General features: G+C 41.4%; 3 protein-coding genes across 3 annotated transcripts in view; all 3 read left to right on the top strand.

Annotated features, from left to right (window-relative positions):
• The first annotated feature begins 16,428 nt into the window (after positions 1-16,428).
• LOC116408373 (vomeronasal type-2 receptor 26-like) lies at positions 16,429-17,301 on the top strand. The gene has a single exon (XM_031895147.1). It carries the CDS (start codon positions 16,429-16,431, stop codon positions 17,299-17,301), a length of 873 nt encoding a protein of 290 aa, XP_031751007.1.
• Positions 17,302-36,541: 19,240 nt separating this feature from the next.
• On the top strand, positions 36,542-64,141 carry LOC116408372 (vomeronasal type-2 receptor 26-like). Its single transcript, XM_031895146.1, has 4 exons — positions 36,542-36,820; positions 58,378-58,437; positions 58,533-59,243; positions 63,968-64,141. Exons 1-4 carry the CDS (start codon positions 36,542-36,544, stop codon positions 64,139-64,141), a joined length of 1,224 nt encoding a protein of 407 aa, XP_031751006.1.
• Positions 64,142-71,535: 7,394 nt separating this feature from the next.
• The window catches only part of LOC116408371 (vomeronasal type-2 receptor 26-like), a gene marked incomplete at its 3' end in the record, with an annotated part of 6,918 nt that continues 6,364 nt past the window's right edge, over positions 71,536-72,089 (top strand). Inside the window, exons 1-2 of the mRNA XM_031895145.1 lie at positions 71,536-71,690; positions 71,770-71,881. Coding sequence (XP_031751005.1) covers positions 71,536-71,690; positions 71,770-71,881 — 267 coding nt within the window. The remainder of the gene's footprint in view (positions 71,691-71,769; positions 71,882-72,089) is intronic.

Here is a 72,089-nt window from a genome sequence, read left to right as displayed (position 1 = left end):
GCCGAGGGTGACTTTTTCAGCACATTTTGGGTGCTGAAAAACTAGGCTTATACTCGAGTATATACAGTACTTAAGTTAAACTTTGGACATTGGCTGTGTGTTTATTAATTACATCTTTGATATGATTGGTTCAGCATACCCCATGCATAACGTTTACTTTGAATAAGTTTATGTGTGGGTGTTTACAGCTGTCAACCTGCCTCCCTTCTTTCTCATTGTATAGAAAATTATCCTTGTAAACGTCTGTTTTGCTCTGTGGAGAATAAAGGGATAGTAGGGGGCATTGGTGATAATAAAGCTGGTAGCATAAAGGGACACGCATGACAGTTTTTTTGCTGCGCCTCATTTTGTTGACATGCGCAATTTTTTTTCTTGCAGTGCAAATTTTTTCTGCGCAAAATTTTTTCACCCCTTTTGCCAAGAAATTCACAAAGGCCAAAACACGGAAATTCACTGCGAATCCTTGCCTGGTGAAAAATTTCTCTCACCACTACTGATGATACTATTTTTCTAACTCTGAATATACAGATAAGGGTTTTGATTTAGGTTGGTATTGGGCCGCATTTTACAAAGGACTCAATATTCAGTCAAAAAACTAAATTTTGGATTTTTAGCATCTCTACTAGAGACAATAATGTGGATTGATTGTGGGATAATCGAATTCACTGTTTGCTTAAACTTACATTTCTACTGACATGAACTACCCAAAATCTTAGCCACATACTTACAAAGCAAAATAAATAAATAAAAATGCCAATAACATACCTGTAGCCCAAGAAAATATTAATATATTAGGACCATTAGTGCAGAGAGATGCCATGGTCTAATCAGGTGGGCCTACACCAAACCAGAACCTGCCAAATGCCCTATGTATTTAGCTTAGTAAGAAAGAGCATCCTGTGCTCCAACAAGGATTGATAGCTGGAGGTATCTTTCCCCTAGTATCTGCTAGCCTAAGTGAATGGACTGCAGTGCTGAACAGGCATTCAGGCTATATTCTTCTCCCTGATCCATTTCTGGGGAGATCTAACCACATTCTCTAGAAACCCTAGAGGGTGAACCTTGAACCTTATTGGCTATTTCCACAGGGTCTCACAAGATTCTGCTTGTATGTGATTGTACCTGACATCTATTTCCATACTGCCTCTATTGGATCTGTGAATATATGCCTGCGGTGCTTTGAGACAAGAACACTAGAGGTGTAGTTCCACAATGGCTTCACCTTCCTTTTACATTTGTGTGTGTGTTGTGTGTCCCATGTTCTACTGTTTACTAGCTTGGGAATGCATGTTTATCCAAGATAGGGTAACAAATATAATGGGTATAAGTGAAACATTTAAGAAAATGATATTTTTTAAAAAGTCCTCAAATATTTCAATGGTTTCTTCCAAAGATGAGCCATGAGATGTTCTCACTTACCCTGGGTCAGTAACCTTGAAATCTAAAGTTATAATAAGCAGAACTTAGGATGAAGAGAGCATTGTCCCTACAGGGGGAGTCACAAAATCAATCTTTTGTATGTAGAAGAAACAATTACAAGCAGAACGGATTACAATGAAGGCAAAACAAATTTTCAGTTTATTGTGGCAGATATTTGTCATTGTATTCATATCTGAAAGTTCAGCTTTTGTATGGCAATCCCAACAGTGACCTTTTACTATTTCCTTAGTAACAAAAAATGTGTTTTTCTGTTAAATGTGTTGTTAAACTTAGCTTTTTTATCTCTTCATATCTACAGATCAGTTACGGAGCGACAGACCCATCGCTCAGAGACAGAGCCGCCTTCCCCTATGTATTCCGCACAGTACAGAGTGATGAAGCCAATTATTTTGCTATAAGTAAATTACTGAGCCATTTTGGCTGGAACTGGGTTGGAATAATTACATCTGATGATATCAGTGGGGAGAGAGAGCATCACAGTTTGGCCAAATATCTCTCCAGGGAAGGCGTCTGCATTGAGTTTACACTAAGGATTTGTACCAACAACGAAGTTGAAATGAAACATAATCAATATGACATCACAATTCAGGAATCCTCTACCAGTGTCATTATACTTAGTGGAACCGTTTCTACAATGTTTGTCTCAGAGTTACCTGTTTTATACAAAGTGCTCCAAGAAAAAACTTGGATCCTTTCATCCAATTGGGGGAATAACGATATTCTTGTTGGATATGCCGTTGAAATATTTAATTACAGTTTGTTGTTTCTGCCACGTTACCAATATGATCTCGGGACTCCTGAAATGAGCAGATTTTTAGAGGGTTTACATCCATCAAAATTCCCCGATGACAAGTTCATTGAAGATATCTTTATGATGTTTCATTCGTGTTTATCAAAAGACCAAAATAAGAATGATTTTTATCAATATATTTACATAAACACTCTCCGTAACTGCACTGGGCAGGAGCGTATTACAGACCTTCCCTATTTCAGGGGTGAAACCAATTCTCCCCGAGTGCATCTGGCAGTTGATATAATGACTCAGGCACTTCATGAGATGTTGTTTATCAAGGAATCCATACAGTATACCTATAAGTACCAGGTAATTATCTAAATACTAGGGCAGGGCCTTGTGTATGACCAGATCTGTGACTAGTGATGAGCAGATTTATTTTTTGGCAGACATAGATTTGCTGTGAAATTCCACATTTCTCCATTGGCGAATTCTATGAAGTTGGTGCAACAAAAATTTGCAGAGTGAGGTAAAAGTTGTGGTTGCGTCAAAAAAACCATGAGCATAAAAAAGTTGTGTGGTAGCTGCATTTTGCAAATTTTTCATCAGTCTTGCAAATTTTTGGGCAAATCAAGACTGTGACTCCCCGAACCCCTTCTCTATCACCAGAAATACTGTAGGGGCGGCACAGATGGTACAGAATAAAGTAAAAGGAAATTATTGTTCATGTACAGCAAAGAAAGGCTGCTCCAGTGTCCCTTAAATAATAAATAGTTTATCAAAGTGGAATTAAACCAACTCCCTAAATTGTGCAATTTTTATATACAGTGGTGTGAAAAACTATTTGCCCCCTTCCTGATTTCTTATTCTTTTGCATGTTTGTCACACAAAATGTTTCTGATCATCAAACACATTTAACTATTAGTCAAAGATAACACAAGTAAACACAAAATACAGTTTTTAAATGAGGGTTTTTATTATTTAGGGAGAAAAAAAATCCAAACCTACATGGCCCTGTGTGAAAAAGTAATTGCCCCCTGAACCTAATAACTGGTTGGGCCACCCTTAGCAGCAATAACTGCAATCAAGCATTTGCGATAACTTGCAACGAGTCTTTTACAGCGCTCTGGAGGAATTTTGGCCCACTCATCTTTGCAGAATTGTTGTAATTCAGCTTTATTTGAGGGTTTTCTAGCATGAACCGCCTTTTTAAGGTCATGCCACAACATCTCAATAGGATTCAGGTCAGGACTTTGACTAGGCCACTCCAAAGTCTTCATTTTGTTTTTCTTCAGCCATTCAGAGGTGGATTTGCTGGTTTTGGGTCATTGTCCTGCTGCAGCACCCAAGATCGCTTCAGCTTGAGTTGACGAACAGATGGCCGGACATTCTCCTTCAGGATTTTTTGGTAGACAGTAGAATTCATGGTTCCATCTATCACAGCAAGCCTTCCAGGTCCTGAAGCAGCAAAACAACCCCAGACCATCACACTACCACCACCATATTTTACTGTTGGTATGATGTTCTTTTTCTGAAATGCTGTGTTACTTTTACGCCAAATGTAACGGGACACGCACCTTCCAAAAAGTTCAACTTTTGTCTCGTCGGTCCACAAGGTATTTTCCCAAAAGTCTTGGCAATCATTGAGATGTTTTTTAGCAAAATTGAGACGAGCCATAATGTTCTTTTTGCTTAAAAGTGGTTTGCGCCTTGGAAATCTGCCATGCAGGCCGTTTTTGCCCAGTCTCTTTCTTATGGTGGAGTCGTGAACACTGACCTTAATTGAGGCAAGTGAGGCCTGCAGTTCTTTAGATGTTGTCCTGGGGTCTTTTGTGGCCTCTCGGATGAGTTGTCTCTGTGCTCTTGGGGTAATTTTGGTCGGCCGGCCACTCCTGGGAAGGTTCACCACTGTTCCATGTTTTTGCCATTTGTGGATAATGGCTCTCACTGTGGTTCGCTGGAGTCCCAAAGCTTTAGAAATGGCTTTATAACCTTTACCAGACTGATAGATCTCAATTACTTTTGTTCTCATTTGTTCCTGAATTTCTTTGGATCTTGGCATGATTATTAAGTTATTGTTTAACAAGGGGGGCAATCACTTTTTCACACAGGGCCATGTAGATTTGGAGTTTTTTTTCTCCCTTAATAACGTAAACCTTCATTTAAAAACTGCATTTTGTGTTCAATTATGTTATCTTTGACTAATAGTTAATGGTTTTTGATGAGCAGAAACATTTAAGTGTGACAAACATGCAAAAGAATAAGAAATCAGGAAGGGGGCAAATAGTTTTTCACACCACTGTAATATGAATCAGTTTAATCTATAAGACCTGAATGTGTGTTACTGCCCTACTGATATATCTGACAGGTCAGCAGTGGCTGAATGAATTGTGATTTTAAGTTATTTATATACTTGTATATAGGGGTTGCATCGTTATTTAAAAAAACACCAATACAGCCCCCAAACTGGACCAACCTCCTCGTTTGATGAACATGGGGAGTACGTCTCTGGGTTATGGATCTATAACTACATTATATCTAAGCATGACCTGAATAGGAAGATTGTTGGGGAATTCTCCCCATGGGCTCCCCCAGATCAGCAGCTGAACATCACATCATCAGTAATACAATGGAAGACAAATAACAATAAAGTAAGAAATATTTATTTTTTGCCTTTAAAGGTTTTCACAGGGAACTCTGAGTATCACTCATGTATTATAAGGGATAATGTACCCCCTACTGTAAATGATAAGGATATTAGCAGTCACTGAGGGGTTCTGTGCCCCCCATATAAAGGCACAAGGCTGCAGGCTGAGTTATACAGGGAACTCTGAGTATCACTCATGTATTATAAGGGATAATGTACCCCCTACTGTAAATGATAAGGATATTAGCAGTCACTGAGGGGTTCTGTGCCCCCCATATAAAGGCACAAGGCTGCAGGCTGAGTTATACAGGGAACTCTGAGTATCACTCATGTATTATAAGGGATAATGTACCCCCTACTGTAAATGATAAGGATATTAGCAGTCACTGAGGGGTTCTGTGCCCCCCATATAAAGGCACAAGGCTGCAGGCTGAGTTATACAGGGAACTCTGAGTATCACTCATGTATTTTAAGGGATCATGTACCCCCTACTGTAATTGATAAGGATATTAGCAGTCACTGAGGGGTTCTGTGCCCATATAAAGGCACAAGGCTGCAGGCTGAGTTATACAGGGAACTCTGAGTATCACTCATGTATTATAAGGGATAATGTACCCCCTACTGTAAATGATAAGGATATTAGCAGTCACTGAGGGGTTCTGTGCCCATATAAAGGCACAAGGCTGCAGGCTGAGTTATACAGGGAACTCTGAGTATCACTCATGTATTATAAGGGATAATGTACCCCCTACTGTAAATGATAAGGATATTAGCAGTCACTGAGGGGTTCTGTGCCCATATAAAGGCACAAGGCTGCAGGCTGAGTTATACAGGGAACTCTGAGTATCACTCATGTATTATAAGGGATAATGTACCCCCTACTGTAAATGATAAGGATATTAGTAGTCACTGAGGGGTTCTGTGCCCCCCATATAAAGGCACAAGGCTGCAGGCTGAGTTATACAGGGAACTCTGAGTATCACTCATGTATTATAAGGGATAATGTACCCCCTACTGTAAATGATAAGGATATTAGTAGTCACTGAGGGGTTCTGTGCCCCCCATATAAAGGCACAAGGCTGCAGGCTGAGTTATACAGGGAACTCTGAGTATCACTCATGTATTATAAGGGATAATGTACCCCCTACTGTAAATGATAAGGATATTAGCAGTCACTGAGGGGTTCTGTGCCCCCCATATAAAGGAACAAGGCTGCAGGCTGAGTTATACAGGGAACTCTGAGTATCACTCATGTATTATAAGGGATAATGTACCCCCTACTGTAAATGATAAGTGGTTTCTTCCTGTGGAAAAAGGTCAATTTTGCTCTCAGCCTGGGCTTGGAGCCAGAAAAGGCTCTTGGTGAAGTCAGGGACACAGGGACCCTGTGAATGAGGCATTAGATAGTGGTGGGTGTAGCTCCCATACCAGTACCACTCTAGCAGTGTAAGTCAGTTAGGGATGAGCTAGAAAGAGCAGTTCTGAGCTCCTACATAGGAGGATAAATTGGAGGTATCACTTTCAAGTGATATTGTCTGTAGTCTAGGGATCCCAGTGGATAGGGAATCAGGATAGATAATTCCCTGTAGGTGATCTAAGCCACTATGAGGTGTCACAGAGGTGAATTGAAATTCCTGTCAAGTCTGTCCTCAAGTGAGTGATAGCCTGTATTACACTCTGCATTTGATCTTGCCTGTACCACTGTGCTGTGAGCAAACCCTGTGGATGTTAAATAAACCATTTTTGCTTTGTTTGCAAGAACCTCTGGTGCCTTAATAATTGCAGAACATGCTCACCTTCCCTTTTCACTTAGCAAAGGCCCATTCTGGGTAAGAAAGTCCAGTGTGACCCATGTTATACTGGTACTAGCCTGGGAAGGCACTTATTGAGCCGTAAAAGATGTTTCATATATGTATGTATGTATGTATATGTTTATTTATAAAGTGCTACTTATGTACGCAGCGCTGTACAGTAGAATACATTAATACAAACAGGGGGTTAATAAGATATTATTATTATATAATAAGGTATTATAAATACACAGTATAACAATAAATACAAGATACAGTTACAGTTGCAATAAGATAAGAGTCAAAGACACAAGAGGATGGAGGTCCCTGCCCCGTAGAGCTTACAATCTATATGGGAGGGTAACATACAGATACAAATAGGCAAATATAAGTGCTGTAGGTCACAGTGGGTGACATTACAATATAAGTGCCAGTTCCCAGATCAGATGCTGGGCGAGTGCTCCAAAAGGTAGTCTTTTAGTTTAGTTTTAAAAAGACTGGGGGAGGATTCTCTCCGGAGGAAATCAGGGAGGGCATTCCCAATATGAGGGGCAGCAAGGCAGAATGGTTTAAGGCGGGAAACCGCAGTAGTAGTGGGGGGCGCAACCAAACGGTTGCTCTGCGAGGAACGAAGGAGTCAGCCAGGAACATACGGAGACACAAGGGAAGAGATGGAGTGAGGAGCAGAGGAGTCAGCCAGGAACGTACGGAGACACAAGGGAAGGTTAATAGCAGGTTGCAGTAGTCAAGTCGGGATAGGATGAGCGCATGCATGAGCAGCCTGGCTGTTGCAGTAGAGAGAAAGGGACAGATTTTGGCAATATTGCATAAGAAAAAGTGACAGGTTTTGACAGTGGAGTTAATGTGGTTAGAAAAGGAGAGACTAGAGTCAAAGATCACCCCCAAACAACGCGCCGAATCGACAGGGTTGATGAGGGTGCCATCAATAGAGATAGAAAAGGGGGGGTAGGACCAGGCTTAGGCGGAAAGATCATTAGTTCAGTTTTTGTTAGGTTCAGTTTAAGGTGGCGTTGGTTCATCCAATTAGAGATAGCCAGGAGGCAGTTAGAGATAGCCAGGAGGCAGTTAGAGATTTGAGTCTCAGTTTCAGCTATTAATGAAGGGGTCGACAAATAAATTTGGATATCATCAGCATACAGATGTTATTTAAAGCCAAATGAATGGATAAGATCTCCCAAGGACAGCGTGTAGAGGGAGGACAACAACAGCCTAATTACAGAGCCTTGGGGTACCCCCACATTAAGTACAGAGCCTTGGGGTACCCCCACATTAAGAGGAACTGGAGACGAGGTTTTATTAGCATAGGAGACAGTGAATGAACAGTTAGAGAGGTAAGAAGAGACCCAGGATGCAGCCTGACTACGGAGACCAATCGAATGCAGAATTTGCATCAGGAGGGAGTGGTCAACTGTATCAAACGCAGCCGATAGATCTAGAAGGATTAGTATAGAGAAGTGACCTTTGGCTTTGGCAACCTGAAGATCGTTTGTAACTCTGCACAACACTGTCTCAGTAGAGTGCGCAGGCCGAAAACCAGATTGCAGCGGGTCTAATAAATTATGGGCGTTGAGAAAGTTAGTGATACGGGAGAAGACAATACGCTCTAAGATTTTGGAGGCAAGAGGTAGGAGCGAGACAGGATGGTAGTTAGAGAGACAGGACTGGTTCAGAGTGGCCTTTTTTAGGATAGGTTTGACACAGGCCTGTTTGAAGGAAGCGGGGACCCTTCCAGAGGTCAGAGAAGAGTTGAAGATGTGAGTAAGAGCTGGAGTGAGTTCAGCAGCACAGTGTTTAAGCAGAGAAGAAAGCATGGGGTCTAGAGAGCAAGTGTATATATAAGTGTAAATATATGTTTATATAGCATTATCCCTTACTAGATATACATAGTTTCTAAAAGTGTTCCCAAATGAAATCACAACTAATAAGAAATAAGAACTGAGAAAAGGTTTGTAAATTTCTCATGGAATGCCTGTGGATGTTGGAATGCCAGCTTGGAGCCAGACATGCTCTCTCAACACTTTCTATCATCCTTCCTTAAGCTTTTATGGCTGCATGGAAACAAATCCTATCAACAATGTTAAGGCCTAGGGAAAAACCTTCCTAGAAGATCAGAGGCTTTTATTAAAACTATGGAAAGGCCAACTTCATGGTAAATCATTTGGGTTAGGAATGAGATGTTAGACAGGCACATTTAGCATTTCTGCAGTCCTAGTAGCAATGATAAGGAAATTATGATTCCTAAGAGCTTTTACTGAGATGAAACACCTAGTTTTTAGCAAGGATTATCTGAACTGAGGTGGTGTTGGTGATTGGATGCCACTCTTTAGTGGCCATTGTTCTAGTGTTTAAAGAGGAAATAAGGAGGGGGCTAATTGGGAAACAGCCATGATACGAACAAGGCAGGCAATGTAGGAGGTAGGCACTGTTACAAGTTAGAAGGTTTACTGGAAAGGCAAGGAAAAGTCAAGGTTAAGTATGACAGGGGTTAAAAAAACAGGCCATTTTCTTGAAGAATAACAGTTATATCAAAAGAGGGGAAAGACCCAACAAAGATACCAAATAATAGACCAATTTCTTTACTAAATTGTGATTTCAAATTTTATTCAAAAATTTTTTCAAAAAGGTTCCAAGATATCTTAACTGAGGTCTTGAATAGTAACCAAGTGGGTTTTATTAAAGGCAGCCAATCCCCTGATAATACCAGAAGATTTATATATTTAATACATACAATTCACAAGTCTAAAACTCCAGTATTAATAATCTCGATGGAGGCAGAAAAAGCATTCGATAGAACAACACCATGAGTTAGTAAAAAGGTTTTATTTGAATTAGGTTGTGATAACTCCACTATACATGCTATTTCTGTTTTATATCATAACTAGTGAGGATTTACTTTCTCAAATATTTTCTCTTCCTAATGGTACACATCAAGGATGCCCCCTCTCCCCACTGATTTTTAACTTGGTAATAGAAATCGTAGCTCAGAAAATTAGAGATACAGGTCAATTGTCTGGTATTCAAATTGGTGCTAATGATCATCGTATAGGTTTATATGCTGATGATATTATTATAGTACTATCTAATCCCAAAGAGAGATTATCTAAACTTTAACAACTATTACAAGAATTTGGAGACATTTCTTACTATAAAATAAATCACAAGTTATGATGTTTAACATACCACTTAAAGATCAATCTCCATTAAAAATTCCGTTTAATTTTGACTGGCGGAAAGATTATATATATCTTACCTGGGTTTAAAATTAACAAAACATCCAGAAAAATTGTTTAATATTAATTTTCTCCCATTGATGCAAACTTTTAAGTATCATATTATTACATGGAAGCCCTTATTTATTTCTTGGACGAGAAGAATTGCTACTATAAAAATGCTGTTGTTACCTAAACTACTATATTTGTTTGGTACTATTTCCTATTTCAATCCCCTCCAGTTTTCTTTGTAAGGTTACACAGGTATTTTACCAATTTATCTGAAATAAGAAAGCTCCTAGAGTATCTAAATCTATTCTTCAAAGAAATAAAGATGAAGCAGGTCTGGGAGCTCCAGATCTTAAAGGAACAGTAACACCAAAAAATGAAAGTGTTTTAAAGTAATTAAAATATAATGTACAGTTGCCCTGCACTGGTAAAACTGGTGTGTATGCAACAGAAATGCTACTATAGTTTATATAAATACCCCGCTGTGTAGCCCCGGGGGCAGCCATTCCTGCACTGGTACAGCTGGGGTGTTTGCTACAGAAACCCTACTATAGTTTATATAAATACCCCGCTGTATAGCCCCGGGGGCAGCCGTTCCTGCACTGGTACAGCTGGGGTGTTTGCTACAGAAACCCTACTATAGTTTATATAAATACCCCGCTGTGTAGCCCCGGGGGCAGCCATTCCTGCACTGGTACAGCTGGGGTGTTTGCTACAGAAACCCTACTATAGTTTATATAAATACCCCGCTGTGTAGCCCCGGGGGCAGCCGTTCCTGCACTGGTACAGCTGGGGTGTTTGCTACAGAAACCCTACTATAGTTTATATAAATACCCCGCTGTGTAGCCCCGGGGGCAGCCATTCCTGCACTGGTACAGCTGGGGTGTTTGCTACAGAAACCCTACTATAGTTTATATAAATACCCCGCTGTGTAGCCCCGGGGGCAGCCATTCCTGCACTGGTACAGCTGGGGTGTTTGCTACAGAAACCCTACTATAGTTTATATAAATACCCCACTGTGTAGCCCCGGGGGCAGCCGTTCCTGCACTGGTACAGCTGGGGTGTTTGCTACAGAAACCCTACTATAGTTTATATAAATACCCCGCTGTGTAGCCCCGGGGGCAACCATTCCTGCACTGGTACAGCTGGGGTGTTTGCTACAGAAACCCTACTATAGTTTATATAAATACCCCGCTGTGTAGCCCCGGGGGCAGCCGTTCCTGCACTGGTACAGCTGGGGTGTTTGCTACAGAAACCCTACTATAGTTTATATAAATACCCTGCTGTGTAGCCCCGGGGGCAGCCATTCCTGCACCGGTACAGCTGGGGTGTTTGCTACAGAAACCCTACTATAGTTTATATAAATACCCCGCTGTGTAGCCCCGGGGGCAGCCGTTCCTGCACTGGTACAGCTGGGGTGTTTGCTACAGAAACCCTACTATAGTTTATATAAATACCCCGCTGTGTAGCCCCGGGGGCAGCCATTCCTGCACTGGTACAGCTGGGGTGTTTGCTACAGAAACCCTACTATAGTTTATATAAATACCCCGCTGTGTAGCCCCGGGGGCAGCCATTCCTGCACCGGTACAGCTGGGGTGTTTGCAACAGAAACGCTACTATAGTTTATATTAATGAGCTGCTATGTCTACACGGGGGCAGCCATTGAAGCTTGGAAAAAGGAGAAAAGGCACAGGCACATAGCAGATAACAGATAAGCTTTGTAGAATATAATGGGGTTTTATCTGTTATCTGCTAAGTAATCTGTGCCTTTTCTCCTGTAAATGGCTGCCCCCGTGGCTACACAGGAGCTTTATTATATAAACTATAGTAGTCTTTCTAAGGAAAACACACCAGTTGTACCAGTACAGGGCAGCATTACATTATATAGTAATTACTTTTATAAACTTTCATTTTTTTGGTGTTACTGTCCCTTTAAGAAATACTTCAAAGCCAATATTTTGAATCAAACTAGAGATTTATTAACCATACAGTCACAAAAGAAATGGGTAAACATTGAAACTACTCTTTTGAAACCATTTTCATGGGATAAACTACTATGGTCAAATGGTGAAGGTGTTAAGAATAATTACATATAAATCATTGTCTATCTCCTTTGTTTTTTATTATTCTTACTTCAAATTTTCTTGTTATCCGATTTCATGTTATGAAAATGTTTTAATATTGAAAGACTGTTGAATCACTGTCATAATATGCGGACATAATGTACATGTCCATCAGTTGTATATTCAACACTGAAAAACTTAATAAAAAATTTAAGTTACAAAAAAAAGAATAATTACATAAATTTGCCTTCTACGGTGAAAGTTGCAGTCAAAATTTGGAGAGAAACCATAATTAATACCTTATGCTCTCCATGTCCTTCTCTATTGGCACCAATTTCTATTCTGGAACCCATTCTGAAAACGGACCTCAAAGGTCGGGGTAAAGAAAGTTCTTCCAGCTTAAAAGACTTATACAATATGGATCATCTTAAAACGTTTACTTCTCTAAAGGAAGAATATAGCCTAGACTAGAGAAAGCTGAATTTTGCAAATATTTACAAATACGCACATACTTAACATCTCTTCAGAAAGGGAATCTAATAGTTATATCCCACTGATAGGTCCTGAATCAGTATATGAATAAACAGCAAACATTTCAGTGGAATAAAAACAACAACATTTATTGGCTCAAATTAACAAAACAAAAACTAACATATAAAACATACTATACCAAACAATGGATAGGTGTATCCCAGTGTCTCATGGTACCCACTCTCCTAATGCGTTTCGCACCATGTGGTGCTTCATCAGAGGAGGAGTTAAGATCACTATCATTATCACCTTCTGGGAGGGAGAAGGCAAAAAGGTCTGGCAAGGATCTATAATCTTTTAAGGAGACCTAAAGGTTTGACAAAAATTCCTGCAATGGGAAAAATGTCTAAATAAAAAATTTTCTATGAAAGATTGGCAACAAGCATAACCAGGACACAGAGTTATACGAAATGCATAACACACCAGGAGAATTTTTACAAAATGTTATACAATTGGTACCTAACCCCCTTAACATTGTCACAGATTTATCCAGGAACCGTTAATACTTGTTGGAGATGTCACAAAGGAATAGGAGATATGTTACACATACGGTGCTCCTATCATCCAATCCTTCTGGACTTCCGCATTTTCTCTGATATCAAATTATATTTCACGAGATTTTGTTTTATCTCCAGAACTGGTGTTATTAAACATTTATGACAATATTTCCTCTGGAAATAGTAATTTTTTAATTATCAAATAAAGTCAGACTTTTAATTGCCAGGAATTGGAAAAAACAAAGAGGTCCCAAACATTTCCCAGCTTATGAGAGAAGTTAGCAGCAATATAGAATATGAAATGGAAATCCCAAGAAATATTTCAGAAAAAAGATTCATACAGGAAGCTCAAAAAAATATGGAATATCGAACATTTCTGGTCTTGATAATTTATAGTTATTTTTCTTGTGTCTGGGGTTTTTTTTTTGTTTAGTTGTTAAGTTATGGTGTTTTTCTTTTCTCTCTGGAGATACTGATAAAGTAAACAGTGTAATTATTATGGTTTACATGTATTGTAAAAACTAATAAAAACTAAGATAGAAAAAAAAACCCAAACAGGCAGGTTCAAGCCAGTTAGGGTAGTGCTTACCATAGGCAGGATGACAAGTACTTATGTAGAACTAAGACACGGCAAGGATACAATGCAATATATATATATATTTATATATATAAACTTCCAAGTAAATGCCGGCACTCACGTATAGATAAGTTGCTGTTTCCTGGGTGCAGGTCCAAATAATGTTGAAGGTGCTTGAGAGAGGGTCAGCACTCACAGGACTTATACAAACAAATTATATTGGCTCCATGGAAGGCACTCACGGCACATAGATTTATATCGAAATTCTTTATTGATTTTCCAAATCAACGCGTTTTGACCCACTGGGGATCGTCATCCTGATGACGATCCCCTGTGGGTCGAAATGCATTGATTTGGAAAATCAATAAAGAATTTCTATATAAATCTATGTGCTGTGAGTGCCTTCCATGGAGCCAATGTAAATATTTGATGTGCACCCAGCTTTTGACTTCTACGTATGGTGAGTGCCGATAAACTGGACTGGGCATATATATATATTGGCATATATATTGCTGGGGGGTCTCAAAGAATGAGCTGCAAATTATAATTAATCCAGCGCAGTTGGGTGCAACTGGCAGAACTTGGGACACAAACTGGAATAGTGGATTCAAAAGAGGGAAAGCCAGTACCATTAATTTGTCTGCAAAGTATAAAGGCAATGAGCAGAGGGGGAGAAGTATTGGCACCTGGAGCACTAACTGAAATAATCTGAAAGCTTTCTGTGATTATCATTGGAGTTGGCCAATAGGGGTATCATCTTTACACCACTTTTGTTTCATATCAGGGGTTTTACCCTATACATTTCTGACTGGCTAACATCTAATGGCAGTTGGGCTGTGGCTATGGGATGCATCCATTCTATTTACAGTAACACATTATAGGCCATTGCATTGTATTATATAGTATTGTACATGATGATTACCTTACAGAGCATGTCAATTCTCCCAGATTTCTGTGTTTTTTAATGATTTTTCTAGATTCCAAGATCTCAATGTTCACACAACTGTCTCCCCGGATTCAGGAAGGCACCAAAGCCCGGAGCCCAGTCCTGCTGTTATCTCTGTGTTCCGTGTTCTGAGGGAGAGATCTCCAATACAACTGGTACAAATGCATGGTTTTCTGGAAAAGTATCAAGTATTATAGATGAAAAGTTTTAGAAATGATTACAACACGGAACATGGAGAGAGTGGAAGGAATAGTGAGCGAGCTGTTAGATCCCCATCATTCTTTACTCCTTTCTTGTTTCCTATTTTCAAAAATACAAAAATTAGCAAAATGGCTAAAAATTTGCACCCTTTGCATGACTTTTTTGACATGAACACAACTTTTTTACACAACTGTGATTTATTTGATGCAACCAAAACTTTTTTTGATGTGACTGTGACTAGTGAAGAGGGATCCGTCCCATTTTGCTTCGCCAAAAAATTCACAAAACTATGGAAAAATGTGTGTATGTGCCTATCTGTAATGGAGGGCAATACCAGAAACCCCATGTTATAGAGTATATGTCAGTTTTGTCCATACCAATTCAATTTCCTACAAATTCCGTAGTATGGGATGGGCGGGGGTCCAGGGGAGAAGAGGAGGGTAGGTCTTTGGGGTGGTGGTAGAAGGTGACTTTATTTTACTTTTTTGTTATATAAGTTAAGGAGGACACAATTCTAATTCATAGGGGCACATTTACTAATCCACGAATCTGAATCCCGAAAGGGAAAAAATCTTATTGGAAACGAAAATGTTGCGACTTTTTTGTCGCTGTCGCCTTTTTTTCGTATTTGTCGCGACTTTTTCATCGCTGTCACGACTTTATCGTATTTTACGCAACGTTTTTGGCACCGAAGAAATTTTTTCGTATTGAGAGATAGTAAACGGCGGAAAAACCAATCCGATTTTTTCCGTGACGGCGACGACAAAGTCACAGAAAATATACGAAAAAGTTGCGATGTTGATGAAAAAATCGCAGGACATACCAAAAAGTCGTGACGGCAACAAAAAAGTCGCAAAAATACCGATCATTGTGAAAAAACGCATTCGGACGCCTTCGGACCGTTCGTGGATTAGTAAATCTGCCCCTTAGTGTGGTTAGTGTGAAAAGCTGATTACTGAATTCAAAAGCCAGTGTATAAATAATTGCTACTTATTTTCTTGTCAATTGTTATTCTATTTCTTTGTAATTTCTTAAAAATTAAGAATAAATAAGTTTTAAAAAATGTACCTACTAGGCTCAGCTCTTCAGCTTGCTCTTGTACTGGTTTGATCCCAAGACTTGGTGCATTATGGCTGCCTAAGGGGATTCCAATCACTCATTACTCCTCACACTGATCACATACCAGAATTGCACATATGGCTTATAGACACACAATATAAAGTACCCACCACCTTACCAAGATCTTGACAGCAAATAAAATGAATCTACTGTGGATAGGAAGAAGAGGCAAATTCCCTTGGCACAATGGATCCTAAGCATGTGCCTCTTCTGCCCATTCCTTCCCCTAGTTCCAACCCGTTTTTTGCACTATTTTCATGGGAATCCACATAAATGCATCATGCACACCCCTATTTGCACAATGAAGAGCACCTGTATCTGTAAGGCAAACTCATAGCCCTGTACTTATTGCTTGAACCCCAACAACACTGGGTGCTGTACCTTGCATGACATTTTTTAAACTGGCAGAAAGAGCACAACACAGTTTGCATGGCACTTTGAGTAGGGACATAGTGCTCTAAAGGGCACAGTTTGGTACAACTTTAGCTCTTGCACATACCTGTAAACCAATTAGCCCTTTAGTATAATTGAGTGTTTTAGGGTCAAGTACAGCTTGCTTCTCTTTTGCTATATATATTATATAAGATTTCAACATGATTTTTTTCCACATTTACAGACAGTGAGAGCTGTATCCAATGCCCCAACATGGAATGGCCCAATGAGCAGCAGAACCAGTGTATTCCCAAAATGGAAGAATTTCTTTCCTACACTAATGATGTGATTTCTGTGTCTTTATCATCCATCTCAGTTCTGTTTTTCCTTATAACCCTGCTGGTACTGGGGCTTTTCATCTCACACTGGGACACCCCCATAGTGAGAGCCAACAACCGGAGCCTGAGCTTCCTCCTCCTTGTCTCCATCAAGCTGAGCTTCCTCAGTGTGTTTCTGTTCCTCGGTCGCCCTGTGGATATAACCTGCATGCTGCGCATCATCACTTTTGGAATCACCTTCTCCATAGCTGTCTCTTCTCTCCTGGCCAAGACTATCATGGTTTGTGTTGCTTTCAAAGCCACCAAGCCAGGGAGCTCATGGAGAAAATGGCTGGGAGTCAAACTGTCCAATTCTGTAGTCTTGTTCTGCTCATCCATTCAAATAATCATCTGCATGACTTGGTTGGCCATTTCTCCTCCCTTTCAGGAACTGGACATTCACACTTCCCCTGGAACCATCATCATTCAGTGCAATGAGGGCTCAGCTATTGGCTTTTACTCAGTTATTGGGTATATGGGGCTTCTGGCAGCTGTTAGTTTTGTTTTAGCATTTTTAGCTCGGAGCTTACCGGACAGTTTTAATGAGGCCAAGTACATCACTTTCAGCATGCTGCTCTTCTGCAGTGTTTGGATCACAATGATCCCGGCCTATCTGAGCACCAAAGGCAAAAACACTGTGTGTGTGGAGATATTTGCCATACTCACCTCAAGCGCCGGCCTTTTAGCCTGTATATTTCTGCCCAAATGTTACACAATACTACTCAGGCCAGATGTGAATATGAAAAGTAATTTGCTTAGAAACAACTAAAAGTAATGTTTGAAACACCAGTAACAGTTGTGCTTTATACTATAATATATAAACATCACTATTAGACAAATGTTCACTTATATACTGTATTTATTGATGCCACTTGCCAAAGAAACAAGCGTTGACAGATACATTTGTTGTTATATCTTTAAAATATCTATAAGTGTATATGGAAATAAGCATTTCAGATTGAAATCATTTTTAGTATAAATTGACTGATAAATAACATTTTTAGTTTTAAAATCAGGGTGATACAAATACAAATGAAAGGGGTTCTTAAATGGGTTGCAAACACAACTGTAATTCTGTCCCACTACTACATAACATTTGGGAAAATATCGTTCTACTGTAGATGTAAGAAAATTCACCAATAAGAATTCTACTGACCAAAAGCTTCAATAGAAATGTAGACATCAGTAATGAGAATGGTAATTAAGGCATCTTTTTATTATCTTACATATAGAGAATTTTATATCTAGGAATCAGACATGGGGATAAAGGGACAGACTTGTTCCTGGGATTCTCATTGGAGGATTCTTTTGCATTTCAATGCTGCCAATGCGGCCACTGGGGAGCCTGAAAAGTTTTATTGTGCAATATTGCTTTAAGAATACAGCCCTGATGTTTCTGGACTACAGCTCCCAGCATGCCTCACCCTTCATTATATGTTACATTATTCTGGGATTCGTAGTCCGGCAACAGCTGAGTAACGTTTGGTTGAGCCGCGCTGTGCCCTTTGAGAGCCTTTTCTAGATCCAAATATAAACTAATTAGAAAAACAGATGAGCAAATAGATCTGGTGATTGAACCATTTTGCCTGAACAGTTAGATTCATAACATAAAAAGTTACTTTTACAAAATATAAAACATCCTTATGTCTACAAAATAGGGGGGGGGGTAAATGTGTAAAAAGAAAGGTCAGGATGCGGGGAGCCACTATAATAAAGATTTTGAGTCCCAGTGGTATTGGTTGAGTAGTAGTTGCCTTCATCCTTCTGCATGGACATTATCTTTAAAGTGGGCAAAATTAATACAGGTATAGGATACCTTATCCGGAAACCCATTATCCAGAAAGCTCCGCATTACGGAAAACCTGTCTCCCATAGACTCCATTTTAATCAAATAATTCAGAATTTTAAAACTGATTTCCTTTTTCTCTGTAATAATAAAACAGAACCTGTACTTGATCCCAACTAAGATATAATTACCCCTTATTGGGGCAGAACAGCCCTATTGGGTTTATTTAATGGTTAAATGATTTTCTTTTCTCTGTAATAATAAAACAGTACCTGTACTTGATCCCAACTAAGATATAATTACCCCTTATTGGGGGCAGAACAGCCCTATTGGGTTTATTTAATGGTTAAATGATTCCCTTTTCTCTGTAATAATAAAACAGTACCTGTACTTGATCCCAACTAAGATATAATTACCCCTTATTGGGGGCAGAACAGCCCTATTGGGTTTATTTAATGGTTAAATGATTCCCTTTTCTCTGTAATAATAAAACAGTACCTGTACTTGATCCCAACTAAGATATAAATAATCCTTATTGGATGTAAAACAATCCTATTGGGTTTAATTAATGTTTTATTGATTTTTTAGTAGACTTAAGGTATGAAGATCAAAATTAAAGAAAGACCCCTTATCTGGAATACCCTTGGTCCCGAGCATTCTGGATAGCATTTGTCTGCAGAGCCAACTGACATAGATCTACTGATCAAGGCTCTCTCTCCCCAGACAGAACCCCTTCCTATAGAATGTAACATTCTTTATAGCAAGTTTTCAATACTTTCCTAACTACAGGGTCACCTGACACGCTTTTCGCTCGGCAAACTTGATCTTTATAAAAGGCAAATCCCTTGGGGTTAGTTGAGTGAGGTGCACATTAAAACAAAAGGCGGCAACCCTAGCCCAAACAGGCCTGAGCCCAGGAGTATAGGGAGATATTATGTCACACCTACTAATAACAGTTCTGCTCTCCGGATCATTGCCTGCTGCAACCTGCACCTCTCCTGTTGCACCAAATGGGAACCCAGGGATATACAGATACTTCCCATTGCTAATAGTGGCTACTGACTATATAAGATCAGCCAGTAAGTACAGATAAAAGAAATAATAACAAGTGTGCTGCTCACCATTATGGATAAGTTGGGTCCATCTGAACTTGGTACAATATGTATTTTTCTGTTCATAATAAAGAAGGCTGTTTGGCTATATAATATCCATTATGACTTCTACTGTAATTATTTCTTTATTTTTCATGACCAGGGAAAATAACTCTAAATGAATAGTTTCAGAAAAAGCCAATGATCCCCCCGGTGGCTGTGCCTATATTCATTCTACTGAGCAAATCCTCTCTCTGGTCTCTATAAAATGAGGGTTGGATGAGCCGGGCCCATTACTCTGTTCTACACACACAGCCCAACCCTGGGGCCCCTGTGTCTCTCTGTGCCACTGACTGTTACTGGGGCAAATCCTCTCTCTGCTCTCTATAAAATGAGGGTTGGATGAGCCGGGCCCCTTACTCTGTTCTACACACACAGCCCAACCCTGGGGCCCCTGTGTCTCTCTGTGCCACTGACTGTTACTGGGGCAAATCCTCTCTCTGCTCTCTATAAAATGAGGGTTGGATGAGCCGGGCCCCTTACTCTGTTCTACACACACAGCCCAACCCTGGGGCCCCTGTGTCTCTCTGTGCCACTGACTGTTACTGGGGCAAATCCTCTCTCTGCTCTCTATAAAATGAGGGTTGGATGAGCCGGGCCCCTTACTCTGTTCTACACACACAGCCCAACCCTGGGGCCCCTGTGACTCTCTGTGCTACTGACTGTTACTGGGGCAAATCCTCTCTCTGCTCTCTATAAAATGAGGGTTGGATGAGCCGGGCCCCTTACTCTGTTCTACACACACAGCCCAACCCTGGGGCCCCTGTGTCTCTCTGTGCCACTGACTGTTACTGGGGGCAAATCCTCTCTCTGCTCTCTATAAAATGAGGGTTGGATGAGCCGGGCCCCTTACTCTGTTCTACACACACAGCCCAACCCTGGGGCCCCTGTGTCTCTCTGTGCCACTGACTGTTACTGGGGCAAATCCTCTCTCTGCTCTCTATAAAATGAGGGTTGGATGAGCCGGGCCCCTTACTCTGTTCTACACACACAGCCCAACCCTGGGGCCCCTGTGACTCTCTGTGCTACTGACTGTTACTGGGGCAAATCCTCTCTCTGCTCTCTATAAAATGAGGGTTGGATGAGCCGGGCCCCTTACTCTGTTCTACACACACAGCCCAACCCTGGGGCCCCTGTGTCTCTCTGTGCCACTGACTGTTACTGGGGCAAATCCTCTCTCTGCTCTCTATAAAATGAGGGTTGGATGAGCCGGGCCCCTTACTCTGTTCTACACACACAGCCCAACCCTGGGGCCCCTGTGTCTCTCTGTGCCACTGACTGTTACTGGGGCAAATCCTCTCTCTGCTCTCTATAAAATGAGGGTTGGATGAGCCGGGCCCCTTACTCTGTTCTACACACACAGCCCAACCCTGGGGCCCCTGTGTCTCTCTGTGCCACTGACTGTTACTGGGGCAAATCCTCTCTCTGCTCTCTATAAAATGAGGGTTGGATGAGCCGGGCCCCTTACTCTGTTCTACACACACAGCCCAACCCTGGGGCCCCTGTGTCTCTCTGTGCCACTGACTGTTACTGGGGCAAATCCTCTCTCTGCTCTCTATAAAATGAGGGTTGGATGAGCCGGGCCCCTTACTCTGTTCTACACACACAGCCCAACCCTGGGGCCCCTGTGTCTCTCTGTGCCACTGACTGTTACTGGGGCAAATCCTCTCTCTGCTCTCTATAAAATGAGGGTTGGATGAGCCGGGCCCCTTACTCTGTTCTACACACACAGCCCAACCCTGGGGCCCCTGTGTCTCTCTGTGCCACTGACTGTTACTGGGGCAAATCCTCTCTCTGCTCTCTATAAAATGAGGGTTGGATGAGCCGGGCCCCTTACTCTGTTCTACACACACAGCCCAACCCTGGGGCCCCTGTGTCTCTCTGTGCCACTGACTGTTACTGGGGCAAATCCTCTCTCTGCTCTCTATAAAATGAGGGTTGGATGAGCCGGGCCCCTTACTCTGTTCTACACACACAGCCCAACCCTGAGGCCCCTGTGTCTCTCTGTGCCACTGACTGTTACTGGGGCAAATCCTCTCTCTGCTCTCTATAAAATGAGGGTTGGATGAGCCGGGCCCCTTACTCTGTTCTACACACACAGCCCAACCCTGGGGCCCCTGTGTCTCTCTGTGCTACTGACTGTTACTGGGGCAAATCCTCTCTCTGCTCTCTATAAAATGAGGGTTGGATGAGCCGGGCCCCTTACTCTGTTCTACACACACAGCCCAACCCTGGGGCCCCTGTGTCTCTCTGTGCCACTGACTGTTACTGGGGCAAATCCTCTCTCTGCTCTCTATAAAATGAGGGTTGGATGAGCCGGGCCCCTTACTCTGTTCTACACACACAGCCCAACCCTGGGGCCCCTGTGTCTCTCTGTGCTACTGACTGTTACTGGGGCAAATCCTCTCTCTGCTCTCTTTAAAATGAGGGTTGGATGAGCCAGGCCCCAATCCTGGATCTTCTGTGTTTTTCTGTTTGCTCAAAACACAGCCAGCGCTTGGTCTAACCCTCAATCTGGAGTTGACCAGCTGCTATAAACGATAAAAAGCCATTAATTATACACAACGAGAAAGAAAGTTTGCCAGCGCTTAGTTTGCCTTAATTTTTCTGTTTGCTACTGGCTGTACATGGGGTACATTGGGCTGTATGGGGGTACAATGCTTGGAGTCACAGCTGTAATTTTTTTTGTGAAAGTGCTGATCTACCTGATATTCCTGGATGTGGGGCCCTGTAGATCTGGGGTTCAGCCCCTGAATCCTGCCTGTCGCCTACAGATCATTAAACCAGTGAAGGAATATGAATACATGCAGGAAGGAGATATCATGATCGGAGGGGTGATGGCTTCGCATTTCTATATGATTAATGTTACATTTCCTTGGGACAATTTAAGTCGATTTGCCTGTGTTTCGTAAGTCTAATCTTCCACGGGCACTAGGGGAAAGGGGTAATAGTAGGCAGTAATGGTGGCTGGTAACAGTTGGTATATTCTGATTTTTACCAGCAAATACACTTCTGCCATTCCATGAATTAGAAACAAAAATACAGTTCAGTGTAGCATCCCCTGGTTTCATCCCAAAACACCCTACATTTTTCCACATAAAGTCTGTATAGCAGATAATCAATTTAATACAGTGAGAAATGCCATTTCTATAACTTTACTAATCCTTCTGCTCTATGATGCTCTACTAACCCCAGAGGTTCTTCAGACCAATAACAGTAATGATCCAGGCCTTCCAAGTTGTCCCCAGCAGCTGCCCATCATCTGATCTGATCTTGTTAGTCCACCTTTTATGTGTCAGTGGCACTGCACATGCCCAGTGTGCTTTGGGCATCTGCTAAGAACTAACCTTAGGGGTTGTTGCCGGGCATCAAGTGAAAAAATTAGGTTGAAGCTGAATAATAAATTCTAATTCAGTGGTTTCTGAGCTGACAGCTTCTATGCCTTACTAGGATGCTAAGCAGAATAACCTGTTCCTGTGTTTTCCTGAAGCCTTTGACTGAATTCCTGTTAAGCCTTTGTCTGTTTCCTGGATTCTGCTTGACCTTCTGCCTGCCTATGACTCTGCTTGAACTCTGCCAGCCTCGACCTTCTGCCTGCCTATGACTCTACTTGAACTCTGCCAGCCTCGACCTTCTGCCTGCCTACGACTTTGCTTGAACTCTGCCAGCCTTGACCTTCTGCCTGCCTATGACTCTGCTTGAACTCTGCCAGCCTTGACCTTCTGCCTGCCTACGACTTTGCTTGAACTCTGCCTGCCTCTACCTTCTGCTTGCCTATGACTCTGCTTGAACTCTGCCAGCCTTGACCTTCTGCTTGCCTATGACTCTGCTTAAACTTTGCCAGCCTTGACCTTCTGCCTGCCTATGACTCTGCTTGAACTCTGCCAGCCTTGACCTTCTTCTTGCCTATGACTCTGCTTAAACTCTGCCAGCCTTGACCTTCTGCCTGCCTACAACTTTGCTTGAACTCTGCCTGCCTCTACCTTCTGCTTGCCTATGACTCTGCTTGAACTCTGCCAGCCTTGACCTTCTGCCTGCCTATGACTCTGCTTGAACTCTGCCAGCCTTGACCTTCTGCTTGCCTATGACTCTGCTTAAACTCTGCCAGCCTTGACCTTCTGCCTACGACTTTGCTTGAACTCTGCCTGCCTCTACCTTCTGCTTGCCTATGACTCTGCTTGAACTCTGTTAGCTTTGACCTTCTGCCTGCCTATGACTCTGCTTGAACTCTGTTAGCTTTGACCTTCTGCCTGCCTATGACTCTGCTTGAACTCTGTTAGCTTTGACCTTCTGCCTGCCTATGACTCTGCTTGAACTATGTTAGCTTTGACCTTCTGCCAGCCCATGACTTTGCTTGAACTCTGCCAGCCTCAACCTTCTACCTGCTTATGATTCTCCTTGAACTCTGCCAGATTTGAACTTCTGCCTGCCTATGACTCTGCTTTAACTCTGCCTGCTTTGACTTTCTGCCTGCTCTTTGACTCTATTTGAACTCTGCCAGCCGTGACCTTCTGCCTGTCTTTGACTCTGCTTGAACTCTGCCAGCCTTGACTTTTGCTTGATATGGAATAATTCACCCTCCTGCTTCTCCCCTACTGCACTCAGCTCTGTCTCATCCTTAGATGCTGTCATGTTCATGGTGTGGTGCATGAGATGGTCCTTATTTTCTCTGTGCTCTGCATTTCAGGTATGTTCCCAACAGATAAGAGACAAAAGCCAAAAAAAAGCTGGGAATCAGCCAAAAAGAAGATGGGGAGCTACTGGGGCATCTTTGAAAGCACAGATCTCCACCACCAAAGGACTGTGGTTGCCTTGGGTCCCAAAACATAATGCCCAGCATATCTAGCCTACTTCTTTGTTGAGGCTAAGTTCTACTTTTGAATGTGACCTACCCATTTCTAATGTAGCCCACAGTCTTGCACTTCCATTAAGACTTTTTTCCTTTAGCAAAATGTAAAGGGTTAAAGGGTCATTATGCATTTGAATGTACTGGAGATAGGTACCAAGAACTAAAAATGCACAAGAGCTGCACAAACATACTGTAAACAAGAGTGGAGGTTAAAGAAAATACAACTTGTGTGCCACAAAGTGTAAAACTCAGTGAGGAGGCTCAATCAAACAGTGGTGTAGGTTTCACCACGTCCACTTCAATAAGTACCATGTAAAAATAAAAAATCCATTGAAGAGCTAAATGCATTCTGTGTTGTTTATTGGTTTAGAGATGCATAGCACTACATGTTTCGGACCTCTGGGTTCCTTCCTCTGGTGCAGTACTGCACAAGAGTGGAGGTTACCCCATTTATTATAGCAGAGGAGCACCCCTTCCCTTCATTAGAATGCATCAAAGGTGCAAAAGAACTGAATATTTCAAAACCTGCGTTACCATGGAGAGTTCAAAATGTCCATCATTTGTTAAATGCCAAAGTACCATAGTGGCTTCACATTTTACCCAAACTTTTATGCCATATGGAAGACTTGTAAGGTCACACAAACATCAGCTATGAGAGAGGGTCTAATATAACCACCAGTGTGGATGGTTACATGAATTTCCTCCAGTTCTGCCTCCATTCGGTCAACCAGCTTCTGCGCCTTATTTTCCTCTGCATGTGACTTCATCCAGCCTGTTTATAGGCAGGGAATCTATGTGGTTTTGGGCACCCAATCTACATGGTGGGCCACCAGAGGCAATTCCCAGCCAAATAGTAAAAGACTGACAATGAGAGCAGAGAGATATCTGCATCTGGCCTTGATGAGCTTAACCAGGAGATAAGACCTGGAGCTTTAGCTGCACAGAAACCTAATAGAATTGTTTTGCATCCAATATGGATTCATTAGCTGTGTATTGGTTGTTTTATGGATAATGGGTTCCTGGATAAGGGATCCTATCTCTGCCATGTACAGTTAGTGCATCCGTGGGTGTGAGTCAGTACGTAACTCAATGGACTACACCACTGGTATCACTTTCACTCAGACCTATAAATATCTACTGTACAATGAAAGCCCATCCCATGGGGCAGTGACCTATCAGTTAGTAATCCTATGGCACCTTTAAGCTCCCCAAACAAAAACATCACCCCCAGCTTCAAAGGACTGTGCTAGTTTGTCAGAAGATATTTCTCCTACTCAGTCAGACAAACTGTCCCCATTGCATGTATTAGATGTCTGCTACATTTTTCTCTTTCCATATAAGTTTATTATTGCCAGGCCCAAATTTGTGGTGAGGCCACAAAGGCCTGGGTGGCATAAATTTAGCAAGTAAAATTTACTCACATTTGGAGCACTGGGGACGGGACGTGCAAAAAACTTCATCGGAGAATGAGGCGGCCTTTGGGCCCATTGGTTCTGTTGCATGGATTTTATACATTTGTGAGACAGAATGTAGTTTGTAATATAATGATATCCTTTTGTGCACAAACTTGATTTCATTCTCATTCTTCACTAGAAACTTGTCCTTGGGGTATTTTTTTACCAGTGTATTTGGCCACACATTCATTCTGTGTAGTGGGGGATTGGGGTTTTTGTATACAGAATGTATTTTTGTAGAGAAAATGTACTTGGGACAAATGGCACCCCATAGTGGGACAGTGTTATTGTCGGGTTTAGAACCCTGTTATTGTGTGGAAAGCATATGACCGTGCATTATACTAAATATAGTAGTTATGTGCTTACAAAAATGTTGTTTCCAATTGAATTATTGAAAATTTCTGCAAAAACCCTCCAGGGCTGGTTCAACTTCCTGCTGCCTCTTTTCCCAAGCAAGCTGGTGGCACTCAGCATAAAGAATGTAGGAGAGGAACCAATCAGCAACTTGGCCAACCTGATAGGGAACTGGAGCACTTCTTTGCTTGTGTGAATGCAGGGCTGTGATTGGCTATCCTTTCCTATTGTGCATCTGACTGGAACTGTTAGGACACACCCACCTCTCATTTGAAACACAGACAGGGACCATAGCAGATCTATAAGGAGCTCCAATAAAGGGCTTATTTTCAAATGTAATGATCATTTTAACCCAGAGAGAAACTAGACCTACAAGATTTTTTCATTGTCTCCTTTAGGGCTCTGGCACACGGGGGAGATTAGTCGCCCGCGATTAACTCCCTGTTCGCGGGCGACTAATCTCCCCGAGTTGCCTACCCCTGCCATCCCACCGGCGAACATGTAAGTCGTCGGCGGGATGGCAGACGCGGCGGCGCCATTTCGCGCAAATCTCCCCCGTGTGCCAGAGCCCTTAAGGTCAGGAAGTCCAGACTGTATCTCAATAAATCTGATAAAACTTCTCTGTAAACTCTATATTTCCAAAAATACTGAAGACTCCACTCCTCAAAGCATCCAGAGCTGAAGGCTGAAATTAAGAGATATCATTGATATCATTGCAAAACTAAGGTTTTACTCATAGACCAACATAATACAGTACCGTAATGTGGGTCCCTAATACCAAATGTCCCATCCCATATCTGCATACTGGGAGATGGGGGGATGGCCTGGAGAGTATTCATGTTAATGAAACCCATAGCCTCATATAAAGATTATTAGTACAGGTATGGGATCTGTTATCCAGAATGCTTGGGACCTGGGGTCTTCTGGATAAGGGATTTTTCTGTAGTTTGGATCTCCATGTTTTAAGTTTACTAAAAAATAATTTAAACATTAAATAAACCCAATAGGGCTGTTCTGCCCCCAATAAGGGGTAATTATATCTTAGTTGGGATCAAGTACAGGTACTGTTTTATTATTACAGAGAAAAGGGAATCATTTAACCATTAAATAAACCCAATAGGGCTGTTCTGCCCCCAATAAGGGGTAATTATATCTTAGTTGGGATCAAGTACAGGTACTGTTTTATTACTACAGAGAAAAGGGAATCATTTAACCATGAAATAAACCCAATAGGGCTGTTCTGCCCCAATAAGGGGTAATTATATCTTAGTTGGGATCAAGTACAGGTACTGTTTTATTATTACAGAGAAAAGGGAATCATTTAACCATTAAATAAACCCAATAGGGCTGTTCTGCCCCCAATAAGGGGTAATTATATCTTAGTTGGGATCAAGTACAGGTACTGTTTTATTATTAGAGAGAAAAGGGAATCATTTAACCATGAAATAAACCCAATAGGGCTGTTCTGCCCCCAATAAGGGGTAATTATATCTTAGTTGGGATCAAGTACAGGTACTGTTTTATTATTACAGAGAAAAGGGAATCATTTAACCATGAAATAAACCCAATAGAGCTGTTCTGCCCCAATAAGGGGTAATTATATCTTAGTTGGGATCAAGTACAGGTACTGTTTTATTATTACAGAGAAAAGGGAATCATTTAACCATTAAATAAACCCAATAGGGCTGTTCTGCCCCAATAAGGGGTAATTATATCTTAGTTGGGATCAAGTACAGGTACTGTTTTATTATTACAGAGAAAAGGGAATCATTTAACCATTAAATAAACCCAATAGGGCTGTTCTGCCCCAATAAGGGGTAATTATATCTTAGTTGGGATCAAGTACAGGTACTGTTTTATTATTACAGAGAAAAAGAAAATCAGTTTTAAAATTCTGTATTATTTGATAAAAATGGAGTCTATGGGAGACGGCCTTTCCGTAATTTGGAATTTTCTGGATAATGGGTTTCCGGATAACTGATCCTATACCCGTAGTAGTAGTAGTACATATTAGTAGGACCCTGAACCTTAGGTTTTGAGTTTATTAATGGAGCACTAGATTTTCTATTACTGTATGTTACATTTTAGGGAATTATTTTAGGGAATTATTAACCTCCATTGGTGACGGACCCAGTATAACTTGAGTTGTGAGGTCATTTGTCTTTCTGAATTGTTTTTTTTTTAATAAAATTAAAACAGATGAATTCCTAACATCTTATATCAAGCTTCCATCAATATTAGTTCTTGTTTTCAGTTTTGTTATATTTTAAAGTGTTGGTTCTGCATTCACTGTCAGACATATTAGATAATGGACTGTCTACTAATAACCTTAGCACAAGCAGATGGATACCATCGGGGGCAATGCAGTAAAATTCTGCACTTTGGACTTTATAAATCTTTAATAATAATTTAAAAAGCTATAGCAATAATAATCTTAAAAGTAAAGATGATTTATTCATTATTTCAGTCTGAATGAACAAGGTTACCGCTACTTGGTGGATTTTCGCTATGCCATCGAGCAAACTAACAAGGATCCGGCCCGGTTCCCCAACCTGACCCTGGGATACCATATATACGATTCCTGTGGGGACCCCCGGAAGGCTGTGAGGAGCGTATTACAGATATTATCTGGTACCAGGGAGCCGGTTCCCAATTACTCCTGTGTGGGAAAGAGAAACATTGCTGGGTTTATTGGGGATCTCACCTCAGAGACAACTGTACCCATAGCCCAGATACTGACTCTCTATGGATATTCCCAGGTGAGAAAAACTATCACAGTAAAATAATCTCTTAAATATGTCTTGGAATTAGGAAGCATTTGTGTAGGTGACTGTTTAGGGTACAATGGTCATACCATGGTCTACCTTAAGATTATGTTGCAGAGACTCTATAAGGAAAGGTGGCCATACCCAGGCTGATAAAAGCTGCTGGCAGTTTGTGTTGGCAGCTTATCAACCTATTTATGGGGCTCTCAGATTGGCCTGTCCAACAGATACCTGTTGAAAATCGGGCAGATGCCAATTGGGCAGGTTTTAAATATCCCGTTGGTGTGAGGAGTGCATTGGTGCATTGATGAGATTCTCTTCCCAACGGCCTGCATCACATTAATGTGATTGTTTATTATACATTTTTATCAGGGAATACGTTTTATCAACAACTAGCTTTCAATGATAAACCTGCAATGAGGTTGCAGGTTGAGCTCCACTGAGGATGTTAATAAAGATAAGAGTTCTAATACAAGCGTAAGGACCAAGTGTACAGACCTAGCGGTAGGTGCTGTCCCACCTAGGTTCCAACTGAAGGTCTGAAAGATTGGGGTGACACTTGCTGACTATCCACGTTCTGATTATTGGCCCTAATAGGTATTTACTCCTGAAGAGTACTTGTGAGTATTTGTGCTAAGTACTGTGCTATCACATCTGTGTTACCTCTAATGGTGGCTTAGATTTAAAGTTTGTAATTCAAATAAACTCACATTTTGATCGCTTGCTTATTTATAATTAAGGAAAACTCATTGATTAAGAAAACTTGAATACCTCAAAGTTTCAAGTTTACAAACTTGAATGAAATTCGAAAAGCTCAAATACATTGAATCAAAATGATGGCTTGACTTTGCCTAGGACATCTCCCATTGACTTCTATATACATTTTGCTGCTTTTTGACTTTTCGGGTTTTTTGCACCATAATTCGAATTATGCAAATTTTTGTGCTAAAAAACTCAAATCATGAAAAAAATCAAACTCAAACATTGATAAACCTGCACTAAAGAAGTTATTGTTTAATTTTAAGACTAACTGGAGCCAATTTATTGAGCTCAACTTTAACAATATATTTCTGCAACACCATCACCAACGCCTGTAGGGCTGCATGCAAGTTACTGGAAGTTGTTACAGTGGGATAGGATTCCATTAATGTGGCCCCTTTACTGCCTGTCTATAATATCCTCTAATGTCTAATGAGTCTCTTTGCATGTGCCTAATATCTTATCTTTCCTAATAGTTTAATTGCTCCATTCCTTTTGTCACAAATATCCATCCTAAGGAAAGTGCACAAAAAGGCACAGCATAACATTAGATCATGCCAGAAATCTTTTACAATTTAATTTTTTTACTATATAATAATGTCATCCACATTTTCACCCACACTTTGCTCTGCTGGGCCAAGTTCTAGCCTAAAATGTTTATCAACTGTCAAGTCATTGTCTTCCCAAAAACAGATCCATCATCATGGAGATAAACTTCATAATTGCTTCAAAGCCTGTAGCCATATAAATATCAGCTCATCTCTCTAAAAACTCAAATATATCATTGCAACCCCTTAATCATGCATTAATCTTAAAAAGCTGCTGGTACTTTTCTGATGTAGAAAACGGCATAGAAATTATTTATGAGATAATTACCCCCAAAAGCCATCTTTCAGCTTTTAACATTGTCTGCTGTGGACTCCCATACTCCTCAAGCTTTATCATTGATACTAATGTGTACCTTGTATGCAATGTCTATCCCAGCCCCTTCCCTCATTAATCTCTCAACTTGTTCCACCACATGATGAACCTGGCACCAAACAAACACACACACAACTTATCTTAATGCTTCACCCCCTTCCTGCTCTATAGTATTTCAGAGCTGTCCTGATATCTTCACTCAGAATGGGTAACCTGTTGGAATGAACTGAGGAGCGTTCTTTCTCTTCCTTTCTTCTACATAAGGTCATAGAGTATAATGAGCCAAATTCACATTCAAGAGAACATCTTGAGTAAAATTTGGGATGAGGTTGAGATTGTCCATACAGGGTTGACACCAAATTAGTTTTGTTTATATAGAATAAAAATCGCGTAAGCAATATGGATTACAGTTAAAGCAAAGCAAATGTTTCATTTCAGTTTATTCTGGCAGATATTTGTCTATGTATTAATATTTGCAAATTTAGTTATTTGGTGTTAATAATGTCATGGCAGTACCAACAGTAAACTTCTACTATTGTCCTATTCTGTAAAGTTGCTTGTTTAGTTTGGTTTTGTTCAGAACTATATCATCTCTCCATATCTACAGATCAGTTACGGAGCGACAGACCCATCGCTCAGAGACAGAGCCGCCTTCCCGTACTTTTTCCGCACAGTACAAAGTGATGAAGCCAATTATTTTGCTTTAAGTAAATTACTGAGACATTTTGGCTGGAACTGGGTTGGAATAATTACATCTGATGATATGAATGGAATGGAAGAACATCGCAGTTTGGCCAAGTATCTCTCCAGGGAAGGCGTCTGCATTGAGTTTACAATAACAATGAATATCAATAAAGTAGATCACTGGGTAGGAGGACAATATGATAGCAAATTTCAGGGATACTCTACCAATGTCATTATAATTAGTGGATCAGCTTCTATTATATTTGCCATATCATTACCTTATGTGGTCCGAGAAAAGACTTTGATCCTTTCATCTAATTGGGGGAATAATGATTTCATTGTTGGATACGCCAGGCACATATTTAATTACAGTTTGGTGTTTGTGCCACGTTACCATTATGATCTCGGGACTCCTGAAATGGGCAGATTTTTAGAAGATTTACATCCATCAAAATTCCCAGATGACAAGTTAATTGAAGATATCTTTATAATGTTTTATTTGTGTTTGTCAAAAGACCAAAATAAGAATGATTTGTATCAATATATTTACGCAAAAACTCTCCGTAACTGCACTGGGCAGGAGCGTATTACAGACCTTCCCTATTTCAGGGGTGAAACCAATTCTCCCCGAGTGCATCTGGCAGTTGATATAATGTCTCAGGCACTTCATGAGATGCTGTTTATCAAGGATTCCATACAGTATCCCTATAAGTACCAGGTAATTATCTAAATACTAGGGCAGGGCCTTGTGTATGACCAGATTTGTGCCATAACAGTCTATAATGTGACTCCCCGAACCCCTTCTCTGTCACCAGAAATACTGTAGGGGCAGCACAGATGGTACAGAATGAAGTGGAAGGAAATTGTTCATGTACAACAAAGAAAGGCTGCTCCAGTGTCCCTTAAATAATAAATAGTTTACCAAAGTGGAATTAAACCAACTCCCTAAATTGTGCAATTTTTATATAATATGAATCAGTTTAATCTATGAGACCTGAATGTGTGTTACTGCCCTACTGATATATCTGACATGTCAGCAGTGTCTGAATGAATTGTGATTTTAAATTATTTATATACTTGTATATAGGGGTTGTATCGTTATTTAAAAAACCATCAATACAGCCCCCAAACTGGACCAACCTCCTCTTTTGATGAACATGGGGAGTACATCTCTGGGTTACGGGTCTATAACTACATTATATCTAAGCATGACCTGAATAGGAAGATTGTTGGGGAATTCTCCCCATGGGCTCCCCCAGATCAGCAGCTGAACGTCTCATCATCATTAATACAATGGAAGACAGATAACAATAAAGTAAGAACGTTTACTTTTACCCTTAAAGGTTGTAACAGGAAACCTTATCAATGTCATCATGTATTATAAGGGTTAATGTGCCCCCTAATGTAAATAATAAGGATATTAGAAGTCACTGAGGGTTTCAGATTTTGAGAAAATAATTCTTCTGGGAGGTAGAAGGCAAAAGGTCTGGCAAGGATCTATAATCTTTTAAAGAGACCTAAAGATTTGACAAAAATCCCTGCAATGGAGAAATGGGAAAAATGTCTAAATAAAAACTTTTGGCAACAAGCATAAACAGGACACAGAGCTATACAAAATGCATAACACACCAGGAGAATTGTTACAAAATTTTATACAATTGGTACCTTTAAAATTGTCACCAATTTATCCAGGAATTGTTAATACTTGTTGGAGATGTAACAAAAAATAGGAGATATATTACACATACGGTGCTCCTGTTCTATTATCCAATCCTTTTGGACTTCAGAATTTTCTCTGATATCAAATTATATTTCATGAGATTTGTTTAATCTCAAGAACTGGTGTTATTAAACATTTATGACAAAATTCCTAACAAAGCTCTGGAAACAGTAATTTTTCAATTATCACATACAGTCGGACTTTTCATTGCCAGGAATTGGAAAAGACAGGAGGTCCCAAACATTTCCCAGCCTATGAGAGAAGTTAGCAGCAATATAGATAATATTTCAGAAAGAAGATTCATACAGAAAACTCAAAAACATTTCCGATCTTGATAATTTATTGTTATGTTTGATGTGTCTGGGGTTTTTGGTTTTTTTGGGAGCTACCAGTTATGTTAAGTTATGGTGTTTTTCTTTTCTCTCTGGAGATACTGATAAAGTAGACAGTGTAATTAATATGGTTTACATGTATTGTAAAAACTAATAAAAAAGTAAGTTGTAAAAAAAAACAAAAACAGGCAGGTTCAAGCCAGTTAGGGTAGTGCTTACCATAGGCAGGATGGCAAGTAGTTATGTAGAACACGGCAAGGATACAATGCAATATATATATATTTATTGGCATATATATTGCTGGGGGGTCTCAAAGAATGAGCTGCAAATTATAATTAATCCAGCGCAGTTGGGTGCAACTGGCAGAACTTGGGACACAAACTGGAATAGTGGATTCAAAAGAGGGAAAGCCAGTACCATTAATTTGTCTGCAAAGTATAAAGGCAATGATCAGAGGGGGAGAAGAATTAGCTCCTGGAGCACTAACTGAAATAATCTGAAAGCTTTCTGGAGTTGGCCAATAGGGGTATCATCTTTACACCACTTTTGTTTCATATCAGGGGTTTTACCCTATACATTTCTGACTGGCTAACACCTAATGGCAGTTGGGCTGTGGCTATGGGATGCATCCATTTACAGACATTATAGGTCATTGCATTCTATTACAGGTATGGGATCCCTTATCCAGAAACCCGTTATCCAGAAAGCTCCTGAATTACGGAAAGCCCGTCTCCCATAGAATCCATTTTAATGAAATAATTCAGAATTTTAAAACTGATTTCCTTTTTCTCTGTAATAATAAAACAGTACCTTGTACTTGATCCCAACTAAGATATAATTACCCCTTATTGGGGGCAGAACAGTCCTATTGGGTTTATTTAATGGTTAAATGATTCCCTTTTCTCTGTAATAATAAAACAGTACCTGTACTTGATCCCAACTAAGATATAATTACCCCTTATTGGGGGCAGAACAGCCCTATTGGGTTTATTTAATGGTTAAATGATTCCCTTTTCTCTGTAATAATAAAACAGTACCTGTACTTGATCCCAACTAAGATATAATTACCCCTTATTGGGGGCAGAACAGCCCTATTGGGTTTATTTAATGGTTAAATGATTCCCTTTTCTCTGTAATAATAAAACAGTACCTGTACTTGATCCCAACTAAGATATAATTACCCCTTATTGGGGCAGAACAGCCCTATTGGGTTTATTTCATTGTTAAATGATTCCCTTTTCTCTGTAATAATAAAACAGTACCTGTACTTGATCCCAACTAAGATATAATTACCCCTTATTGGGGCAGAACAGCCCTATTGGGTTTATTTCATGGTTAAATGATTCCCTTTTCTCTGTAATAATAAAACAGTACCTGTACTTGATCCCAACTAAGATATAATTACCCCTTATTGGGGCAGAACAGCCCTATTGGGTTTATTTCATTGTTAAATGATTCCCTTTTCTCTGTAATAATAAAACAGTACCTGTACTTGATCCCAACTAAGATATAATTACCCCTTATTGGGGCAGAACAGCCCTATTGGGTTTATTTAATGGTTAAATGATTCCCTTTTCTCTGTAATAATAAAACAGTACCTGTACTTGATCCCAACTAAGATATAATTACCCCTTATTGGGGGCAGAACAGCCCTATTGGGTTTATTTAATGGTTACATGATTCCCTTTTCTCTGTAATAATAAAACAGTACCTGTACTTGATCCCAACTAAGATATAAATAATCCTTACTGGATGCAAAACAATCCTAATGGGTTTAATTAATGTTTTATTGATTTTTTAGTAGACTTACAGTATGGAGATCCAAATTATGGAAAGATCCCTTATCTGGAATACCCTTGGTCCCGAGCATTCTGGATAATGGGTCCCATACCTGTATATAGTATTGTACATGATGATTACCTTACAGAGCATGTCAATTCTCCCAGATCTCTGTGTTTTTTAATGATTTTTCTAGATCCCAAGAGCTCAATGTTCAGACAACTGCCCCCCCGGCTACAGGAAGGCACCAAAGCCCGGAGCCCAGTCCTGCTGTTATGTCTGTGTCCCGTGTTCTGAGGGAGAGATCTCCAATACAACTGGTACAAATGGATATTTTTCTGTAAAAGTATCAAGTAGTATAGCTTAAAAGTTTTAGAAATGATTACAACACGGAACATGGAGAGAGTGGAAGAAGTAGTGAGCGAGCTGTTAGATCCCCATCATTCTTTACTCCTTTCTTGTTTCCTATTTTCAAAAATACAAAAATTAGCACAACTATTTTTTACACAACTGTGATGCAACCAAAACTTCTTTTTGATGCGACTGTGACTGTTTTTTTTTTTTACTTTTTTTGTTATATAAATTTAGGAGGACACAATTCGAATTCTCAGTGTGGTTCCCTTTTTGTCACTGAATAGCTGATTACTGAATTCATTAGGCAGTGTATATATATATAATTACTACTTATTTTCCTGTCATTTGTTATTCTATTGCTTTGTAATTTCTTAAAAATTAAGAATAAATAAGTTTTAAAAAATGTACCTACCGTATATACTTGAGTATAAGCCGATCCGAATATAAGCCGAGGTACCTAATTAAAAATTAAACATCATTATATACACAGCATTTACCTTATGCCTGCCTAATTGTACTAGCACACCATACTCCCATTGTAGCACTAAAGGCTGACTGTGCATGCTGGGAAATTGTTGTTGCTAGTCCTGCTGCTCTACAAGTCATGTTCATATCATATAAAAACACAGCAATGAAAGACAATAAAACTAAAAGCAACTAAAAGCACACACGAGACATGCATGTGACTAAAGGAGATTTAAGGACAAGTTGCAGAATAATCAGACTGTGCCTTGCAGCTCCATTCCCACCAAACAGCAGCACATACACATACACAGAGGATCTTACAGGTCATGGAAACACAGAAGATATGGGAGTGCACTAACTCTGACACTGCTGACATTCGTGGGGGTGCACGCTCCAGTAAAGCTTGTTGTAGTGTGGCCGTTGGCGTGTGATCTCCAGCAGGCATGACCTCTCTTCCCATCAGGCAGATAAATCACTGCGCAGTGTCAGAATGTCAATAGTCAGCAGCGCCGAATATTATTAGCTGAACTTCACCCCCCACATCCCGTCCTACTGCAGCCCCAGTATAGAGCCAGCATGACCTCGCTTCCCATCAAGCAGCTCTGACACTGCGCGCGAATGATGGGAAGCGAGGTCATGCCGGAGTGTCAGAGTGCGCCGAATATTATTGATTTATTTGCTTCATGGGAAGCGAGGTCATACCGGCTGGAGATCCCACCTATCATCACACGCGGACGGCCACACTACAATTTTACCGGCGCTTGCACCCCCCATCCCGTGCGCGAATGTCACCAGTGTCAGAGCGCGCCGAATGTGCGTTCCCCTGTCCGTGAATTGACCCGGTCCCCCACTCACACCTGCCAGCAGACAGAGAAGACGCAGCAGGAAGCAGTACTGGGAGCAGTATGGGGAGCGGTATGGTCAGCCGTATATACTTGAGTATAAGCCGAGGCTGAGTTTTTGAGCACATTTTTCGTGCTGAAAAACTCGGCTTATACTCGAGTATATACGGTACTAGGCTCAGCTCTTCAGCTTGCTCTTGTACTGGTTTGATCCCAAGACTTGGTGCATTATGGCTGCCTAAGGGGATTCCAATCACTCATTACTCCTCACACTGATCACATACCAGAATTGCACATACAGTATGGCTTATAGACATACAATATAAAGTACCCGCCACCTTACTAAGATCTTGACAGCAAATAAAATTCACCGTGGGTAGGAAGAAGAGGCAAATTTCCTTGGCACAATGGATCCTTCTGCCCATACCTTCCACCCTAGTTCCAACCTTTTGACAAAATGAAGGATAGAAAAATACCAGAATACAGGAGCATGGCATTTCAGGGTGCATATTATAATGTTTTTTGAACTATTTTCATGGGAGCCCTCATATATGCATCATGCACACCCCTATTTGCACAAGAAAGAGCACCTGTATCTGTAAGGCAAACTAATAGCCCTGTACTTATTGCTTGAACCCCAACAACACAGGATGCTGCACCTTGCATGACATTTTTTAAACTGGCAGAAAGAGCACAACACAGTTTACATGGCACTTTGAGTAGGGACATAGTGCTCTAAAGGGCACAGTTTGGTACAACTTTAGCTGTTGCACCTACCTGTAAACCAATTAGCCCTATAGTATAATTAAGTGTTTAGGGTGAAGCACAGCTTGCCTCTCTTTTGCTATATATATATATATATATTATCTAAGATTTCACCATGATTTTTTTCCACATTTACAGACAGTGAAACCTGTATCCAATGCCCCGACATGGAATGGCCCAATCAGCAGAAGAACCAGTGTATTCCCAAAATGGAAGAATTTCTTTCCTACACTAATGATGTGATTTCTGTGTTTTTATCATCCATCTCAATTCTGTTTTTCCTTATAACCCTGCTGATACTGGGGGTTTTCATCTCACACTGGGACTCCCCCATAGTGAGAGCCAACAACCGGAGCCTGAGCTTCCTCCTCCTTGTCTCCATCAAGCTGAGCTTCCTCAGTGTGTTTCTGTTCCTCGGTCGCCCTGTGGATATAACCTGCATGCTGCGCATCATCACTTTTGGAATCACCTTCTCCATAGCTGTCTCTTCTCTCCTGGCCAAGACTATCATGGTTTGTGTTGCTTTCAAAGCCACCAAGCCAGGGAGCTCATGGAGAAAATGGCTGGGAGTCAAACTGTCCAATTCTGTAGTCTTGTTCTGCTCATCCATTCAAATAATCATCTGCATGACTTGGTTGGCCATTTCTCCTCCCTTTCAGGAACTGGACATTCACACTTCCCCTGGAACCATCATCATTCAGTGCAATGAGGGCTCAGCTATTGGCTTTTACTCAGTTATTGGGTATATGGGGCTTCTGGCAGCTGTTAGTTTTGTTTTAGCATTTTTAGCTCGGAGCTTACCGGACAGTTTTAATGAGGCCAAGTACATCACTTTCAGCATGCTGCTCTTCTGCAGTGTTTGGATCACAATGATCCCGGCCTATCTGAGCACCAAAGGCAAAAACACTGTGTGTGTGGAGATATTTGCCATACTCACCTCAAGCGCGGGCCTTTTATTCTGTATATTTCTGCCCAAATGTTACACAATACTACTCAGGCCAGATGTGAAAATGAAAACTAATTTTCTTAGAAAAAAATAGAAATGATGTGAAAAATACAATTAAAAGCCATGCATCTAATATATCAGTTAGCATGCATATAAATTTCATAATATACAAATGCCATAAATCCAAAAATATGTCAATAAGTGATGTCACGTGCCACAGGACACGTTTGTGTATTATATTAAACTAATGCAGCACTTTAATGTTAATTAAGAATTTCTCAAAAAACCTTTGATTGTTGCATAATCATTGTAATCCCTGGTGATTTTTAATATGTATATACTGATGGACACATTTCTGTTAATTCTGATTGAATGTCAGAGTTTCGTAGCTCATTCTCATGTAGGCTACAACTCTAACCCCATGTCAGGGGATGCTGGTGAGACACAAAGTAGGGAGTACTGGGGGCCACAACGAGCAGGATAGCCACATACTTAATAATTAATCTTTAAACAGAATTGTTTTGGCCCTTCTGATTGTCCTTAATCACAAGCCAATGCCCCAGGTGAAATGGTTTAGTGCATGGAACCTAAGCATTGGATCATTATATCCCTGATGATCAGAGGTCAGTATATACAGTATCTCTGCCCTCAGTGCTTGGGTTGATGAACCACATTCATTTCAAGAAAATCTGCTGTAACACAATCATGGCTACAGCAGGCCTTGAGCAGCTGGATGAGATAAAGCATCCGTTACATTAGACTCCCTTTTCATGGGATGGGCTTTCACTATGGGGCTGATTTACTAACCCACGAATCCGACCCGAATTGGAAAAGTTCCGACTTGAAAACGAACATTTTGCGACTTTTTCGTATGTTTTGCGATTTTTTCGGATTCTGTACGAATTTTTCGTTACCAATACGATTTTTGCGTAAAAACGCGAGTTTTTCGTATCCATTACGAAAGTTGCGTAAAAAGTTGCGCATTTTGCGTAGCGTTAAAACTTACGCGAAAAGTTGCGCATTTTTCGCGTAAGTTTTAACGCTATGCAAAATGCGCAACTTTTTACGCAACTTTCGTAATGGATAGGAAAACTCGCGTTTTTACGCAAAAATCGTATTGGATCCGAAAAATTCGTACAGAATCCGAAAAAATCGCAAAACATACGAAAAAAATCGCAAAGTACCGATCATTACGAAAAAAACGCAATCGGACTCCATTCGACCCGTTCGTGGGTAAGTAAATCAGCCCCTATGTGTAAGAAATGCAGGAGAGCAGTAGTTGAGCCTATGAATAAGTTCCCTACAGGCACAAAATGCGTTAGGCCTTCTTCTTGTCCTAAATAAATGAACTTTTAACTTTACCTTTATTTCTTTTTTGTTATTTTTTGGGGAACCCACATATTTTGTTTTTGAGTGCTACACTTCACCCCCACAGACTGCAGTGTTTGTGGGTGTTTTCCCACCCCCACTTATATAACTATACTGTATATATAACTGTAACGAGTAAAGGGTGAAATGTTTGGCATGCATGGATTCGCAGCAAATTTCCGCGTTTTGCCATTGGCGGATTGTTTCACGAAACGGATGAAAAAATTTGCAGGGGAAAAATTAGCCAGGTATCCAAAAATTTTTGCCCATGTAAAAAGAATAGTCACGCCTCAAAAGAATTGTCAATTTGCCAATTTTTTTTGACACACAACATTTTCAGTTTCGTGAATTTTTCCCCGTTTTGCAAATCTTTTGAAAGATTCTCAAATTTTACATGGAATCAAAATGGGACAGATTCACTCATCACTAACTGTAACAACTGTTGCTCTTTGTTTTTGTAAGAAATTTCTTCATTTGCTTATATCTTTAGGTTTAGAATTGCAGTAAATTCATAAACACCCATACACTTTGGCAGGGGTAGGGAACCTATGGCTCGCGAGCCAGATGTGGCTCTTTTGATGGCTGCATCTGGCTCCCTGCCAAATCTTTAATAAAAAAAATAACAGGGGGCGTGGCCTGCGCTCGTCAGATAGAAGATGTGTTCTAAGCCTTAGAACACGTCTTCTATCCACCGAGAGCAGGCCACGCCCTCCTCTGCATCCGGCATCCTTATCGGGTTGCACTTGAACCAGGGCCCAGGGAACTGAGAGGGACATGGAGCAGAAACCTGTGACAGTTCACGCTTGAATTGAAAATAAAATGTGGCCAATATGTCTCTGTTGGGGCTACAAAGAGAAGCCAACTGTGCACTGTGCTAGGTAGCCCTCTAGTTATACCACTAACAAGCCATATTGAACAGGTAAAGATGACACCCACCCTACCTTGCCCCGCAGCATCTCCGGCCGAACGGGCCTGAAGCCACATCATCCTCCACAGGCAGCCGCAAATCAAGGCCCCGGCTTCAGCCTAGCTCCCGTCGGCCATTGTTTGGCTCTCACGGAATTACATTTTAAAATATGTGGTGTTTATGGCTCACTCAGCCAAAAAGGTTCCCGACCCCTGCACTATGGCTTTAACATGTGTACTCCTTTGCTTAACAAAATACCTATCCACAATCAATACACAATGCTAACTGTACCACAGTCACATGTACCTCGGATAGGGGTAAAGTTTATCAGAGGTTTCTAAAGAGCTACAGACTTTAGCTGAAAGTAGAATCCCGTGGGCCTGGCATGAATGTCCAACTTTAGCGATGGGTAATGGCCATGGCACATTCACAAAATGTCCTACGTGAGATTCCTCTTTCCTTGCACATAAGGGATTCTACTGAGCAGCAAAACTGAGGTCTGTAGCCTCAAAACCGCCTGCCATACTCCAGTCTCAACATGGTTTGCGCTCCAATGGTGCTTCCTCAGGAGTACCTGAAGAAACATGTGGCTGAAGGGGATGTTGAGATATTGAGGGTCTTTTATTAATTTGCTGCATTTCATTCAAATAAACACATTTGTATATTAACATACTTGCTGTTTTGGGGATTCTACTAAACAATTCTGTGCAAATATATGGCAATTGCCTGCAGAGCCAACGGACATTTTATAGAAAGTTCTTGATGCTTTTCTAACTACAGAGCTAAAAGGGTCACCTGACACGCGTTTCACTCGGCAAACCTGATATTTATCAAAGGCAAATCCCTTGGGGTTAGTTGAGTGAGGTGCACATTAAAACAAAAGGCGGCAACCCTAGCCCAAACAGGCCGGAGCCCAGGAGTATAGGGAGGGGAGTTTGGCTGATATTATGGCACACCTACTAATAACAGTTCTGCTCTCCGGATCATTGCCTGCTGCAACCTGCACCTCTCCTGTTGCACCGAATGGGAACCCAGGGATATACAGATACTTCCCATTGCTAATAGTGGCTACTGACTATATAAGATCAGCCTGTAAATACAGATAAACAAAATAATGACATGTGTAGCCATAGTCAGTGTGTTGCTCCACATTATGGATAAGTTGGGTGCATCTGAACTTGGTCCAAAATTACTTTTCACTTCATGATAAAGAAGGCTGTTTGGCTCTACAATATACATTAGGATTTCAGTTCTGACTTCTAATGTAATCATTTTTTTTATTTTTCATTAGAGAATATAACTCTAAATAAGTCTAAATTAATAGTTGCAGAAAAAGCCAATGATCCCCCAGGTGCCGGTGCCTATATTCATTCTACTGAGCAAATCCTCTCTCTGCTCTCTATAAAATGAGGGTTGGATGAGCCGGGCCCCTTACTCTGTTCTACACACACAGCCCAACCCTGGGGCCCCTGTGTCTCTCTGTGCCACTGACTGTTACTGGGGCAAATCCTCTCTCTGCTCTCTATAAAATGAGGGTTGGATGAGCCGGGCCCCTTACTCTGTTCTACACACACAGCCCAACCCTGGGGCCCCTGTGTCTCTCTGTGCCACTGACTGTTACTGGGGCAAATCCTCTCTCTGCTCTCTATAAAATGAGGGTTGGATGAGCCGGGCCCCTTACTCTGTTCTACACACACAGCCCAACCCTGGGGCCCCTGTGTCTCTCTGTGCCACTGACTGTTACTGGGGCAAATCCTCTCTCTGCTCTCTATAAAATGAGGGTTGGATGAGCCGGGCCCCTTACTCTGTTCTACACACACAGCCCGACCCTGGGGCCCCTGTGTCTCTCTGTGCCACTGACTGTTACTGGGGCAAATCCTCTCTCTGCTCTCTATAAAATGAGGGTTGGATGAGCCGGGCCCCTTACTCTGTTCTACACACACAGCCCAACCCTGGGGCCCCTGTGTCTCTCTGTGCCACTGACTGTTACTGGGGCAAATCCTCTCTCTGCTCTCTATAAAATGAGGGTTGGATGAGCCGGGCCCCTTACTCTGTTCTACACACACAGCCCAACCCTGGGGCCCCTGTGTCTCTCTGTGCCACTGACTGTTACTGGGGCAAATCCTCTCTCTGCTCTCTATAAAATGAGGGTTGGATGAGCCGGGCCCCTTACTCTGTTCTACACACACAGCCCAACCCTGGGGCCCCTGTGTCTCTCTGTGCCACTGACTGTTACTGGGGCAAATCCTCTCTCTGCTCTCTATAAAATGAGGGTTGGATGAGCCGGGCCCCTTACTCTGTTCTACACACACAGCCCAACCCTGGGGCCCCTGTGTCTCTCTGTGCCACTGGCTGTACATGGGGTACTCTGGGCTGTATGGGGGTACAATGCTGGGAGTCACAGCTTTATGTTATCTGATCTACCTTATATTCCTGTGTGTGGGGCCCTGTAGATCTGGGGTTCAGCCCCTGAACCCTGCCTGTCGCCTGCAGATCATTAAACCAGTGAAGGAATATGAATACATGCAGGAAGGAGACATCATGATCGGAGGGGTGATGGCTTCACATTTCTATATGATTAATATGACATTTCCATGGGACAATACCAGTAGATTCGCCTGTGTTTCGTAAGTCTTATCTTCTATTGGCACTGAGGGAAAGAAAGGGGTAATAGTAGGAAATAAAGGACCCTCCCTGCATGGGTGGCTGGTAATGGTTGGTATATTCCTAGGTTGTTCTGATTTTTACCAGCAAATACACTATTGACATGGCTGTTTTTGTACAGTAACTCTAAATGCTGCTGCATAAATTGCCACAAAGTTAAAGGATAAGTTAACCCTGTGGGACAGCGCGGCTCAACCAAACATTACTCAGTTGTCGCTGGACTACAAATCCCAGAATAATGTAATATATAATGAAGGGTGAGGCATGCTGGGAGCTGTAGTCCAGCAACATCAGGGTTGTATTCTTAAAGCAATATTATTGCACAATAAAACTAAGTCTGTCCCTTTATCCCCATGTCTGATTCCTGTGCCATATAATGATGGGAGAAAGGACATAAGTATCTCTATACATACTTTAAAGGAGACATATTGTGTGAAAAGCAAGAATGCTCCAGTGCAGACATTCTGTGTACATTTAAATACCCATAGGACACGGCTCATTAGGTACCACAAGCGCACAAAAAAGCAAGTGATGTCTCTTCTATCGGAAATGGCGCAACAGATTTTTTTCTGCTTCATTCTATTTAGGCCAACTGGTGATATGTATATTATGCATTGTAATTGTGCTAATTGTTTTGTGAACATCTAATATTAAAGAGCATTATATGTTAAACATACCATTTGCAGTTTAAATAGGTTTGCATTGAGCAGTTCATTAAGTCAGACATATCAGATACTGGACTGTCTACTAATAACCTTAGCACAAGCAAATGGATACCATCTGGAGCAGTGCAGTAAAATTATGCACTTTAGACTTTATAAATCTTTAATAATATTCATCAAAGCTATAGCAATAATAATAATACTCTTTAACCCTTTAAGTGCCAAAGGATGTAGAATCTATGTTCTGTGGATAAAGGTACCCAAGTGCCAAAGAACATAGATTCTACGTCCTGCAGCACTTCCAGATTTGGGAGCGGAGGAGCAGCTTTTAAAGCCTGTCCTTTGCTCCATGCTTGTTTCCCAGCCCCTAGACAATGAGCAGATGTAGGGAACAAGTGCTCCTATGGGGCTCCTATGGGGCCCCTGGGTGATCGCGCCCCAGGGGCCCCATAGGAGAAGCCAGACTCGTAGATTCTACATGCATGGCTTTTCCTGCTCTCCCCCCTCCCTTCCTGTGCTGCCCACTCACCGGATCCGACAGAGAAGACTGCAGCTGCTGTCCCTGCATCTCTCCTGTATCCCTCCTGCGATCTCCAGCTTCTTGTCCCCAGGTTAGTGCCACATACACACAAAAACACACACTTATTACACTAATACACACATATACTTACACACATATATTTCGGGGGAGTTTAGGGGGTTTCACACATTCACAGCACTTACAGCACTGTGAATTTTTTTTATTGCATCGTTTTTTTTCTTGCCTGAAAAAATGTTTTATTGCCATTGCAGATAGTGTATTCACCAACCGCACTGCGCAATACATTTTGTGTATTATTTTGGTGTTTTTATTACATTTTCTGTGATTTTGGTGCATTTTTAGCCATTTTATTGCATTTTCAGTTATGCATAGTTGTTGTCTGTAAAAATAATTTGCCCAAGCCAAAATACTCAAACTGTAATTCTGACCGCAGATATTACTAGGCAAAAAAAAGAAACCCATTGATTTTACTGATTTTTTTGGATTTTAGCGATTTTACTACATTTTACGTTGTTCTTTGTTACTTGTTTTTGCACATGGACATTTTGTCTGATGTATTTCAATTTGGCTTCCTCTGTACCCCACATAGTTTGGTAAATCTATACATATTGGGCATCAAATTGTTCAGTAGACCCATGGTGTTCATATTTAGAGTGTTATATGTTGGTAGATTACTAAATGTGGGGGTACATAATGGGGTAAAATGCAAGCTTTGTGATGATTTTCAGAAATTTCATAAAAACCGTTCTGTTTAGCATAGCTTTGTAGTTTGGTAGTTTGCAGTGGAAAGTTGTATTTACCCACTTTTGTTTTGTCAGAATGTGTACTTTCAGAAAATATATGGTTTTCTAGGGTCTCCATACTGTTAGGGGGTCTTATGGCACATAAAACACATACTGGGTGCAAAATTTGCACAAGCCAGAGTGTCATGTGAAAATTTAAATGCACTATTTTTATTTTGGTGCCCCTGTACGCCACATAGTTTTGTAAATCTATGCATATAGGGCATCAAACTGTTCAGTAGACCCCTGGTGTTCATATTTAGAATGTTTTATGTTGATGTGTTACAAAATGTGGGGGTAAATAATGATGTCAAATGCAAGCTTTGTGACGATTTTCAGAAATTTCATAAAAACCGTTCTGTTTCGCATAGCTTTGTAGTTTGGTAGTTTGCAGTAGAAAGATGTATTTACCCATTTTTGTTTTGTCAGAATGCGTAATTTTGGAAAATGTAGTTTTCTAGGGTCTCGGTACTGTTAGGGGGTCTTATTGCCCATAATACACGTGCCGGTAGCTCATATTGCAGCGAATACACTTTGTATGCACTAACTTCTTTTGGGGTTTCTAAATGCCAGATACATCGGTGATCCTATGCACAATGGGCATCAAACTGTTCGGTGGACCCTTGGCTTTCATATTTAGGTTGTGTTTTTTTGGTACCTAATGTTATGTAGCAGAAAAGGAGCTTGAAAATGCAAGGTTTGATGTGATTTTCAGTTATTTCATCAAAACCGGCAATTTTGGGAAAGCATTACGACTCTGTAGTTTGGAGTACCAATTTTAAATTCATCCGAATGTGTACTTTCTGAAAATATATGGTTTTGGGGGGCCAATGTATTTAATTTGTTGAATTTTCAGTAGCTAAAGAGATCTCCAGGGCAATACGTACTAACTTCCTTTTGGGGTCTCTAAATGCCAGATACATTGGTGATCCTATGCACAATGGGCATCAAACTGTTCAGTGGACCCTTGGCTTTCATATTTAGGGTGTGTTTTCTTGGTACCTAATGTTATGTGGGAGATATGATGCTTGAAATTGGAAGCTTTGAGGCAATTTTTTAGAATAATAATTTTTATAGAACCTCCTAAATTCAGGAAAACATTGCCGTTTGGTACTTAGGAGTTGGAAGACATAGTTACCCATTTCGGATTTGGCAGAATGTGTACTTTTCAAAAATATATGGTTTCCTGGGGTAAACCTAATGTTCCAGGATTTTTGGCTTTAGAATCTAAAGTATGCCGTATTCTGCTGTAATACTCTGAAAATTTGGTAATTTACTGCTGGGAGTTTTTGATCTATAGAAGTCAGAAATCTCCATAAAACTATACATATCAGGTATTGGCATGTTCGGGAGACATGAGGCTTTCCAAATCAGTTGAATTTTTGTCCATAAAATAAAGTATGCTACCGGTATAAATCCCCTTATCATGAAAAATAGCATTTTTCTTTTTTTTTTGTATTTCAAGCTCATAATCTTGTTCCAGAAGTGGAAATACACAAAAACTCAGGCATATTTGGAAAACTCAGGTTTTAATGAAAAAAACCACAATATATAGTTTGCCTACCTAAACTTAACCCCACTCAGTAAATGCCTCTAAATTAAGTGAGCACAGAATGTTTATGTCTGGCACTGAGGGGAACTGAAATGTGAAATGCTACTGGCACTTAAAGGGTTAAAGGTGATTTATTCATTATCTCAGTCCAATTGAACAGGCTTACCGCTACTTGGTGGATTTTCGCTATGCCGTTGAGCAAACTAACAAGGATCCGGCCCAGTTCCCCAACCTGACCCTGGGGTACCATATATACGATTCCTGTGGGGACCCCCGGAAGGCTGTAAGGAGCGTATTACAGATATTATCTGGTACCAGGGAGCCAGTTCCCAATTACTCCTGTGTGGGAAAGAGAAACATTGCTGGGTTTATTGGGGATCTCACCTCAGAGACAACTGTACCCATAGCCCAGATACTGACTCTGTATGGATATTCCCAGGTGAGATATCTTGGAATTAGAACAAGTGGCTGATAAATGAAGTACAATTAGCTGTCAACCTACCTCCCTATATTATTTCCATATTTGATTATTTAAAAATGTGCTCATCACTACAAGTTTGTTTATATGCTAAATGACAATTCTTTTTAATTCAGACAGGAACCTACTAGGAATGATTGTCTTTAATAATTCAGAAATCATCTCTAGCATTTGTGAGGGTGAGCATTTAGGAAACAGTGATCATAACATGGTCTCCTTTGAGATTATTTTACAGAGATAAGTCTATAGGAGGCCATACATGGGCCATGAAAGCTTCTGACAGTCAGGGTTGGCAGCTTATCAATCCATGTATGGGTCCCTCAGATGGGCATGCCGCCTGATATTTGGCTGGAAATTGTCCAGATGTTGATCGGGCAGGTTATAAAAATCCTTATAGGGTGAGAAGCCCATTAGTGCATGTGGTCCTCATCCTAATGGCCTGTATCCCATCAATGTGGTCTTTGTGCAGCTTTATGATACATTTTTCACAGTTTTACCTGCAACTTGCATTCAAGGTTAAACCTCTCAAATTATTGCCCTTTTTAGTGGCCATCACTGGGATCAGCTGACTATAGCTGGGAATAATGTGAGAGATAACATAGAGCTGGCCACTACCCTTGTATAAACTACAAAACAAATGCAAAGTTCTGCTCACCATGTATAAGTTTTGAAACCATTTAGCAGGGGTGCACCCTTAATCACGAGTAGCTGCATTGCCTTTCTGATGTAGAACACATAGAAAATATTTCTTAAATAATTACTCACAAAGTCTTTCCTTTTTGCCTTGTCTGCTATGGACTCCCATACTCCTGAAACTTTATTGTTGATACTAATGTGATTGCAATGTCTTTCCCAGCCCCTTCCCCATTAATCTCTCAACTTGTTGTTCTAAATGATGAACCCAGCACCTAACACACAGATTATATTAATGTTCTAATTCTCCACCTTATTCCTGTTCTAGAGTATCTGTCACCTACACCTCAAACATAATACTATTAGTTTGTGCCAGCATGGTTTTATGCGTAACAGATCTTGCCAGACTAATTTAGTCGCCTTTTATGAGGAGGTGAGTAGGAACCTCGATGCTGGAATGGCAGTTGATGGGATCTACTTGGACTTTGCTAAAGCATTTGATACAGTACCTCACAGAAGGTTAATGATCAAATTGAGGAATATTGGCCTAGAACATAATATTTGTAATTGGATAGAGAACTGGCTGAAGGATAGATTACACAGAGTGGGGGGAAATGGAACAGTTTCTAATTGGGCCAGTGTGGTTAGTGGGTACCGCAGGGGTCAGTCCTTGGTCCTTTGCTTTTTAACTTGTTTATTAATGACCTGGAGGGGGGCATAGACAGTACTGTTTCTATTTTTGCTGATGACACTAAATTGTTCAAAACTATAAGTTCCATGCAGGATGTGCCGCTTTGCAGAGCGATTTGACAAAATTAGATAACTGGGCAGCAAACTGGAAAATGAGGTTCAATGTTGATAAGTGCAAAGTTATGCATTTTGGTAGAAATAATATAAACGCAAACTATCTACTGAATGGGAGTGTGTTGGGGGGGGTCCTTAATGGAGAAGGATCTGGGGGTTTTTGTTGATAACAAGTTGTCTAATTCCAGGCAGTGTCATTCTGTGGCTACTAAAGCAAATAAAGTGCTGTCTTGTATAAAAAGGGCATTGACTCAAGGGATGAAATGTAATTTTGCCCCTTCATAGGTCCCTGGTAAGGCCTCACCTTGAGTATGGGGGGCAGTTTTGGGCTCCAGTCCTTAAGAGGGATATTAATGAGCTGGAGAGAGTGCAAAGACTGCAACTAAACTGGTAAAGGGGATGGAAGGGTTAAACTATGAGGTGAGACTGTCGAGGTTGTTTTCTCTGGAAAAGAGGCACTTGCGAGGGGACATGATTACTCTGTACAAGTACATTAGAGGGGATTATAGGCAGATGGGGGATGTTCTTTTTTCCTATAAAAACAATCAACGCACCAGAGGCCCCCCCTTTAGATTAGAGGAATGGAGCCTCCATTTGAAGCAGCGTAGGGGGTTTTTCACGGTGAGGGCAGTGAGGTTGGGGAATGCCCTTCCTAGTGATGGGGTAATGGCAGATTCTGTTAATGCCTTTAAGAGGGGCCTGGATGAGTTCTTGAACAATCAGAATATCCAAGGCTATTGTGATACTAATATCTACAGTTAGTATTACTGGTTGTATATATACTTTATGTATGTGAGTGTATAGATTGGTAAGTATAGGTTGTGTGCTGGGTTTACTCGGATGGGTTGAACTTGATGGACAATGGTCTTTTTTCAACCCTATGTAGCTATGTAACTATGTAACTATATAATCAATGTGTGTATGTACTTCAGGGCCACCCTAATAGCTTCACTCAGAATGGAAAACTTGTTGGAATGAACTGAGGTCGTAATTTATAATGAGCCAAATTCAAACTCGAAAGAACTTCTTATAGTCTATTTTTAGAAGACCCCAGATATTTCAATATTGTTTGAATGAGATGAACCATATGTTTTTCTTCTCATAATACAATTACTGCAAAGGGGAGCACCACCATGATGTCAAAGGCTAAAATGAATCAAAGAAGGAATTATATGAACCTTTTATTTTACAAAAGAAAATTATGACCATAAAGATGCACCTCCCCTTCTTGGATGTCCAAGACAAAGTACTTTTATTCAGTATAGATACAATGCACACCATAAGTAGGTCTAATAAAAGAAAAACTGAAAAAATGAAATATGTTAAAATGATCAAACAGCGCAGGGTTACCTGGTAAGGGGGATCAAAAAAAGTCAGTAAACAATTGCATTACTGGGTTATAACTCACGTGGAATGCTGGGTTATATACCATGGAAAATGGAAAAAGCAAAGCAAATGTTGCATCTCAGTTTATTCTGGAAGATATTTGCCTATTTATTAATATTTAGAAATGTAGTTTTTCACTATTACTTTTAAAATGTGTTATTCTATAAAGTTGCCTGTTTGGTTTAGTTTTGTTCTGAGCTTTATCATCTCCCCATATCTACAGATCAGTTACGGAGCTACAGACCCATCGCTCAGAGACAGAGTCGCCTTCCCGTATGTATTCCGCACAGTACAGAGTGATGAAGCCAATTATTTTGCTATAAGTAAATTACTGAGCCATTTTGGCTGGAACTGGGTTGGAATAATTACATCTGATGATATCAGTGGGGAGAGAGAACATCAGATCTTGGCCAAATATCTCTCCAGGGAAGGCGTCTGCATTGAGTTTACAATAACAATAAATATCAGTAAAGGAGATCATTGGTCAATAAGTCAATATGAAAGCAAATTTCAGGGATACTCTACCAACGTCATTATAATTAGTGGATCAGCTTCTATTATGTTTGCCTTATCATTACCTTATGTGCTCCGAGAAAAGACTTTGATCCTTTCATCTAATTGGGGGAATAATGATTTCATTGTTGGATACGCCAGGCACATATATAATTACAGTTTGGTGTTTGTGCCACGTTACCATTACGATCTCGGGACTCCTGAAATGAGCAGATTTTTAGAAGATTTACATCCGTCAAAATTGCCAAACGATGAGTTAATTGAAGATATCTTTCTAATGTTTCATTTGTGTTTGTCAAAAGACCAAAATAAGAATGATTTGTATCAATATATTTATGGAAAGCTCCATAACTGCACTGGGCAGGAGCGTATTACAGACCTTCGCTATTTCAGGGGTGAAACCAGTTCTCCCCGAGTGCATCTGGCAATTGATATAATGTCTCAGGCACTTCATGAGATGCTGTTTATCAAGGAATCCATAGAGTATCCCTATAAGTACCAGGTAATTATCTAAATACTAGGGCAGGGCCTTTTGTATGATCAGATTTGTGCCATAACAATCTATAATATGACTCCCTGAACCCCTTCTCTATTACCAGAGGCTGCTCCTATGGCTCTAAAACAGTATTTCAAAGTGGAATTAAATCAGTTCCCCCAAATTGTTCAATATTCATTCAATAGGAATCAGTTTAATCTATAAGACCTGAATGTGTGTTACTGGCCTACTGATATATCTGACATGTCAGCAGTGTCTGAATGAATTGTGATTTTAAATCATTTAATCTTGTATATAGGAGTTGTACCATTATTTAAAAAACCATCAATACAGCCCCCAAACTGATCCAACCTCCTCGTTTGATGAACATGGGGAGTACATCTCTGGGTTACGGATCTATAACTACATTATATCATCTAAGCATGACCTGAATAGGAAGATTGTTGGTGAATTCTCCCCATGGGCTCCCCCAGATCAGCAGCTGAGCATCACATCATCATTAATACAATGGAAGACAAATAACAATGACGTGAGAATATAATACTTTTACTCTATAGGTTTTAACACTCCTGCTCCATTGAGATGTAAATTTTATAAAACTGCTCCTGGTGGTGTTGGAATATTCAATAAAGTCAATAAGCAATTCCTCTGTATCCTGTCAGATTAAAAAGATATCATCTGTGTAGCAATAGAAACTTGTAATGTGACAAGCAATGTTGGATAAATAAAACTACATTTTCCCATAAGCAGCCATGTAGAGATTAGTATAGGTGGGGGTGGTACTGCTTCCCAATAGTCATTTCTACTGGGGACTATATCAAGTAAATTATGCAAGACTGATTGGTGGGTCTCCTGTATTTTTCTCAGTCAACAGGTCTATAACATTTTGCCTTCTTTTGCCAGATGTTGGTATACAAGCTGGGATACCCATAATAACCAACAGGTAGTTACTCCCATCAATGATATCAGTATTTCAATTTTTTTCTAATTTACATATGAGGGGCTATCTGTTATCTGCTTAGAAAGCAATCTAGGTATTGTGCCAATGGCTGACAGATCCAGTTTGTGGCAGAAATGATTGGCCTACCAGGTGACTGAACCAAACTTTTATGGAATTCAAGTGAAAGATAGAGACAAGGTCAGTTAAATTCAAATGTGGGTTCCCTAGATAGTTGTCTATAACATTTTATCACATTTAATTGTCATAAATCTTCCCTGCTTTATGCCTAAAGCGAAAGAGCACAAAATGTTCAAAAAATGCGTGCAAGTGAAATGCAAAATTCTGCTGCATTTAAAGAGTTAAATCCTTCCTAGGGAAACATTTGCCCCCAGTGTCTCTCTTGAGGAGCCACATTAGAAAAGGTAATCAGCTTTGAAAAAGCAACTAAGATAATCTGAAATCTTTCTGTGATTATCACTGGAGTTGGCCAATGGGGTATCACCTTTACACCACTTTTGTTTCATATGAGGGGTTTTACCCTATACATTTAAGACTGGCTAACACCTAATGGTAGTTGGGCTGTGGCTATGGGATGCATCCATTCTATTTTCAGTAACATGTATAGTATTGTACATGATTATATTTCAATAAAATATTTTCCTACAGAGTATGTCCATTGTGTTTTTTTATTTTTCTAGATCCCAAGATCTCAGTGTTCAGACAATTGTCCCCCTGGATTCAGGAAGGCACCAAAGCCAGGAGCCCAGTCCTGCTGTTATGACTGTGTCCAATGTTCTGAGGGAGAGATCTCCAATACAACTGGTATAAATGCATGTTTTTTAAAAATGTATCAAGTATTATACAGTAGCTTGAAAAAAAAAGTCTCCAAAATGATTAAAACATAGAAGATACAGGACCTGACGGTCTCCCAGCAGAATTTTGCAAACAACTGGCACCTTAGAAACACTGGATAATAATAACATACAGGGACATCCATTATGGCACGAAGCTAATGTTGCCAGGATAATACCAATCCCCAAAAAAGGCAGGGATATAAGTGAACCAAGCTCATACAGGCCCATATCACTTTTAAATCAAGACATAAAAATATATCCAAAATAATGGCTGACAGACTACAGATGTTTAATTTATATAAAAACCTATACAATTCTCCTAGTACAATCATACTATAAACAACTGTAATTCAGACAGATTCACCATTGGTAGTGGAACACGACAGGGATGCCCCCTATCTCCCCTTCTATTCAATTTAGCCATAGACCCTCTGATAAGACACATAATGAAAGCACCTAAACTGAAAGGAATTCAAATAGGCAGAACAACCCTCAAAGTAACAGCATTCGCAGACAACATCTTGCTATTCCTTAGCCAACCCCAAACAGAAACACCCACAATCTTAACAATAATACAAAGGTTTGGAAAGGTGGCAGGCTTTTAAATAAACCTAGACAAATCAGAAGCCTTACAACTCACTCAATCGACATCTATCACCTGGCCCACACTCTTTGCATTCAAAAAAGCCAAACAAAGCATAAAATACCTTGGCATAATGATACATAAAAAAACATACGCATTGAACATAAAAAAAACAATAGATACCGTACAACAAGAAACATAAAAATGGAAACATATCAACATGACCTTCTCTGGCAGAATACATTTCATTAAAATGTTTCTCTTTCCAAAACTATTATATCCCATGCAGATGCTGCCATATTACATTAAAACCACAGACTTAAAACAACATCTTCAGAACCTTCATCTGGAACAAAAAGTGCCCTAGAATAACCCTCACCAAACTGGAACAACCCAAACACCTAGGGGGACTCAAACTTCCCAATATCAATGAATACAATGAAGCAACTCTCCTTAGATATGTTGGAGACTGACTACTAAATAGAGACCTTTACACAACCACATCACTAGACCAACATTTAATTGGAGATTATTCTATTAATTACCTACTACACACACCCTCAACACATCTTCCACATATCATAGAAAACAACCCCCTATTTATAGATACCCACAAAGCATGGCACTCTGTGAGATGGAAACATGAAATATCATCTAATTTCGCTGCATACCTAACATGGATAGGAAATAAAAACTTTCCCACAGGTCTCTACAACCCTATCCTACTCCAGTGGAGCAGACATAACAAAGGACTTTACAATTATATCCCAAACCGATATGATCAAAAAATATCCATTTGCAGCCCCACATATGTATCTACACATGCAAATAACTCACTATGCAACACACATTACAAAACAATTAACAGACAAGGATATAAACAGCCCAGTTAACTGAATCTGGAAAGACAAAAACACAAAACAAAACACATCAATTATATACCAAACTATTAGAACCTTAATCAACGTTGACAACAAAAAACTACAGTACATGCCTTTAAATGGACAACTAACATTCCAAACACATCAGACATCCTAAAACAACACACAGGGGCTATGAAGCTGATCCCTGTCAGTAAATACCAAGACACGGCAATACAAATTCTTTACAACTCAATGAGCTGATGCGGTCCCCGATCCGACTGATTTTTAAAACTTACGATTTCAGGCCAGATGTGGGTCGGGCAGGCATGTTATTAGTGCCCATACACTGGCTGATAAGCTTTCGAATCAGTCTAAGGGACTAATATCGGCAGCTAGAATTGGCCCGTGTATGGCAGCCTTAAGGGTCCTTAGTGTAAAATGATAAATATCAAAGACATGAAGGAAAAGTACCTTTATAGCACTTATTTTACCACCAGTTGAAACTTAAAGTTTATTTTACACAGTAAAACATAATTTAAAACCAATTAAAACCCACGTCTCATTAGATATAAATGGCTCCAGTGTATATTTATTAAAGGCTTTGCCACATCCAGCAACTACTAACAATGTTCCCTTCTGTCAGTTCATAGCAAATTATCATTAAGTATTTCCAAGGAGAGGGTATACTATTAGTTTCATTGTATTCAGTTTAACCCTTTCACTGCCAGCCATTTTGAACAAAGTGGAACTTCTACTGCCAGACAGTTTTTGAACATTTTGCATTTTTTCACTTTAGGGGCCTTTCCTTGGGGAGACTTTTAGTTTACCCAGGGAAATTTTTTTATGCATGAACATACAACTGATTTGGAAAGTCCCATGTCTCCTTAATGTGACAATACCAAATATATATAGTTTTATGGAGATTTTTCACTTGTATAGGTCAAAAACTCCCAGCAGTACACTACCAAATTTCCAAAGCACTGCTTCACAAAGCTGCATAATTAGATTTCAAGGCCAAAAATTCCACTAACAGAAGGTTTATCCCAGAAAATTATAAATTTTTAGAAAGAACATATTCTGGGGAATCCAGAATAGGTAGAACTGCCTGTCTACTCCAAGCTATCAGGTTGCAATGCTTTCCTAAAGTTATTGGTTTTTATCAAAATTTGTGAAATTTCTTAAAAATCGCTTTAAAGCTTCCAGTCTATAGTATCTTATCTCCTACATATCATTAGGTAAGAAGAGAAAACACCCTAAATATGAACGCCAAGAGTCCACTGAACAGTTTGATGCCCAATATGTATAGGTTTACCTAAGTATGTGGCATGTAGGGGCCCCAATGTGAACATACCCCAATATGATCTATCATTTCTGTCATTTCAGCTTCTGCAAAATCCACACATTTACATCATTCTGTGTGGGATAAAGCTACAAAAAAGTACGCTCACCACAGAAAGCCATATATTTTTGGAAAGTACACATTCCCCCAAATCTAAAATGGGTACCCATGTCTTTCTACTCCAAAGTAGCAAGCTGCAAAGCTTTTCTAAATTTGGCAATTTTGATATTTCCAAAAATCCTCTCAAAGCTTCCAGTTTGCAGCATCTTATCTCCCACATATCATTAGGTACCAAGATAAAACACCCTGGAACGTACACATTTCCCGATATCTAAAATGGGTACCCATGTCTTTCTACTCCAAAGTACCAAGCCGCAAAGCTTTCCTAAGTGCCGATTTTTATGACATTTCCAAAAATCACCTCAAAACTTCCAATATGCAGCATCTTATTTTCTATAGGTCATTAGGTACCAAAATAAAACACCCTAAATATGAACCCCAGAGGTCTATTGAACAGTTTGATGCCCACTTTACATAAGTTTATCAATTTTGAGACCCCAAAATATACCTTGTGCACACTAATTTCATGGCTTACCTTTACCTAATTCATAAACACATGGCAGTTTTATGTCTGATAGAAATTGCAGAAATGTAGGATGACCCCTGAAAACTATACATTTTTAGAAAGTACAGAATCTGACAAATCCAACATGGGTAAAGAGTCCTTTCTACACCAAAGTTCCAATCTGCAAAGCTTTCCTAAAGTTAGTGGTTTCTATGATATTTCAGAAAATCGCCTAAAAATGTTGCAATTTGCCGCATTTATCTCACACAATTTCTTGCATACAAATGCAAATCACCCCAAATAGGAACACCAGAGGTCCACTGAACAGTTTGATGCCCTATATGCATAGATTTAACAAACTATGTGGTGTACAGGGGCACACAAATAAAAATAGTACATATGAGTTTTCACATATGACGCTCTGGCTTGTGGAATTTTTGCACCCGGTATGTGTATTATGTGCCATAAGTCCCCCTAACAGTATGGAGACCCTAGAAAAACCATATCTTTTCCAAAAATACACATTCTGACAAAACAAAAATGGGTAAATACATCTTTCTACTGCAAACTACCAAACTACAAAGCTATGCTAAACAGAACGGTCTTTATAACATTTCTGAAAGAATAACAGTTTGAGTATTCTGGCTTGGGCAAATTAGTTTTTCAGACAAAGTCAAGCGGACAACAACTATGCATAACTGAAAAAGCAATAAAATGACTAAAAATGCACCAAAATAACAGAAAATGTAATAAAAACACCAAAATAATACACAAAAGGTATTGCGCAGTGCGGTTAGCAAATACGCTATCCGCAATGGCAATAAAACATTTTTTTCAGACAAGAAAAAAACGATATAATAATAATAAAAAAAATTACAAAATTGCATAGGTGTGTGTGTACACATGGCAAAATGTGTTTTGTATGCATATATGTGTGTGTGTGTGTGCAAGTAAGTGTGAGTGCTGTAAGTGCTGTGAATGTGTGAAACCCCCCAACCCCCCCAAAATATAAGTGTGTGTGTATAAGTATAAGAATAAGTGTGTATTAGTGTAATAAGTGTGTGATTGTGTGTTTGTGTGTGTATCTGGAACTAACCTGGGGTCTAGAAGCTGAAGATCGCAGGAGGGAGACAGAAGATCGCAGGCACAGCAGCTGCAGTCGGGTCCAGTGTGTGGGCGGCACAGGAAGTGAGGGGGGAGCTCAGGAAGGGGGGGTGAGCAGCAAAAGCCTGACACATAGAATCCATGTGTCAGGCTTTTCCCATGGGGCCCCTGGGCATTCGCGCCCCAGGGGCCACTAGTAACCCCTCTCTGCTCATTCTCTACGGGGTTCTTTACCTTGTGCTCGCTGCTTAATCTGAGTGCAGAGAACGAGTGCAAGGTAAAGAACCCCCTAGAGAATGAGCAAAGAGGGGCCCCATGGGAAAAGCCTGACACATGGATTCTAGATAAAGAAAACATAGCTCCTACGTGCTTGGTGCTTAACATCTTTTTTTGCCAGCACGTAGAAGCTACATGCTTGGCAGGGAACGGGTTAAAGTTTAGAGTCCCCATTGTTTCTTATATCTTTAATTATTCATTGCGGTTATTAATACAATGGATTCATTTCATTTGGCCTTACAATTAGGCCTTTATCAAATCATGTTAGTCAAACTCCACTTTTTTGTATTTAATTTAATGTTTTTGTTTTTTATTTTTTTTTATTTCTTTTTTATCCATAAGTTTATTTATAACCTCTTCTGGAATAAATGAATTTATTGCCATATAATGATAAGATTACCCCCCCCCCACCAATCTATGTTAGTTAAGGTGTAATGGTGTACATTCTCTGTCCAAAACATGCTCATTGCTGTCCCCCTCCATCCCTTTTCCTTCAGATTTAGACACACATCTTTACCCTGCAGTAAAACTCATGCTTTATCACGTCAGTGAGTTTTAGGGGCAGGTACAGATTACATTACCTAACCTGATTTCTTTTTGTGTTTACAGACAGTGAGAGCTGTATCCAATGCCCAGATATGGAATGGCCCAATGAGAAGAAGATTCAATGTATTGCCAAGACTGAAGAATTTCTTTCATATAGGGATGGCATCATTTCTGTAATTTTTTTATTCTTCTCAGTTCTATTTTTTCTTATTACTGAGGTAATATTGGGAGTTTTTATTAAACACCAGGACACCCCCATAGTGAGAGCCAACAACCGGAGCCTGAGCTTCCTCCTCCTTGTCTCCATCAAGCTGAGCTTCCTCAGTGTGTTTCTGTTCCTCGGTCGCCCTGTGGATATAACCTGCATGCTGCGCATCATCACTTTTGGAATCACCTTCTCCATAGCTGTCTCTTCTCTCCTGGCCAAGACTATCATGGTTTGTGTTGCTTTCAAAGCCACCAAGCCAGGGAGCTCATGGAGAAAATGGCTGGGAGTCAAACTGTCCAATTCTGTAGTCTTGTTCTGCTCATCCATTCAAATAATCATCTGCATGACTTGGTTGGCCATTTCTCCTCCCTTTCAGGAACTGGACATTCACACTTCCCCTGGAACCATCATCATTCAGTGCAATGAGGGCTCAGCTATTGGCTTTTACTCAGTTATTGGGTATATGGGGCTTCTGGCAGCTGTTAGTTTTGTTTTAGCATTTTTAGCTCGGAGCTTACCGGACAGTTTTAATGAGGCCAAGTACATCACTTTCAGCATGCTGCTCTTCTGCAGTGTTTGGATCACAATGATCCCGGCCTATCTGAGCACCAAAGGCAAAAACACTGTGTGTGTGGAGATATTTGCCATACTCACCTCAAGCGCGGGCCTTTTAGCCTGTATATTTCTGCCCAAATGTTACACAATACTACTCAGGCCAGATGTGAGAATAAAAACTAATTTACTTAGAAAAAAATAGAAATCATGTGAAAAATACAATTAAAAGCTGTGCATCTAATGTTGTTTATACTTTTCAGTTAGTATGCATATACATTTTATAACATACAAATGCCATAAATAACCTGTAAAATAAATCCAAAAATGTGTCACTTAGTGATGTTACATGACACAGGACACTTTTGTGTATTATATTAAACTAATGTAGCACTTTAATGTTAATTAGAAATTTCTCCGAAAAACCTTTGATCTTTTGCATAATCATTGTAATATCTGGTGTTTTCTAATATCTATATGTTTAACAGACTCATCACTGTTATATCTGATACAACCGATTGAATGTCAATGTTTTGTTGCTCATTCCCAGGTAGGTTACAACTCTAACCCCAAGTCAGCTCCAGTTACATTACACTCACTTTCCATGGGATGGGTTTTTGTTATGTGTAAGAAATGCAGCAGAGCAGTAGTTGAGCCTATAAATAAGTTCCCCACAGGCACAAAATGCGTTAGGTCTTCTTCTTGTCCTAAATAAATGAACTTTTAACTTTACCTTTATTTGTTTTTTGTTATTTTTTGGGGAACCCACATATTTTGTTTTTGAGTGCTACACTTCACCCCCACAGACTGCAGTGTTTGTGGGTGTTTTCCCACCCCCACTTATCTAACTATACTTTATATATAACTGTATCTCCTCTTTTAAGCATAGACTATTGCTCTTTGTTTTTATAACAAGTCTCTTTATGTGATAGTATCTTTAGGTTTTCAATTGCAGTAAATTCATAAAGACCTATGCACTATGGCTTTAACATGTGTACTCCTTTGCTTAACAAAATACCTACCCACAAACACTTCTAATCAATACACACTGCTAACTATACCACAGTCAATAAAAGAGTTAAACCACATGTACCATGGATACTTGGTTGTATCAAATGAGCACTATTGAACAATCAGAATACCCAAGGCTATTGTGATACTAATACCTACAGTTAGTATTAGTGGCTGTATATATAGTTTATGTATGTGAGTGTATAGATTGGTAGGTGTGGGTTGTGGGTGCTGGGTTTACTTGGATGGGTTGAACTTGATGGACTCTGGTCTTTTTTCATCCCTATGTAACTATGTAACTATATACTTGCTGTTTTGGGGATCCTACTAAACAATTCTGTGCAAATATATAGCACTTGCCTACAGAGCCAATAGACATAGTGCCACTGATCAAGGCTATCTCCCCCTAGGCAGAACCCCCCATCCATAGAAATTAACATTCTTTATAGAAAGTTCTCAATGCTTTCCTACAAAGCTTGACACGCAAACCTGATCTTTATCAAAGGCCAATCCCTTGGGGTTAGTTGAGCGAGATGCACATTAAAACAAAAGGTGGCAACCCTAGCCCAAACAGGCCAGAGCCCAGGAGTATAGGGAGGGGAGTTTGGCTGATATTATGTCACACCTACTAATAACAGTTCTGCTCTCCGGATCATTGCCTGCTGCAACCTGCACCTCTCCTGTTGCACCAAATGAGAAAAATATAGGTGTATATATAGGGCTAAGTGGAGAGAGTAGAAGTTCTTACCCATAGAAGTTAGGGGTCCGGGTGCTCATTCCCCAGACCTTCAGCATGAGGGAGCCAAGTAGGTATGGAGAAATGGAAAAGACAGGCACTCTGGAATGTAGATATATAGCTCAGGTTATCAGTAAAATCAAAAAAGTTTATTTAGATAATACACATAAATGGTATAAAGCCTAATGTGTTTTGTGCCTTACTGGGCACTTAATCATAGGCTGAATCATAGCCTGTGCCTGCCTTTTCCATTTCCATTTGCACCGAATGGGAACCCAGGGATATACAGATACTTCCCATTGCTAATAGTGGCTACTGACTATATAAGATCAGCCAGTAAATACAGATAAAATATGGTGACATGTGTAGCCATAGTCAGTGTGCTGCTCCACATTATGGCAAAGTTTGTTCCATCTGAACTTGGTACAATATGTATTTTTCTCTTCATGATAAAGAAGGCTGTTTGGCTGTACAATATACATTAGGATTTCACTTCTGACTTCTACTGTAATTATTTTTTTATTTTTCATCAGAGAATATAACTCAAAATAGCTCTAAATTAATAGTAGCGAAAAAAAGCCAATGATCCCCCGGTGGCTGTGCCTATATTCATTCTACTGAGCAAATCCTCTCTCTGCTCTCTATAAAATGAGGGTTGGATGAGCCGGGCCCCTTACTCTGTTCTACACACACAGCCCAACCCTGGGGCCCCTGTGTCTCTCTGTGCCACTGACTGTTACTGGGGCAAATCCTCTCTCTGCTCTCTATAAAATGAGGGTTGGATGAGCCGGGCCCCTTACTCTGTTCTACACACACAGCCCAACCCTGGGGCCCCTGTGTCTCTCTGTGCCACTGACTGTTACTGGGGCAAATCCTCTCTCTGCTCTCTATAAAATGAGGGTTGGATGAGCCGGGCCCCTTACTCTGTTCTACACACACAGCCCAACCCTGGGGCCCCTGTGTCTCTCTGTGCCACTGACTGTTACTGGGGCAAATCCTCTCTCTGCTCTCTATAAAATGAGGGTTGGATGAGCCGGGCCCCTTACTCTGTTCTACACACACAGCCCAACCCTGGGGCCCCTGTGTCTCTCTGTGCCACTGACTGTTACTGGGGCAAATCCTCTCTCTGCTCTCTATAAAATGAGGGTTGGATGAGCCGGGCCCCTTACTCTGTTCTACACACACAGCCCAACCCTGGGGCCCCTGTGTCTCTCTGTGCCACTGACTGTTACTGGGGCAAATCCTCTCTCTGCTCTCTATAAAATGAGGGTTGGATGAGCCGGGCCCCTTACTCTGTTCTACACACACAGCCCGACCCTGGGGCCCCTGTGTCTCTCTGTGCCACTGACTGTTACTGGGGCAAATCCTCTCTCTGCTCTCTATAAAATGAGGGTTGGATGAGCCGGGCCCCTTACTCTGTTCTACACACACAGCCCAAACCTGGGGCCCCTGTGTCTCTCTGTGCCACTGACTGTTACTGGGGCAAATCCTCTCTCTGCTCTCTATAAAATGAGGGTTGGATGAGCCGGGCCCCTTACTCTGTTCTACACACACAGCCCAACCCTGGGGCCCCTGTGTCTCTCTGTGCCACTGACTGTTACTGGGGCAAATCCTCTCTCTGCTCTCTATAAAATGAGGGTTGGATGAGCCGGGCCCCTTACTCTGTTCTACACACACAGCCCAACCCTGGGGCCCCTGTGTCTCTCTGTGCCACTGACTGTTACTGGGGCAAATCCTCTCTCTGCTCTCTATAAAATGAGGGTTGGATGAGCCGGGCCCCTTACTCTGTTCTACACACACAGCCCAACCCTGGGGCCCCTGTGTCTCTCTGTGCCACTGACTGTTACTGGGGCAAATCCTCTCTCTGCTCTCTATAAAATGAGGGTTGGATGAGCCGGGCCCCTTACTCTGTTCTACACACACAGCCCAACCCTGGGGCCCCTGTGTCTCTCTGTGCCACTGACTGTACATGGGGTACTCTGGGCTGTATAGGGGTACAATGCTGGGAATCACAGCTGTATGTTATCTGATCTACCTGATATTCCTGGGTGTGGGACCCTGTAGATCTGGGGTTCAGCCCCTCAATCCTGCCTGTCGCCTACAGATCATTAAACCAGTGAAGGAATATGAATACGTGCAGGAAGGAAACATCATGATCGGAGGGGTGATGGCTTCACATTTCTATATGATTAATATGACATTTCCATGGGACAATACCAGTAGATTCGCCTGTGTTTCGTAAGTCTTATCTCCTATTGGCACTAAGGGAAAGAAAGGGGTAATAGTAGGAAATAAAGGACCCTCCCTGCATGGGTGGCTGGTAATGTTTGGTATATTCCTAGATTGTTCTGATTATTACCAAAAATATACTATTGACATTCCATGAATAACAAAATTATGAAGTAGCAACAAAAATAATGTTACGGTTGGGGGTCACCACAACATGAGGAACTGTATAAAAAGGTTGCGGTAGTAAAAAAAAAAAAAAAAAAATATGGGAAACGACTAAATTGAAGAGAAGGAGCTACTGGGGGCATCTTAGACAGATCTCCACCATTAAAGGTCTGTTGTTGCCTTGGGCTCAAAACACAATGCCCAGCATTTCCAACCAACTTCTTTGTTAAAGGGAAACTAAACCCAACCGTAAAGCTGTCCCACTGCGCCCCCTAGTTCTCTATAGAAGTTGATGAAAAACATAATTACACATTGAAAACCAATTCACCAATGAGAATTCTACTGACTAACATGGGTGCCCATTTTGAATTCGCCCAAATGTATACTTTCCAAAAATATATGGTTTTGGGGGGTCAATGTATTTTTTGTGTTTTTGCCCCCAAATGCAGTAAATGTGTTGAATTTTCAGTAGCTAATATATTATTCAAATTGCAGGCAGGTAGTTGCTCACCAAAGTCAATCACACATCCTTTAATTAGGAGAGGATTATTTGAATGTATTGAATGTCCAAAAATAAAAACATGAGGGGAAAAGTGTAACCAGAACTGCAGGTGGAGTTTCCGCAAAAGAGCTAAAAGAGGTTGCAGTCTGGCACATGAAAAGTAAATATGAAACAGGGACTCCCCTTTGCCACAGAATGTACAAGCAGCCGGGGAGTCTGTAAAATGAGCCAAGTACTCTCCTGTGCTCAGTGCACCATGGAGCACTCTCCAACTCAGGTCTCCAGTGGGTCTGAGCACCAAGCTGGAATAAAGGGCTCGCCACTGGGGTCTCTCACCCTCTTTGAGCACCCGCCTCCAGATGGTATCATAGCTGGAGACGAGGGCAAGGAAGTGTACAGTGTGAAGCATGAGAGAGTACAGTAGTTTTCTTGGCATGTCACAAAAGCGTGCCAAGGTAAAATTCTCCAACTGGCTCAGGGGGAAGGAGGAGCCTCAGGGGATTGGCGAATCTTTGGTGCTATTATTATGACTGGAGGTGGGGCATTCCAAGGGGAATCTGGCTCTCCAGCATGTAAATCCTCATCAATGAGAGCCAGAGGTGATGGTGTCCTTGATCTCCTTGATTAGATGGTTTGGAACTCTGGTGGTGCACAATTCCATGCACTGCATAACTTCCTGAGTTTGCACCCAACCTATTCCCTCAAAATCCAGGAGATCCCAACTCTGGTTAACTGAGCCCGTCAAAGGTGGTGGCGGATGCTGGTAGATCCTAGTCTTTAAAGATGGATTATAAAGTAAGGGCTCCTTCCCTTAACATAGAGACCATGCTCCAGGTTTTAAGAGTCTCTTGGTCGTATGCCGGTAATGGTGAGAGGTTTTTTAAGAACCCTTTAGGTTCGATGACAAAAAATTTTCAGTCATACCCCATGTTGCGTACCTGGTGATAAATGCTGGAGAACAGAGTACACCACTGTGGAGCACGTTCTGCGTAATGGTATCTCTGTATCTGTTGGAGATGGAAAATGTGCACTTGGGAGTGTATGCACACAACTCCCTGCCCATCCTCTCTCTCAAGGGGAGGCTTGAAACACCTGCAGAAAGTCCAGTAAAAGTCCAGTAACCTTCTCTGGATCTTAGAAATGAATTCTTGAGTTGGGCTAAGGCACATCAGCCGGTACCAGAGCTGAGAGGCCACAAGCTGGTTGATCACCAATGCCCTCCCCCTCAAAGAAAGCACTTCAGTGAGACAGGGCACTCCTCAGCTGACAGATAGACTCCTAAATATTTGACGACCTTGGTCTCCCATGGGATGTCTTGAAAAACAGAAGGCAGATTGTCTACTTCTAGAGGACCTTCCAGAAGGCCTGAACTTTTGGACCAGTTGATCCAAGCAGATAAGGCAGCAGCGTAGATCTCTTGACAGATAGATCTTGGGCCCCAAGGATTACATCATCTGCATAGGCTGAAAGAACCACTTTCATATCTGGTTCTTTGAGCACCAACCCCATAAGTCTTTTCTTTAGGAGACACAGGAAGGGTTCAATGGCCATTGAATACAGTTGTCTTGACAAGGGACATCCTTGCCAAACTCCTCACCCAAAGGTCAGTTAAAGACAAATTCATTTTAACCAGACACTCTGCAGAGGTGTACAGCTGTCACGGTCAGTATCCCAAAACTCAGAACAGGCTCCAAGGGTCCGGTCTCGGCTCACGCTTCTGCCTATAACCGCCGCCTTTCACGTCGGGAGGAGCCCTTCGCTACTCGGATGCCGCCAGGTCTTATTGTAAGAGACCCAAGGAGCGAGTTCTGAGCAAGCACGGGAACCAATCGTATGACAGGTAGATGGGGAACACTTCAGAGTGGTCAGGGGAGGCCGGAGTCAGCAACGATCAAGCAGCGCAGTACAAAATCAGAATCCAAGAGAATAGTCAGACAGGCAGAGGTCGGTTCAGGCAGCAGACAAGGAGGGTCAAAAACAGGCAAAAGGTCAATACAGGCAGCAGGCAAGAGAGGTCAGGAACAGGCAAGGTCAAGAACACAGCAGAACAGCAGGATAATCGCACCCAGGAAGTAACCAGAGGTAAACCTACGTTGGGCAATAGTTTCCATTCAGTGAGCGCTTAAATATTTGAATTTTGGTGCCGAAATGACGTCATGCGCGCGCCGGCGACAGACGCCAGTGCGCATGCGCGCGCATCAGGAGCGCGCATGCGCCTAAACAGCAGAGCGCGCGCCTAGAAGGCATCGGCGGGCGTCCCCGCACCGGAGGAGGCGGCGGGCGTCCCCGTCGCCCCACTAGACCACCAGGTATTGTTACATTACCCCCCCCTCCAGAGGGGGCCACCGGACCCCTAGGCTTATCAGGGAATCTGACGTGGAATTGTCGAACAAGACGATCTGCCCGAACATCAGAGGCTGGAACCCACGACCTCTCTTCGGGGCCATAACCTTTCCAATGTACCAGGTATTGTAGCCTACCCCTAGAGAGGCGGGAGTCCACTAACCTTTGTATCGCATACTCGGCCTGTCCCTCAACAGAAACGGGAGGAGGAGGAGACCTCTGCCGAACCACTCTAGCAGGTTTTAATAAAGAGACATGGAAGGAATTAGAAATTTTGAGTTCAGGAGGGAGCTCTAATCGGACCGTATTGGGGTTAATAACTTCAGATACAGAAAAGGGACCAATATATTTGGGTGCGAATTTAGAAGAAGAAACCTTCAGAGGGACATTTCTGGAGGAAAGCCAAACTTTATCACCAACCTGATATTCTGGCGATGCTTTATGATGTTTATCGAAGGCTTTCTTTTGAATGGCTACTGCGGTGGATAATGACTCTTGGACTCTTTGCCAAATGCTGGAGAACTGATTGACCAAGGAATCCACCGCAGGCACATCAGAAGATGTGGTTGAGAAAGAGAACACTCTGGGATGATACCCAAAGACCACGAAAAATGGAGACTCTCCAGTGGATGAGTGAGTAGAATTATTGAATGCGAACTCCGCCCAAGGAAGAAACTCAGCCCAAAGGGATTGGTTACTGGAGATATAACACCTGAGGTACTGCTCCAGAGACTGATTTGTCCTTTCCGTCTGTCCATTGGTCTGTGGATGATAAGCAGAAGAGAAGGACAAATCTGTACCCAGCAGAGAACAGAAGGCCCGCCAAAATTTTGAAACAAATTGAACTCCTCTATCAGAGACAATGTTCTGAGGGGCACCATGGAGCCTAAAAATATCAGTCAGAAAATGTTCTGCAAGAGATTTTGCAGATGGGAGGGCGGGGAGGGGAATAAAATGAGACATTTTACTAAAGCGGTCCACAACCACCCATATGACAGAATTCCCCTTGGAAGGAGGCAAGTCTACAATGAAGTCCATGGAAATGTGAGTCCACGGCCTTTCGGGAATTGGCAGAGATTGTAGCAGACCCTGGGGCAAAGACCTGGAGGGTTTAGAGCGTTGACAAATTGGACAGGTGTCAACATAATTATTAACATCTTTTCTTAAAGTTGGCCACCAAAGGGTGCGGGACAAAAGAGAACAAGTTTTATAGCGCCCAGGATGCCCAGCCAACTTAGAATCGTGGGCTTCTAAAAAAACCGCCTCACGGAGGTTTTCTGGAACAAACAACTTCCCCGGGGGTAGGTTGGGAGGAGAGTTGTCCTGGACCTTAGACAAAGAAGACAGTAAATTTGGACTTAGGGCTGCTACAATTAACTCTTTAGGAACAATAGAATCAGGTTGACACTTCTCCTGTGGATTGGAATCAAAACTTCTAGACAAGGCATCAGCTTTAACATTCTTTTCGCCAGGTCTATAGGTTATAATAAAATTAAAACGAGAAAAGAATAATGCCCACCTAGCTTGTCTAGGATTTAACCGCTTAGCGGATTCAATATATAAGAGGTTCTTGTGGTCTGTGATTACTGTAACTACATGTTTTGCTCCTTCCAAAAGGTGTCTCCACTCTGTGAATGCTAGTTTTATGGCCAGTAATTCCCTGTTACCAATATCATAATTCATCTCGGTGGGAGAAAATTTTTTGGAAAAGAAACCACATGGGTGAACCTTATTGGTTACAGGGTGACGTTGGGACAGGATCGCCCCAGCCCCAACCTCAGAAGCATCTACTTCCACTAGAAAAGGGAGAGCCGAATCAGGGTGCAAGAGTACAGAGGCAGAAATAAAAGCTTCTTTTAGCTTTTTGAAGGCAGTAAGGGCCTCTACTGACCAAATACTTGGGTCAACTCCCTTTTTAGTGAGAGCAGTAATTGGAGCCACTAACGTAGAATAGCCATTAATAAATTGTCTGTAATAATTGGCGAAACCCAAAAACCTTTGTATGGCCCGCAGAGACAAGGGTTGTACAGACTTTAGGATAGCCTGAACCTTGGCCGGGTCCATTTCTAGACCCTTATGGGAAATAGTAAACCCAAGGAAGTGAACCGAGGAGACTTCAAAGATGCACTTCTCCAGTTTAGCATACAAATGATTTTGCCTTAATCTAAGTAAGACCTTCTGAACATGAACACGGTGATCAGACAGACTATTAGAATAAATCAAAATATCGTCAAGGTAAACTACTACAGAGCGACCTAAAAGATCACGAAATATATCATTTACCAACTCTTGGAAAACAGCAGGAGCATTACATAGCCCGAAGGGCATCACCAGATACTCATAATGCCCATCGCGGGTATTAAAGGCTGTTTTCCACTCATCCCCTTCCCGGATTCGTATTAAATTATACGTGCCTCTTAGGTCTAGCTTGGAGAAAATAGTAGCTCCCTTAACTCTATCAAAGAGCTCGGAGATCAGGGGAAGGGGATAACGGTTTTTGACCGTGATTTTGTTTAAACCCCTGTAGTCAATACACGGCCGGAGACCCCCATCTTTCTTCTCCACAAAGAAGAAACCAGCTCCCGCTGGAGAGGTAGAAGGCCTAATAAAACCTCTCTCCAGATTTTCCTTAATATATTCTTCCATAGCCTGGGTCTCTGGGAGAGATAAGGGATAAGTCCTACCTCTAGGAGGAGAAGAACCGGGGATTAACTCTATGGCACAGTCGTAAGGTCTGTGTGGGGGAAGTGCTTCAGCTGCCTTTTTAGAAAAGACGTCTGCAAACGGGGAATAAGGAGATGGTAGTCCCTGTAAAGAGCTGGCGGCCACAACTTGGACAGGTTTCTTGCATAAGCTCTGACAGTCAGTTCCCCAGTGAAGTATCCTGTTATTTACCCAATCAATTTGGGGACTGTGCTTCCGCAGCCAAGGGAGACCTAAGATCACCGGAGTATGCGGGCAATCAATGATAAAAAAAGAAATGTGTTCCACATGGAGAGAACTTATAGACAGGGTGCAACTTACAGACTTTAAAGAAATAACCCCGCGACCTAGGGAAGTACCATCTATAGCGATTAACTTGACAGAAGGGACTAGAGGAAGTGTGGGTATAGCATGCTTATGGGCAAAGTTAACATCTAAGAAGTTCCCTTCCGCCCCAGAATCAATGAAAGCCAAACTCTCCAAAGTGTTCGTATCCCACCCCAAAAGGACCGGAATCATAACTTTAGAAGAACTTTGTTGGGGAGTAGGAATAACATTACCTAAGCAGAACTCCCCAGATCTGCTTAGGCTCTGTCGTTTTCTGGCCTTTTGGGACAAGTGCTACGAAAATGACCTCTTTCCCCACAGTACAAACACAAGCCATTAGCCCGTCTACGACCCTTTTCCTCAACAGATAAGCGGGTAGAACCCAACTGCATGGGTTCCTCTGAGGCCCTAGCAGAAGTCTGCTCGGGTTTGAATACATACTCAGGAGAAAAGGTTTGTGGGGCCGCTGCAGGAAGTCTCTCCTGGCGTCTCTCTCTGTGCCTCCTATCAATCTGTATGGCTAGGTGCATCAGGGAGTCTAGTGAGGGAGACGTGGGAAAATTGACCAGGCTGTCTTTTACAGCGTCAGATAGCCCGACTCTAAACTGACTTCGTAGGGCAGTATCATTCCACCCTGTTTCTACCGCCCAACGGCGGAATTCGGTACAATAATCCTCGACCCGTCGTTTACCTTGTCTGAGGTTACGAATCGCAGAGTCAGCAGAGGCAGAACGATCAGGGTCATCATAGATTATTGCTATAGCCCTAAAAAAGGAATCAAGGGATGAGCGGGCTGGGTCAGAGGGAAGTAAAGAAAATGCCCACAACTGAGGATCCCCTAGAAGAAGGGTCATAACAAAATTAACCTTTAGGTCCTCAGTAGGAAAAGAACGAGGGAGGAAACTAAAATACAATTTATAAGCTTCCTGAAAAGCAAAAAATTTACTGCGCTCTCCCGAAAACTTTTCAGGGAACGGAACCTTAGGTTCCACTACATACATTCCCGGAGCAGTGTGACTGCCTCCTGGAGGAGAAACAGGAGTAGGAGCGGCAGGCTGTTGGAGCGCATCCAATCTTACCGATTACTCTGGAGCCATTGGATGATCTGATCTTGCTGGGCTTCTTGTTCCCCTAGACGCTGGAGGAGATTCGCCCGGATAGCCTCAGCGGAGGGAGGTGACGCAGCAGCTCCTTCAGCATCCATGTCATTAAGGGCCCAACGTAATGTCACGGTCAGTATCCCAAAACTCAGAACAGGCTCCAAGGGTCCGGTCTCGGCTCACGCTTCTGCCTATAACCGCCGCCTTTCACGTCGGGAGGAGCCCTTCGCTACTCGGATGCCGCCAGGTCTTATTGTAAGAGACCCAAGGAGCGAGTTCTGAGCAAGCACGGGAACCAATCGTATGACAGGTAGATGGGGAACACTTCAGAGTGGTCAGGGGAGGCCGGAGTCAGCAACGATCAAGCAGCGCAGTACAAAATCAGAATCCAAGAGAATAGTCAGACAGGCAGAGGTCGGTTCAGGCAGCAGACAAGGAGGGTCAAAAACAGGCAAAAGGTCAATACAGGCAGCAGGCAAGAGAGGTCAGGAACAGGCAAGGTCAAGAACACAGCAGAACAGCAGGATAATCGCACCCAGGAAGTAACCAGAGGTAAACCTACGTTGGGCAATAGTTTCCATTCAGTGAGCGCTTAAATATTTGAATTTTGGCGCCGAAATGACGTCATGCGCGCGCCGGCGAGAGCGCAGGCGCGCGCGCGCCTAGAAGGCATCGGCGGGCGTCCCCGCACCGGAGGAGGTGGCGGGCGTCCCCGTCGCCCCACTAGACCACCAGGTATTGTTACAACAGCGTTTTAAGGTATCCTACAAAATATGGACCAAAGCCATAGGCTTGCAGAGTACCTAAGAGGTATTGGTGATCCACCCTATCAAATGCCTTCTCTTGATCTAGGGAGAGAAAGGCAAGGGATAGACCAGCCTTCCGAGCAAAATGCAGCAAATCTCGGACCAGAAAAACATTATCAAAAATTGTCTGGCTGGGGACTGTGTAGGACTGGTCTGGATGAATCACCTCTGCCAGAACAGACTTGAGTCTGAGTGAGATAGATATGGCAAGAATCTTATAGTGGAGATGGAGATACCCCTTCTTAGGTAGCAGTGACAACACTGCCCGACAGCATGAAAGGGGCATCTCACCTGTCTCAAGGGCTTCAGTTAGACCTCTTTGGAAATCAGGTCCCAGAGTATCCCAGAAAAACTGAAAGAACTCTACGGTTAGTCAATCTAGACCCAGAGATTTATTGTGGGGGATTAAAATGAGTGCTTGAGAGAGCTCATCTGGAGTGATAGGTTTCTCCAATCTCTCTCTTCTCCTCTTGCTGACTACTGGAAGCCCTTCCCATAGTTCCTTGCAGGCATCTGGATAGATGGGATCCAGAGAAAAAATGGTTTTGATAGAAGGACTGAGCTCTGTCCTGGATAGCCAGCCTCTGGATCCTCAAGGGGATGCCATCTTCATCAAGGAGGCATGTGATTTGTTTTTGGTTCCCCTTCTTCTCCAGAGCATAGAAGAAGCACGAGCTATGATGCAATTCACAGAGTAACTACATGCGGGTTTGTACATAGGCACCACAAGCCTGACGCTGTTCGATGTTATGCAGAGTCTCCTTCTTTTCTAGGTATTCCCGCTGCAGGTTTTGGTCTTCACATCCCAACAGCTTTTGCTCAAGCTCAAGCACCTCCTCATTCAATGCCTTGATCTCTGCATTGCGCTGCCTGCTCACACTCTCGGTATTCTCTTGACACAAGAGTTTTAGGTGAACCTTGCCTACGTCCCACCACTGACTCAAAGTGGCAAATTCATCCTGAAAACCCCTCTAGTACATCCATATTTCCCGGCCCGACTTTGTGAACCCCTCATCCTCCAATAAACTGTTTTAAAGTGCCAATAAGCAGCTTTGGCCAGTGGCGGTGCATCTGCCACTATCACAGAGGCACA

The sequence above is a fragment of the Xenopus tropicalis genome, chromosome 1 (assembly GCF_000004195.4).
Source record: "Xenopus tropicalis strain Nigerian chromosome 1, UCB_Xtro_10.0, whole genome shotgun sequence".
Taxonomy (NCBI): domain Eukaryota; kingdom Metazoa; phylum Chordata; class Amphibia; order Anura; family Pipidae; genus Xenopus; species Xenopus tropicalis.
The sequence above is the reverse complement of the archived record's forward strand: the minus strand, read 5'-3'. Positions and strand labels throughout refer to the sequence as shown.

What these genes read in the sequence shown, in the direction of transcription:
- LOC116408372 (XM_031895146.1), top strand. Translation starts at nt 36,542, where the DNA reads ATGCCGGAGTGTCAGAGTGCGCCGAATATTATTGATTTATTTGCTTCA. An exon ending in TGGGAGCAGTATGGGGAGCG is followed by an intron (nt 36,821 to 58,377) that starts GTATGGTCAGCC and finishes TTGTGTTTACAG; the next exon opens with ACAGTGAGAGCTGTATCCAA. An exon ending in CAATACTACTCAGGCCAGAT is followed by an intron (nt 59,244 to 63,967) that starts GTGAGAATAAAA and finishes TCCTGTGCTCAG; the next exon opens with TGCACCATGGAGCACTCTCC.
- LOC116408373 (XM_031895147.1), top strand. Translation starts at nt 16,429, where the DNA reads ATGGAATGGCCCAATGAGCAGCAGAACCAGTGTATTCCCAAAATGGAA.